The 72,089-nt window shown below is 46.2% G+C and overlaps 1 pseudogene; it reads left to right on the forward strand.

Annotated features, from left to right (window-relative positions):
• The first annotated feature begins 19,746 nt into the window (after window positions 1–19,746).
• LOC119942169 lies at window positions 19,747–50,639 on the forward strand (annotated as a pseudogene).
• The last annotated feature ends 21,450 nt before the right edge of the window (window positions 50,640–72,089 follow it).

Genomic DNA, 72,089 nt, shown 5'->3' on the forward strand with positions numbered 1-72,089 from the left:
TCTTGCTTTGTCCTGTGCTGTCGAGTCACCTCTGACCCACAGCAGCACAATGGACACGTTTCTCCCAGAGTTTCCTACCTCCATCTACAATTGTTCCGGTAGTGTATCCATAGAGTTTTCTCGATAAAAATACAGAAGTAGTTTTCCCTTGCCCCCTTCCACGCAGCAAACCTGAGTATCCACCCTCGACTTTTTCCCATGTGGCTGCTGTCCAGCACAGCAGGTTTAATTATGATAATAATGGCATTTTTAGTGTTAACTTATAGCAGATTGCCTTCCATGAAAGGAATGGAATGGGTAGGTCTCTGCCTGACTCTCCCTCACATATTCATGACTGGTTGAGTACTGGAAACTCTCCAGTTGTGACCCTGAGAGTAGACTAAGTTCTAAGATATCAATATATTTTTAGAATTCCTTCTTCAATTGTAGTGATTTACAATGCCTTTTTTTAAAAAAAGTTTTCTTATAGAAATTGATGCAGTAGCCCAGAGCAAAGTGTGTTAAATATTGCCTTTCTAGTAAGAATCTGTAGGAAACAACACTAATAATCTATGGCACCAAATAGATATTTATGGAAGTGGTCCTGAGAGCCTTGTGACTCCAGTTCGTTCTGAAGTCCTCCCTTAGTTAGCTCTGATGTTTCCCACTTTATTGAGAGACTGTGACAATTTGGGACCACGCTTCTTGCTTTGCCTTTTGTTTAGATTTTAGCAGTCTTTTCGCACTGGTTTGCTTGGGGAGCTCACTATTGACCTGACCTAAATGAAATCTTCTCACCTCATCTCCCTCCTACCTCTCCTCTCAAACTTCGTTGAGTGAGCTGACTACACCCGTTGCCTCCAATTCCTTTGCCTCCAATTCATTTCCTCCAACTCTCTCCTGAACCCCCTCCGATGTGGCTTCCGTCCCCTTCACTCCACTGAAATCACCCTCTCAAAGGTCACCGATGACCTCCTTCTTGACAAATCCAACGGCTCCTACTCCGTCCTAATCCTCCTCAACCGATCAGCTGCCTTCGACACTATGGACCATCCCCTTCTCCTTAATACGTCATCCAACCTTGGCTTCACTGACTCTATCGTCCCCTGGTTCTCCTCTTGTCTCTCTGGCCATTCATTCTCCTTCTCCTTTGTGGGTTCCTCCTCCCCCTCCCATCCCCTAACTGTAGAGGTCCCTCAAGATTCAGTTCTATTCTCCATCTATACTCACTCCCATGGAGAACTCATTTGCTCCCACGGCTTCAACTATCATCTCTACGATGTTGACTCGCAAATCCATATCTCCTCCCCTGTTCTCTCTCCCTCCCTCCAAGCTCACATCTCCTGTCTTCAGGATATTTCTACTGGGTTGTCCTCCCACCACCTCAAACTCAACATGTCCAAGAGAGAGCTCCTTATCTTCCCTCCCAAACCCAGTCCCCTCCTGAACTTCCCGAACACAGTAGATGGCACAACCACCCTTCCCATCTCACAAGCTCAACACCTTGGTGTCATCCTTGACTCCGCTCTCTCATTCACCCAGCATATCCAATCCGTCACCAAATCCTGTTTGTCTCACCTTATAAAATCACCAAGATCTGCCCTTTCCTCTCCATCCAAACTTCTACCACGTTAGTACAATCCCGACTGGATTACTATACCAGCCTCCTTTCTGACCTCCCAACCTTCTGCCTTGCTCCACTTCAGTCCATACTTCACTCCACTTGCCGGATTATCTTTCTAAAGAAACGTTCAGGGCATGTCACCCCCACTCCGTCCTCAGAAATCTCCAGTGGTTGCGTATCCACCTCCATATCAAACAAAAACTCTTCACTATTGGCTTTAAAACTCTCCGTTACCTTGCCCCTTCTTACCTCATCTCCTTTCTCTTCTTCTACATCCCAGCCCACACACTCCACTCCTCTGGTACTAAGCTTCTCACTGTGCTTCGTTCCGGCCAGTTCTGCTGCCGACCCCTGGCCCAAGTCCTACCTCTGGCCTGGAACACCCTCCCTCATCAAATCCACCAAACAATCACTCTTCCCACTTCAAAGCTCTACTGAAGGCACACCTCATCCAAGAGGCCTTCCCAGAGTAATCCCTCTTTTCCTCAGCTCACCGTCCCTCTGCGTCACCTTGACTCACTCCCTTTGCTCTTCCCCCTTACTGCCCCACAGAAAGTATGTATACAGGTATATATAATTCTATGTATTTATATAGTTGCCTGCATACTTATTTTGATGTCTGTCTCCCCCCATCTCGACTGTAAGCCCGTTGCCCATTGTGGGCAGGGATTGTCTCTCTTTATTGCTTTACTGTACTTTCCAAGAACTTAGTACAATGTTCTGCACACAGTAAGTGCTCAAAAATGTGATTGAATGAGTGAATGAATGAATGAACAGTTCCAAAATATACTCGTTCCACAACGTAGTTCCTTTTATTCATTCATTCAATCGTATTTATTGAGCACTTACTATATGCAGAGCACTGTACTAAGTGATTGGGAAGTACAAGTTGGCGACATATAGAGATGTCCAACAATGGGCTCCAGTGTAGAAGGGGGAGACAGACAACAAAACAAAATATGTAGGCAGGTGTCACAGTCGTCAGAATAAATAGAATTACAACAACATTTATAGTCAGTTCAATAAAGGTGGTAGACACGATTTCTGTCCTCAAGGAGTTTACTGTCTTAGAGAGAGAGAAAGCTATTTAAATTACAGATAGGGGAAGCAGAAGAGTATAAGGATCTGTGTGCATCAGTGCTGTGACATGGGGATGGGGTAAGTAACAAAGTACTTAAGATGTGTAGGTCCAAATGCAAAGGCGTCCCAGAAGGGAAGGGAAATAGAGGAAATGAGGACTTAGCTGGGGAAAGCCTTTTGGAGGAGATCAGATTTCAGTCACATTTATCTACGTGATGCCCAGTTCTGACAGGTCACTGGATTTGAACAAAATGGTGTCTGTATTTTATATGGTCATGATCCCCATGCTGAATCCCATGATCTGTTGCTAAAGGAACAAGGATGTAATGGAGGCCCTAAAAATAACGGTTCTGATTGAAGGAGCTTCCTAATGCTAAAGGAGAGTCCAGTCAGCAGTAGGAATTAATGGGATGAAGGAAAACACGTAAGAATTCATTATATTGAATACCGAATATAGCTGTGTGAACATTCCATGGGAAGAACTAATGATCATATATAAAATCATCTAGACTGTGAGCCCATTGTAGGCAGGGATTGTCTCCTTTTGTTGCTGAATTGTACTTTCCAAATGCTTAGTACAGTGCTCTGTACACAGTAAGCGCTCAATAAATATATTTGAATGAATGAATGAATTCAACTACACATGTGAACTTGAGCATGCTTTGCTTTACTGCATGAAAGCAGTGGGGGCTACAGGTCAAATCATCCCATGTTGCATGATGGTTACCACAATCATGATCCTAATTCACAAGCATTAGGGGACTCTTCAGAGAGATCCTTACCCATTGCCAAGTAATGCACTTCCTTTAATCTTCATGTAAAGAAATGGAAGGGTAAAAAAACGTGAAGTGAAATGTGAAAAGGATGTGATTTTGATTAGTAAAGGATGGAGCCTATTGTTAGTTGAATAAATGAAAAAACCCATATCTCTATTTACTTTCATAAGACTAAAAGTGGTTGTTATTGGCTTTAATCAACAAGAGCCTTTCTGATAGTTTGCTTTAACTAATACTTTATTTAAATTTATATGTCAAAGACCAAACAACTATAGACATGGAGTACATACTTGTACTTCCCAAGAGCTTAGTACAGTGCTCTGCACACAGTAAGCGCTCAATAAATACGATTTAATGAATGAATGAATGAATGAACATAAAATGTCAATTACAGGGAATTGAAAAAAAGTCTTCTATTTAAAAACCGTTTGCTCATTGGCTTAAGTCATAGGCCCTGTTGGATTTTTTTAATAGAGTCTCTGCCAACTCCTTGACACATTCTGCCTCTGACTTGGAACTTCCTCCCCCTTCAAGCAGACTTCTCTTTGATTGCCTGGAAAATGAGGCAAATTTTTAAGGCATATTCAGAAACAGGAGGATTCAGTAAATAGTTCCGGATTCTTTTTCATTCTGTCTTATGCAGATTGAGCCAAAATTTTGAAAATTTTGAGGAGAGAAGGTATTTTCTTCAGTTATTTTGTACTTTAGTGCAAATGTGGCCTAGGAAATGAAATCAAAGTGATCCTGAGCAGCTGCACCTCTTTCCTTAATTGTGCAGTGAACCATTGGTCTCAAGGAGATTACATTTCCTGTGAAATACATAAATTTCATTTCAGAAATCTACTTTTCTAGGTGCTCACAATTTCTGTTAATCATAGAGTCTTTCATAGGGATTTAGCACTTTAGCTGATCTACTAACTGTGCTTTTCATTCATTCTTTCAATTATATTTATTCTTTTATTCAATCGTATTTATTGAGTGCTTACTGTGTACAGAGTCTCTCCCATCCCAAAAAACCCTCTCTTGACCCCACCTCACCTTCTAGTTATTGCCCCATCTCCCTCCTACCATTCCTTTTCAAACTCCTTGAACGAGTCATCTACACGCGCTGCTTCGAATTCCTCAACACCAACTCTCTCCTCGACCCCCTCCAATTTGGCTTCCGTCCCCTACATTCCACAGAAACCGCCTTCTCAAAGGTCACCAATGACCTCCTACTTGCCAAATCCAACGGCTCATACTCTATCCTAATCCTCCTCGACCTCTCAGCTGCCTTCGACACTTGTGGACCACCCCCTTCTTCTCAACACGCTATCCAACCTTGGTTTCACAGACTCCGTTCTCTCCTGGTTCTCCTCTTATCTCTCCGGTCATTCATTCTCAGTCTCTCTTGCAGTCTCCTCCTCCCCCTCCCATCCCCTTACTGTAAGGGTTCTTCAAGGTTCAGTTCTTGATCCCCTTCTGTTCTCGATCTACACGCATTCCCGTGGTGACCTCATTCGCTCCCAAGGCTTCAACTATCATCTCTAGGCTGATGACACGCAAATCTACATCTCTGTCCCTGCTCTCTCTCCTTCCCTCCAGGCTCGCATCTCCTCCTGCCTTCAGGACATCTCCATCTGGTTGTCTGCCCGCCACCTAAAACTCAACATGTCCAAGACGGAACTCCTTGTCTTCCCTCCCAAACCCTACCCTCTCCCTGACTTTCCCATCACTGTTGATGGCACTACCATCCTTCCCGTCTCACAAGCCCTCAACCTTGGTGTCATCCCCGACTCCGCTCTCTTGTTCACCCCTCCCATCCAAGCCGTGACCAAAACCTGCCAGTCTCAACTCCACAACATTGCCAAGATCCGCTCTTTCGTCTTCATCCAAACCGCTACCCTGCTCGTTCAAGCTCTCATCCTATTCCGTCTGGACTACTGTATCAGCCTCCTCTCCGATCTCCCATCCTCCTGTTTCTCCCCACTTCAATCCATACTTCACGCCGCTTCCCGGATTGTCTTTGTCCAGAAACGCTCTGGGCATGTTACTCCCCTACTCAAATATCTCCAGTGGCTACCAATCAACCCACGCATCATGCAGAAACTCCTCACCCTCGGCTTCAAGGCTGTCCATCCCCTCGCCCCCTCCTACCTTCTCCCTTCTACAGCCCAGCCCGCACCCTCCGCTCCTCTGCCGCTAATCTCCTCACCATTCCTCGTTCTCGCCTATCCAGCAATCGACCCCCGGCCCACATCATCACCCTGGCCTGGAATGCCCTCCCTCCCCACATCCACCAAGCTAGCTCTCTTCCTCCCTTCAAGGCCCTACTGAGAGCTCACCTCCTCCAGGAGGCCTTCCCATATTGAGCCCCCTCCTTCCTTTCCCCCTCCTCCCCTACATCCCCCTCGCCTTACCTCCTTCCCTTCCCCACAGCACCTGTACATATGTATATGTTTGTACGCATTTATTACTCTATTTATTTATTTATTTTACTTGTACTTATCTATTCTATTTATTTTATTTTGTTAATATGTTTTGTTTTGTTCTCTGTCTCCCTCTTCTAGACTGTGAGCCCACTGTTGGGTAGGGACCGTCTCTATATGTTGTCAACTTGTACTTCCCAAGCGTTTAGTACAGTGCTCTTCACACAGTAAGAGCTCAATAAATACGATTGATTGATTGATTACAGTGCACTGTACTAAACTCTTGGGAAGTACAAGTTGGCAACATATAGAGACGGTCCCTACCCAACAGTGGGCTCACAGTCTAGAAGAGGGAGACAGAGAACAAAGCAAGTGATGTGTGGAGGGGAAGAAGGTAGGGCAGAGGGAGGGATGGGGAGGAGGAGAGGAAAAGGGAGGCTCAGTCTGGGAAGACCTCCTGGAGGATGTGAGTTCTCAGTAGGGCTTTGAAGGGAAAAAGAGAGCTAGTTTGGCAGATGTGTGGAGGGAGGGCATTCCAGGCCAGGGGAAGGTCGTGAGCTAGGGGTCGATGGCAGGACAGGTGAGAAGGAGGCACAGTGATGAGGTTAACAGCAGAGGAGCAGATGGTACAGGCTCGGCTATAGAAGGATTGAAGGGAGGTGAGGTAGGAGGGGGTGAGGTGATGGAGAGCCTTGAAGCCGAAGGTGAGGAGTTTTTGCTTCATTCGGAGGTTGACAGGCAACCACTGAAGATTTTTGAGGAGGGGAGTGACATTCCCAGAGTGTTTCTGTACAAAGATAATCCGGGCAGCAGAGTGAAATATAGATTGAAGCAGGGAGAAACAGGAGGATGGGAGATCAGAGAGGAGGCTGATACGGTATTCTAGTCTTTTTTCATGGCTCTCTGCTTCTAATCTTTTGCCCATCAATGTATAGCAGATAATAGCTTTTTTAAAAAATGGTACTTGTTAAACACTTACTGCGTACCAGCCACCGTACTAAATCCTGAGATAGTTATAAGGTAATCAGGTTCATTAATTTATTCATTCAATCGTATTTACTGAGCACTTGCTGTGTACAGAGCACTGTACTAAGTGCCTAGGTTGGACAAGGTCTGGGTCCTACATGTGGCTCATAGTTTTAATCTCCATTTTACACCTGAGATAACTGAGGCACAGAGAAGTTATGTGACTTCCCCAAGGTCACACAGCAGACAAGTGGCGGAGCCAGAGTTAGAACACAGATCCTTCCTCAAACTACCTGGCCATCTTCAAAGCCTCTTTGAAATCTCATCTCTTCCAGGAGGCCGTCCTGGTTTAATTTCTCCTCTCCCCTCCAGATTTACTCCCCATATTCCTCCCAGGTATTCTGCATCAACCACATAGTTAAAAACTCACAGCCACTCACAGCACTTTCATACAAATCATATGACTTAAGTATTGACCGCCTTATCATACACCTATCCATAAATCATTTTAATGCCTGTTTCTGTTCCTAGGTGAGAAGCTTCTGAAGGCAGAGAGGGCACCTCATCTCTCTATCACAGTGTCATGAACACTTATGATCGGTTCGCAGATTATGCTGCCACTAGCACTTACAACAGAGAAAAGATCACAGTTCTGTTCATTAAATTCTATTGATAGATTGGTTGAAACACATAAACCCCTCATTCTCTTTGATGGCAAAAGGTCTGACAACTCTCTCTGAAACAAACTTGTCAGACTCCCCAAATCCCTTGCTAACTAATCATTACTGGACAATGTCCCAAATGGTTGCAGAATTGTCTAGGGTGTAGGTACCTTTGTAACCCTGTAACATATCCTCAGGAGGGGCTTTGTCCCAGGAAAAGATAGATAATAATCATTATTAGTATTCGAGAAACAGCTTGGCCTTGTGGACAGAGACAGATGACCTGGGTCCCAACCCCAGTTCTGCCATATATATACTGTGAGATCTTGGGCGAGTCACGTAACTTTTCTGTGCCTCAGTTACATTATCTGTAAAATGGGAACTCAATAGCTAGTCCCCCTCCTAATTTAATTGTGAGACTCCCGATTATCTTGTATCAACAACAGCGCTTAGTACAGTGCTTGGCACATAGAAAGCATTCATTTATTCAGTCATATTTATTGAATGCTTAGTATGTGGAAGCATTTACTGTACCAAATGCTGTACTAAGCATTTGGGAGAGTACAATGTAACAATAAGCAGACACATTTTCTGCCCTCTTTGTTAAGGTAGATGTCTGTTTCAAGAGGCTGAGGTGTAGCCCTATGGAAACGAAAACTTGGCTACCTCATTCCTTCACATCCTATAGGATTTTTCTGAAGGCTGATTCAGATTTCTGGAGTTGAGTAAGAGATAAATTTATTTCCCATTCAAAATGAGTCACGCGAAAAAGAATTCATTCATTCATTCAATCGTATTTATTGAGCACTTACTGTGTGCGGAGCACTGTACTAAGCGCTTGGGAGGTACAAGTTGGCAACATATAGAGACGGTCCATACAAAACAGCGGGCTCACAGTCTGGAAGGGGGAGACAGACAACAAAACAAAACATATTAACAAAATAAAATCAATAGAATAGTAAATATGTACAAGTAAAATAGAGTAATAAATGTTCACAAACATGTATACAGGAGCTGTGGGGAGGGGAAGGAGGTAGGGCGGGGGGATGAGGAGGGGGAGGAGGGGGAGAGGAAGGAGGGGACTCAGTCTGGGAAGGCCTCCTGGAGGGCGTGAGCTCTCAGTAGGGCTTTGAAGGGAGGAAGAGAGCTAGCTTGGTGGATGTGCGGAGGGAGGGCATTCCAGGCCAAGGGGAGGACGTGGGCCGGGGAGAACGTGGATCGGGGGTCGACAACGGGACAGGTGAGAAGGAGGCACATTGAGGAGGTTAGCAGCAGAGGAGTGGAGGGTGGGGGCTGGGCTGTAGAAGGAAAGAAGAGAGGTGAGGTAGGAGGGGGCGAGGTGATGGAGAGCCTTGAAGCCGAGAGTGAGGAGTTTTTTCCTGATGCGTAGGTTTATTGGTAGCCACTGGAGATTTTTGAGGAGGGAAGTAACATGCCCAGAGCGTTTCTGCACAAAGATAATAATAATAATAATAATAGTAATGTTATTTGTTAAACGCTTACTATGTGCAAAGCACTGTTTTAAGCGCTGGGAAGGTTACAAGGTGATCAGGTTTTTCCAAGGTGGGCTCACAGTCTTAATCCCCATTTTCCAGATCAGGGAACCGAGGCCCAGAGAAGTTGAGTGACTTGCCAAAAGTCACATAGCTGACAATTGGCAGACCTGTGGTTTGAACCCATGACCTCTGACTCCAAAGCCCGGGCTCTTTCCACTGAGCCACGCAGCTTCTCTGCTTCTCTGCTTCTCTGATGATCCGGGCAGCTGTGTGAAGCATAGATTGAAGTGGAGAGAGACAGGAGGATGGGAGATCAGAGAGGAGGCTGATGCAGTAATCCAGTCGGGATAGGATGAGAGATTGAACCAGCCGGGTAGTGGTTTGGATGAAGAGGAAAGGGCGGATCTTGGCGATGTTGCGGAGGTGAGACCGGCAGGTTTTGGTGACAGATTGGAAGTGAGGCATGAACGAGAGAGAGAGGAGTCGAGGATGACACCAAGGTTGTGGGCTTGTGAGACGAAAAGGATGGTAGTGCCATCAACAGTGATGGGAAAGTTAGGGAGAGGGCAGGGTTTGGGAGGGAAGATAAGGAGTTCAGTCTTGGACATATTGAGTTTTAGATGGCGGGCAGGAATCCAGATGGAGATGTCTTGAAGGCAGGGGGAGACCCGAGCCTGAAGGGAGAGCAGGGGCAGAGATGTAGATTTGGGTGTCATCAGCGTAGAGATGATAGCTGAAGCCATGGGAGCGATTGAGTTCACCAAGGGAGTGAGTGTAGATAGAGAACAGAAGGGGACCAAAAACTGACCCTTGAGGAACCCCTACAGCTAGGGGATGGGAGGGGGTGGAGGAGCCCGCAAAAGAGACTGAGAATGAAAGGCCAGAGAGATAAGAGGAGAACCAGAAGAGGACGGAGTCTGTGAAGCCAAGGTTGGATAGCATGTTGAGGAGAAGGGGGTGGTCCACAGTGTCGAAGGCAGATGAGAGGTCGAGAAGGATTAGGAAGAGAAGCAGCATGGCTCAGTAGAAAGAGCCCGGGCTTTGGAGTCAGAGGTCATGGGTTAAAATCCCGACTCCACCAATTGTCAGCTGTGTGACTTTGGACATGTCACTTAACTTCTCCCTGCCTCAGTTACCTCATCTGTAAAGTGGGGTTGAAGACTGTGATCCCCCCGTGATCAGAACTTGACAACCTGATCACCTTGTAGCCTCCTCAGCGCTTAGAACACTGCTTTGCGCATAGTAAGGGCTTAATAAATTCCATCATTATTATTATTACTGTGACATCCCCCCATTGTTGAAGCTGTCCTGTTTGGATCCCAAACTTGCCCAAGTCCTTCCTGCTACTTCCATAGCCGGCATTATGCTGGTTACAGTTCTGACCATACTGATATCGTATGTGTACATCCTGCTGGCTATTCTTAAAATACAGTCCTCTGGTGGAAGGCAAAAAGCCTTTTTCACATGTGCCTCTTACCTAATAACGTTCACTTTATTCTATGGTACTACAGTGCTTATTTATCTGCTACCCAGTTCCAGCTTCTCAATGGATCAGAAATAAACTGGTGTCTGTGTGTTATAAGATATTGATTCCGATGCTGAACCCAATGATCTATAGCCTGAGGAACAAAGAGGTGAAAGATACCCTGTGGAAGGTTATGAGCAGGGAACGTGTAGGCTAATTCCGCTATACTGTACTCTCCCAAGTGCTTAGTACAGTGCTCTGCACAAAGTATGTGTTCAGTAAATACAATTAATTGATTATAAATGTCAAGAATCACACACTAATAATAATAATAATTATAATTATAATGGCATTTGTTGAGTGCTCTGCACACAGTAAATGTTCAATAAACATGATTGATTGACAGAATCATTCTGCAGGTATGCTCACAGCCCGTTTCTTCTGCTACCTCAAGCTGTTTCTAGCTAGGCTCATGTTTTCAGAGATTGTTCTGCTTGCCTTGACTTGCTCCCCTTATTCATCTCTGCTCCCAGCCACACAGCACTTATGTACGTATCTGTAACTTATTTATTTATTTATATTAGTGTCTGTCTCCCCCTCTAGACTGTAAGGTCGCTGTGGACAGGGAATGTGTCTATTGTTGCATTGCACTCTCTCAAGAGCTTAGTACAGTGCTCTGCACAGAGTAAGCACTCAATAAAATGACTGATGGACTGAATGAAGTCTACTACAAACTGTCACAGGAACTGGGGCCATGGAACTGTTCAAAAATCCTTCGAGATTTTTCCAAATGGTGCAATCATTTTAATATATGGATCTAATGAGAGGGAAACGGGTCTGATATTGAGCTGTATTGTATTGTGGTTAGGGCAAGATTAATAAATTGAATCAATCAGTGCCATTTATTAAGCCCTTACTATGTGCCGAGCACTGTATTAAGCATTACAATAAAACAGTGTTGGTAGGCACATTCTCCGCCCACAGTGAGTTAACAGTCTAGGAAAACAAATGTCTGACATTTTTTTTTTGTTTTCACAAGAGAAAAATTCGTTGGTACGGATTTTTTTATGATATTTGTTAAGCACTTCCTTCGTGCCAAGCATTGTACCAAGGGCTGGACAGCTATAAGATTGGACACATGTGCTACATGGGGCTCACAGCCTTAATTCCCATTTTACAGATGAGGTAACTGAGTCAAAGAGAAGTTAAGTAACTTGCCCAAGGTACTGCAGCCCACAAGTGGCAGAGCTGGGATCAGAACACAGGACCTTCTGAATCCCAGCCCCATACTCCATCCACTAAAACATGCTGTTTGTCTCCTAATGGTAGTAGGCCTCACCCTCTCTGATATTCAATCTATATTCAATCCAATCCCACTCTCATATTCAATCGGTATTCAATCCATCACTCATTCTGGTCAGCTCCACCTTCACAGCATCGATAAAATCCACTATTTCCTCTCCATCCAAACTGCTACCATGTTAATACAGTTACTTGTCCTATCCCTCCTTGATTACTGTATCACTCTCCTTGCTGACCTCCCAGCCTCCTGTCTCTCCCCACTCCAGTCCAAATTACACTCTGCTGCCTCAATCATTTGCGTGGCTCAATGGAAAGAGCCCAGGCTTTGGAGTCAGAGGTCAGGGGTTCAAATCCCAGCTCCACCAGTTGTCAGCTGTGTGACTTTGGGCAAGTCACTTAACTTCTCTGTGCCTCAGTTACCTTGTATGTAAAATGGGGATTAAGACTCTGAGCCCCCGTGGGACTACCTGATCACCTTGTAACCTCCCCAGTGCTTAAAACAGTGCTTCGCACATAGTAAGCGCTTAATAAATGCCATCATTATTATTATTACAAAAATATTTGTGACATGTTTCTCCACTCCTCAGGAAACTCCAGTATTTTCCCATCCACCTCCACATCAAACCAAAACTCCTCACCATTGGTTTCAAAACACTCAATCACTTTGCCCTTTTGAGGTAGGAACTCACCTCAACTCCCTATTCTCTTATTACAACACAAACCACACACTTCACTCCTCTAATGCTAGCCTTCTCACTGTACCTCATCTCATCTATCTCGCCACTGTTCTCTCATCCATGTACTGCCTCTGGCCTGGAATGCAGTCCCTCTTCAAATCTGACGGCCAATTATTCTCACCCTTTTCAAAGCCTTAGTCAAAGCACATCTGCTCCAAGAGACCTTCTCTGACTAAACCCTCCTTTCCTCTTCTCCCACTCTCTTGTATGTCCCCCTGATATGCTCTCTTTATTCATCCCCCCTCCCAGCCCCACAGCACTTATGTCCATATCTGTAATTTATTTATTTATATTAATGTCTGTCTAAATTGAGAGCTCGTTGTGGGCAGGGAATGTTTCTGATAATTGTTGTATTGTACCCTCCCAAGTGCTTAGTGCAGTGCTCTGCACACAGTAAAAGCTTAATAAGTACAATTGAATGAATGAATGAAAGATAGTTTGTCTGCCTCCTATAATTCCTTCAAATTTCTGTGCAAAGGACCCAAGGAAAACAGACATAGAAGACATCAAAAAAAATTTAGCTACTTAAAAACAGATTTGCTAATTGGTGAAATTCACGGGACAATTCATTTTTTTAAAGGAATAAGCAGCATGGCTCAGTGGAAAGAGCCCGGGCTTTGGAACCAGAAGTCATGGGTTCAAATCCCAGCTGTGTGACTTTGGGCAAGTCGTTTAACTTCTCTGGGTCTCGGTTCCCTCATCTGTAAAATGGGGATGAAGACTGTGAGCCCCGCGTGGGACAACATGATCACCTTGTAACCTCCCCAGAGCTTAGAACAGTGCTTTGCACATAGTAAGCACTTAATAAGTGCCATCATTATTATTATCATGATAATCTGCACTTCACTTTAATGCCAAACCTATCTGAGAGAATGCCAAACCTGAGAAGAATTTGCCAATGCCAATCAGAAAATATTACCACAGTCACAAGTCCGAGCATAGAATCTAGCTAAGAAGCCATATCATTAGCATCTCCACTTGACTGCCAGATGACATTCAAGGTTTTTGCAGCCTCCAGGCCTCTCCTCTGACCCTGCCTTTTGACGGAACCCTGGGGCCCATTCCTAACCTCTACACAAGGGGGCAATTGAGGGGCAAAAGCAACACAGAGGTCATCAGGACCCCTAGGCAGTGACTGACTGTCAGACAAACACCTCCAGCAAGCATGGAAAGGCGATCTTATAGGAAGAACCTGCCCGTGTGATCGCAACCTGAAGCTTTTCAGCACTTGGATGGCGACAGAGCAGACTTTTCATCATCATCATCATCAATCGTATTTATTGAGCGCTTACTGTGTGCAGAGCACTGTACTAAGCGCTTGGGAAGTACAAATTGGCAACATATAGAGACAGTCCCTACCCAACAGTGGGCTCACAGTCTAAAAGGGGGAGACAAAACCAAACATACTAACAAAATAAAATAAATAGATATGTACAAGTAAAATAAATAAATAGAGTAATAAATATGTACAAACATATATACATATATACATATATACAGGTGTTGTGGGGAAGGGAAGGAGGTAAGATGGGGGTATGGAGAGGAGGATGGGGGGAGAGGAAGGAAGGGGCTCAGTCTGGGAAGACCTCCTGGAGGAGGTGAGCTCTCAGTAGGGCCTTGAAGAGAGGAAGAGAGCTAGCTTGGCAGATGAGCAGAGGGAGGGCATTCCAGGCCCGGGGGATGACGTGGGCCGGGGGTGGATGGCGGGACAGGCGAGAACGAGGTACGGTGAGGAGATTAGCAGCACAGGAGCGGTGGTTGGCCAGATAATGAAGTTAATTTTGTAAGTAAAGTAAAAAACAAGATGATTCTATAAGCTCTTTATCATAATTACTAAACTCTCCCGAGTGCTTAGGACAATGTTTGGCACACAGCAGTTCAAAGCAGTATGACCTAGAGGAAAGGCTTGGGGGTCAGAGGGTGTGGATTCTAATCCTAGCTCCCCTGCTTGTCTGCTGAATGACCTTGGGCAAGTCAGTTAATTTAGAGAAGCAGTGTGGCTCAGTGGAAAGAGCACAGGCTTTGGAGTCAGAGGTAATGGGTTCAAACGTGGGCTCCACCAATTGTCAGCTGTGTGACTTTGGGCAAGTCACTTCACTTCTCTGGGCCTCAATTACCTCATCTGAAAAATGGGGATTAAGACTGTGAGCACCCCGTGAGCACCTGATCACCTTGTAACCTCCCCAGTGCTTAGAACAGTGCTTTGCACATAGTAAATGCCTAATAAATGTTATCATTATTATTTAATTCCTCTGTGCCTCACTTACCTCATCTGTAAAATGGGGATTAAACGTTACTCACTCCTACTTGGACTGTGATTTCCACGTGGGGAAGGGAATTCGTCCAACCTGATTATTTTATATCTAACCCAACGGCTTAGTACAGTGATGGGCATATAGTAAGTGCTTAATAGGTACCATAATTTTAATTATTAATAACAGCATTGTTTGATTGATATTTCCAAGTTGTTTTTCATTTCATCTTATGTCGATTTAGCCAGTATCTTGTGTGTTGAGAGGGGAGCAGGAATGGAATTGAGCACCAGGTAACTGATTCCATTCTCCAATCCATTTATTTAGTGGCCTAGGAAACTAGATCAAAACAATCCTGAGTGACTGTATTCTTTTCCCTAAATGTGCAGAATGCATGGATCATATGGAGACCTCATTTCATGTAAAATACAGATTTCTCTTACATTTCATTACATACACAATTACTTCCAATCATAGAATCATTATCCAGGAGGATAATTCTCAAGCTAAGCTATACACTGTGTATTGTTCCCATTTCTCCCTCCTCTGCCATGTTGCTTATGTCCTTCCTTCTTCTTTGAACTCCCCTCTCTCCCAACTCCTTTCAGGAAGCCTTCCCTGATTAATTTATCTCCCACGCCACCGGTTTTATGCCCAAAACTTCTATCTCAGGCCTCTGTAACAACATTGTATTTATATACTCTAAATTTATCAGTAAATTGCTTAATGGTTTTAACTGAACATTTACTATATGCAGAACACTGTACTAAGCACTTGGGAGAGAGCAATACAAAAGAGTTAGAAGACATGTTCGTGAGAAGCAGCATGGTTCAGTGGAAAGAACACGGGTTTGGGAGTCAAAGGTCATGGGTTCAAATCCCAGCTCTGCAACTTGTCAGCTGTGTGACCTTGTACAAACCACTTGACTTCTCTGTGCCTCAGTTACCTCATTTGTAAACTGGGGATTAAGACTGTGAGATCCACGTTGGGCCACCTGATCAGTTTGTATCCCCACAGTGCTTAGAACAGTGCTTTGCACATAGTAAGCACTTAACAAATACCATCATTATTATTAGAGGAGAAGCTTGGCTCAGTGGAAAGAGCCTGGGACTTGGGGTCAGAGGTCATGGGTTCAAATTCTGGCTCCGCCAGTTGTCAGCTGTGTGGCTTTGGGAAAGTCACTTCACTTCTGTGGGCCTCAGTTACCTCATTTGTAAAATGGGGATGAAGACTGTGAGCCCCCTGTGGGACAACCTGATAACCTTGTAACCTCCCCAGCGCTCAGAACAGTGCTTTGCACATAGTAAGCACTTAATAAATGCCATCATTATTATTATTGTGTTCTCCAAACAAACTGGAGTACTTGCATACATGCCCAACTCTTAAGATTTCATGTACATATCCACCTTCCTGTTTCTTCCTACTTGCAAATGATCAAAGTGTCTGTCTCTTTCCCTAGATTCTATGCTCTTTCAGGTCAGAGACCATGTCTAGTTACTTTACTTTTACTTTATCAAGTACAAGCTCTGCTCACAGTTGCTGCTCCTTAAAAATATTGATAGATTGATGAGGGAACACATTCTCCTTTCCTCCTCTTGGGTGACAGAGGTCAGAACACTCTTTCTGTTATTAGGAAGTGATCAGACCTAAGCTCTTAGTAGAGTGCTCTGAACAAGTGACTCCAAGAATCCCTTGCTTCCTACTCATTAATGGCATTGACTGTTTAGCTTAAAAGAGTGGAAGTACCTCCCAAAATTTGTCATAGATTATTTGGAGGGGTTTTGGACTGGGAAAAATTAGACCCTAAAAATATACTTTGGTTTTTGTTGTGGTTTTGTTTTTCAGTATTTGTAAAGTGCTTACTATGTGCCAGACCCTGCACTATGCACAGGGGTAGATAAAAGCTAATCACGTTGGACACAGTCCAAGTCCCACATGAGGCTCATGATCTTAATTCCTATTTTAGGTCGTGGGTTCTAATCCCTGTCTTCCATTTGTCAGCTATGCGACTTTGGGCAAGTTACTTCACTTCTCTGTGCTTCAGGCAACTCATCTGTAAAGTGGGGATTGAGACTGTGAGCCCTAAGTGGGACAGGGAGTGTGTCCAACCTGATTCACTTGTATCCACCCCAGCACTTAGTACATTGCCTGACCCCCTGTTAATGCTTAGCAAATACCATAATTATCATTATTATTATTCCATTCTTGGATATAATTATTATTCAGTTCCTAGAACAGTGCCCAGTGCTTGGAACAGTACTTGGCACATAGTAAGTGCTTAACAAATACTATTATTATTATTATTATTACTATATATGATTGTAGGAGGACTATGGAGATTGTGAAGTGGTAGTTGGACAGTTGTGCTGGTAGAGGGGCTTCCAGGACAGAGGGATGTTGTAAGCGAGGAGTGGGTGGCAAGAAAGAGGATTATAGGCATCAAGTTGCAGTTATTTCCTGTTTAATCAAAACAATGTGAAAAAACAGTAAGGAAGGAAAAAGGATAGTTGACTTCATAAATACAGAATTTACATCTCTGATCTATTTCTATTCAGTCATGTGTGCTGGAAAAGTGGAAAACAGGAAAGAAGTCACAAGCTTTGCATGAGCATAGTTTACCAGATTGCTTTTCCCTTCTCTAGAGAAATCAGTGTACAAATCTTGCTATAGGGTTTTTTTTTTACCCCACTCAGATGGATGAACAAATCCCCAGAGAGTGATGAGTCTGGCCAACTAGGAAATTGAATGTGAATACAAGGGACTGAATATGCTTAAGCAGATACAGACTCATTGATGTAAATATACATTCATATATATCATATGCTATGGTGGGTGTAAAATGTCAGGAGATGCCACGATTAGATTAAAGAGGTTTCGATTTAAGGTTTTCTTGGACTATCATCTTTTCTTTTACTGGTGTAAGGATCGGCAGCTGACCGAGAAGTCCTGTTTATCCGTGAGTGTGAAAAGGTAGGGCTTGTCAAGCCTTTAAAAATAATATTGAAAGGATGCCATGGGTCACAGAGTCAAATATGGTCACTACCTCCAGGGAGAAGTCAAAGAAGTAGGTGACCTACCGTATTTATTGGGATAGAATCCTGTAAGCAATGTGTTTAACTTCCAAAATAGTCAGAATGAAAGCTCCCCAGGGGAGGTGATTCAGTTTCCTCATCTGTAAAATGGGGATTCAATACCTGTTCTCCCCCATACTTAGACTGGTTTGGTCAGGGGTTGTATCTGACATAAATACCTTGTTTCTACCCCAACAATTAGTTCAGTGCTTGGCACCTAAACAGAGCTTAACAAATACTATTATTATAGTTGTATTATTGTTACTATTATGGCTACTATTATTATTATTGATTTTAAAGTGAAGAAGGGAAAAATGAGGGAAAAGCTAAAGTAAAACCAAATTCCAGATACAATGGTCCAAATACTCAAGTGCCTCTCATCTTATTAATTCCTTTGACAAACGAACAAGGGAATTCTGATCAACAGGCTTTTGAAGATGTGTATTCCCAGCCCATAGTCTTCCCCAAGACCATGACCCAATGGAAGCAGCCAGGTCCCGGGTCCGTGGCAGAAGTAAAAAGAGCAAATGCCTTCTCCTCTTAACATTTAAAGGTCTCCACCCCAGGATTTCTGGGATGGCAGAACTTTTGCTTTCTGGAAAATATAGTTTCCTAAGGGAGGAGGTTTCCAGTTCCTTTTCATGTTTCCCTTCAGTCCGTTAATTCTACCACCACCATTTTAACATCCAGCTTTGCTAATAATAGATATTACCTTTTATTTTATCCCCAGCACCAGGAAAAAGAAACCCCCAACATAATGTCCCTGATTGGCTGCAGTTTCTTAATCATGGGCTTAGAGGGACACATTACCTTCCCTTTTTAGACTGTGAGCCCACTGTTGGGTAGGAACTGTCTCTATGTGATGCCAATTTGTACTTCCCAAGCGCTTAGTACAGTGCTCTGCACATAGTAAGCGCTCAATAAATACGATTGATTGATTGATTGATTGATTACCTCTTTCTAGACCAGTAGGGGATCGTGTGGAACTCTTCCCACCTCACCATGGTTGTACTCAGGAAATAATTCTGTCCTTATTCAAACGGTGATTGCTTCACTTCTAGAGCCTTGAATCACATTTAGGGTTAGGGTTAGGGCTATCGCTAACGTCGAATCCTAAAGATTGGGATCAATTTTCCTATAGATTTTGAAGAGCAGATTTGGTCTGGCCTGGACATAGGCAGAGGGTTTTGGCCCATAAGACAATGAGGAAATGATGTCCAAACTCAGCTCCCTGACCGAAGCCATCAGCATCTCAGAAGTGAAACCTATTACTTCATGAAGTAGAAGCATTAACTGAGAACTTCCTATGGGCAGAACACTATAGTAAGGAGGATAGGAGATTACAAAAGAAGAATTAGGAGACATTACAACACTTTTTAAATATTTCTTTCCCCCCATATATTAAGCCTCATTTGAGGGTAGTACTACTAGATGTCGAAGTAGTAGTGGTAGTAGTAATAGTAGTAGTAAGTACTACTTAGTGAGAGTAGTAATAGTATTTACTGCATTTAAAGCACTGTACTAAGCTCTAGTAAAGAGTACACAGCTGGCAATTAGGCAAGGAGAACACCGGGAGAAGAATGTTTCTTTCAGAATAAGCATAAAAAGGGGAGAGAAATCCACTCATTCTAAATTTTTGTTTTGAGCTTCAATGTGTCATAGAACATGAATCCCTGGAGAGCAACTGGATTAAGAATCTATTGCATCAAGACTCTGCTGTTCTCACCCACACTCAGCAAGTATCCAAAAATATTACATTGTTCCTTCTGTCTCCATAGATACTGAAGACAGCACTGATGGCAGAAGGAAATCTCACCATGTGTAATGAGGTTATCCTATCAAGACTGACCAATGGAGTGTATCTGCAGGTGGCCCTCTTTCTGGTTTATCTCATCGCCTATATTGCCACCGTGGTAGGCAACCTTAGGATGACAATGCTGATCAAGATTGAGCCCAACTCCACACCCCCATGTACTTTTTCCTCAGCAATTTATCTTTTGTCGATTTCTTTTAAATATCATGCGTCACTCCCAGGATGCTAATGACCTTCTCGTGGCTCATTGGAAAGAGCACGGGCTTTGGAGTCAGAGGTCATGGGTTCGAATCCCGGCTCCACCACAAGTCTTCTGTGTGACCTTGGGCAAGTCACTTAACTTCTCTGAGCCTCAGTTAACCTCATCTGTGAAAATGGGGATTAAGACTGTGAGCCCCACGTGGGACAACTTGATCACATTGTATCCCCCCCCCAGGGCTTAGAACAGTGCTTTGCACATAGTAAGCACTTAACAAATGTCATCATTATTATTCTAGTCTTAAGCCAAAGCCATTTCTTTTACTGGGTGTGCGTCCCACGCCTATTTCTTTGGGGCATTTGCAACCACTGAGATATTCCTTCTGGCTGTGATGGCATATGATCAATGTGTGGTCATCTGTCACCCTCGGCTCTATGTAGTAATTGTATCTTCCGGAGTCTGTGTCATTTTGGCGTCAATTACTTACTTTGGTAGCTCGGCAAATTCACTTATTCATACCTATCTTACGTTTAGATTGTCATTCTGCCAATCCAATGTGATCAATCGTTTCCTCTGTGAAATTCCACTTCTGTTACAACGCTATTGTTCAGATAGGATCTTCAATTTCCTAGTGATTTTTATCTGTGCTAGCTTTAATATCTTGAGCACACTCTGAACTATCCTGATCTCTTCTATTTCATTCTTGCTGCCATCCTAAGGACCTATTCTAGACAGGGGAGACAGAAAGCCTTCTCCACTTGTGCTTCCCACCTGACTGCTGTTTTCATTTTCTATGGGCCCCTGATCATCATGTATTTTCAACCCCATTCAAACTCTTCCCTGAATCAGAATGGTTTGGTCTCCGTGTTTTATACCGTCTTCATCCCTGTGCTGGATCCCCTGATCTATAGCTTGAGAAAAAAGAAGTGAAGAGTGACTTTAGGAAAGGAATAGAGACAAAGATGCTTTCTCGGTTTTTGGATGATGTAAAGTGGCACTCAGAGTAAATCCCTTTTCCTCTTAGAATGTGTCATAAATACTGATATTTTTTTCTTTTAATCCGGAGATAAATCTATGTCTTGGGAATGATATCTTACTCCTGCAAAATGCATGATAGTTAATATCGTATGCTCAGTTTCTTCCTCCCTCTATAACTCTTTTATGTTCGCTCACTGTCTCTCCTTCTCTCCCTATCCCTCTCTCTTTCTCTCTCTTGCGAGAAGCTATGCCTCCATTCTTGAAGGAAGAGAAAAAAATCACTATTTCCTGACTTTGCATATGACATATCCCATGTGTTATTAAATTTGAGTTTCCCTAATGAAACTTGTTTCATTAACCAGTTATCAATAAGGGGATATGCTACTAGTTCTTGGAAATATAGTTCTACTCAGAAGTTCACTTAAAAAGTGAAAGGTTGAGGGAACCTAGAGTATTTTTCTCTCAATTAATAGCACCTAATTTTATCTACCTCCTGTTGTATCTAGAGGGATGTACTGTTGATGTCATGTGGTGAAATTGTATTTAGTTGTCCTTTGGGTACAAAGATGGAATTTTTATGGATATGCACACTGGCCTGGATCGGCTACCACTGGCATTTCCCTATAGTCCAGTATCACAGTGACTCCTTTGAGGAGTTGTTTTGTCTCCTCATTTTGCAGTTGCCCTATTTTAGCACCCAAAAACCAGCCACTTAGGTATTTTCCTGATAATCATTCTTCTTTCATAGTCTGCTCAGAATAGTTGAAATTCAATAAATATATCTTCAATACTGAAACACTGACTGCATTCCAGGAACTTGCCTTTTATACTCTTGGATGGTTATTTGTTATGAAGTAGAACTGCTTGATATGAAAAGTGATGTATACATGATTTTGATGAAACTGCTTGAAGAGCTGGATATGTTATCTTTGGGAATCCCAGGTTTCCCATCCCCTTGGTCTCATGAGCAGATTCAGACCTGGATGTTCGAAGTTGCAAATATAATCTATTGCTTTATAGTATTAGCCTCTTGTGGGCTGGAAACAAGTCACTTCTTTATTTTGTACTTTCCAAGGACTTAGAAAACTGTCCAGCACCCAATGAACTCCCAATAAATGCTATTACCACTTCTAAAAGGAATAATATTGATGATTGTCTTCGTTCCCTTAGAGAGAAGCATAAGAGCTTCTGTGTTTTGAATTCAGTTTTCTTTCAATTCTTATGTGCAGGCTCTTTTTTTGCACACAGTATTTTCTCAATAAATACCAATGATTGATTAAGTGGGGATTGGATGAAGAACGATGTCTTTCACAGGAAGAATGGTTCATGGATTGAAATTTCTTCATAGCAAGAGCTATGTTATCTACTCTGTATGTTACCAAGTACCTAGAAAAGAGAGTAGGTGCTCAGTGAATAATACTGATGACACCAGACCATCTACCAGTTAATCAAAGGTATACTGATGATATTCTGTAGAGAAAGATTGAGAAACGTGTTCCTTAAGGAAGAGTTTAGAATCCAAAATGCACTTCACTGTGTTAAATATGACTGTTATCAATTTCTTCTATCTGTCTCCTAATTGAGTAATTATTTTCCCAGTGCCTCACAAATCATGAATTAAACAAAACAATCTCATTGCATGTCTCAAAATGAGCATTCATTCATTCAATCAATCAATAGTATTTATTGAGCACTTACTGTGTGCAGGGAAATGTACTAAGTGCTTGGGAAAATACAGTACAACAGAATTGGTAGACATGTTCCCTTCCCACAAGGAGCTTACATTCTAGAGGGTGAGAAAGTCAATATTATAAATAAATATCTTACAGATATTTGCATTAGTGGCATGGGGATGGGTGGGTGAATAAAGGTGACAAATCCAGGTGCAGAGGCCTCACAGAAGGGAGGAAATAAGGGATTAGTCTGGGAAGGCCTCTGGGAGGAAATGTGATTTTAATAAGTCTATGAGGGCGAGTAGAGAAATGATCTATCAAATATGAAGGGGGAGGGAATTCTGGGCCAGAGGCAGGTTGTGGGTGAAATGTTAGCGGAGAGATAGATGAGAGCGAGGTACAATAAGTAGCAAAGGGGCTAAAGGAGACGAGTGAGCACGCAGAGTTGTAACAGGAAATTGTCTAGGTCAGATAGGAGGGGAAAAGGTGATTGATTGCTTTAAAGCTAATGGTAAGGACTAAGAGCTTTCGGTTGACAGGGTGCTCGTTCTAAACCATAAGGTAGAAAGGTAGTTCAAGGAATGGAGGGTGAGTGGAAATTTGAGCCACTCATCTCCGTCCTCAAAATGCTGGTGCACAATGGTATCATTTCAGGCAAGCGATGGAGTAAGCAAGATAGGTACATAAATTATATGGGCAGTTGAGAGTACTTCTGGGATTATATGGTGAGGAAGGGGGAATGAGGCCTAATGGAAAGAGCCCAGGTCTGGGAGTCAGAGGACCTGGATTCTAATCCTGACTCTGCCACTTGTCTGCTGTATGACCTTGGACAAGAAATGCAATGGTGACTGGGATATTTGTGAAGCGCTTAGTATGTGTCAAGCACTGTTCTAAGCACTAGGGTAGATACAAGTTAATCAGATTGGACACAGTCCCTATCCAATAAGGGGCTCACAGTCTAAGTAGGAGCAAGTATTTAATGCTTTCTAGAAGATAAGCTTCTTGTAAGCAGGAAATGTGTCTACTACCTCTGTTATATAACTCTTCCAAGCACTTGCTATGTTTCTGCACACAGTAAGTCAGTAAGCTCTCCATAAATACCAGCTGAATGATTGATTTTACAGATGAGGTAACTGAGGCATAGAGAAGTTAAGTGACTTGTTCAAAGTCACATAGCAGGCATGTGGTGGAGCTAAGATTAGAACCCAGGTCATCTGACTTCCAGGCCCATGGTCTTTCCATAAGCCTATGCTGTTCTTTTATGCTCCTCAGTTACTTCATCTGTGACATGGGTATTGAATCCTCCTCCCTCCAATTTAAACTGTGAGCCCCATGTGGGACTGGAACTACAAGGCTTGACATAGAGTAAACATTTAACAAATGCCATTAAAAAGTGATAACAGAGGGGATATTCCAGTTTTGTTAATTAGTACCCCAGAAAATGCATAAGCGCTTAGAACAGTGCTTTGCACATAGTAAGCGCTTAACAAATACCATTATTATTATTACTATTATTATTATCCACATGATTTTCACTCAGGAAAATGAAGCTTTAGTCAAATATAGAAATTCCCTAAGTATATGAAAAGCAGGGAAAGTCATGAAGAAACCAAACTGAACATAAATTGAAATACCATAAAAATTGCAATTGTCAAAGGGAAAGGTTAAAAAGAACAACAAGTACCATTCTTTCCCAAAGGGAATGCTGATTTCTTTGTACATGGGCAATTGGGGGATTAGAAGGAGAATTTGAATCTCAAGGAACCTCAGAGTTACCATAAACACAGCCACCAAAGGGAAGTTGGAGTTACTGATAATCACCAAGTAAATGATATAAATGTTTGTTCAGTCGTTTGAAAGAACTAAGCAATTTGATTTCTAGTCATAAGGCTTTAGAGAATTTTATAAAGAATATGAATTTTAGACTACCATCGAGAGACCCAAGACCCAGGAATGGTATGTTAGCAAATGTTAGTTGCCTGAACCAGATCTGGCCATGGCTGGGAGTGGTGGAAAGATTCCCCTCTAGACTATAAGCTCACTGTGGTTATCTGTTACATTGTTGGGTTGCACTCTCCCAAGTGCTTAGTAAAGTGCCCTGCACACAGTAAGCCCTCAATAAGTACAACTGATTGATTGATGGATTGAAAGATTCCTCAATAATCTTCGACCAAGAGGTTGGACCTTGAGTGATTGACTGACTGGAGTCAGAAGAGGGAGTAGAGGAGAAAAAAGCATTATTACCTGTTTGTAGGAGGCAGGGTTCAAAGCACCTCTTAAACTCTAAGCTCCTTGAGGGCATGGATCATGTCTACCAAATGTACAGCTATCTTCCAAGACCTTAGTATGACGGTCTACACAAAATAGGCAATAAATATCATCAATCGATTGAATCATTGATTAAAGTAGAGAAGCACTGTGGTGTAATGGAAAGAGCCCGGGCTTAGTAGTCAGAGGACTTGGGTTCTAATACCGGATGCACTACTTGTCTTCTGGGTGACCTTGGGTAAACCACTTAACTTCTTTGGGTCTCAGTTACCTCATCTGTAAAATGGGGATTAAGACTGAGCCCCACATGGGACAACCTAATTATCTTGTATCTATCTCAGCTTTTTGAAAAGTGCTTGGCACATAGTGAGTGCTTAATGAATACTGTAATTGTTATAGTGAGACTGTGAGCCCTATGTGGGGGAGGGACTAATTCCAATCACATTTGCCATTTGTCTGGCACATAATAAAGCATTTAACAAATACCACAGTTCCTCCTTCCTCTTTACCTTCTCCTAGACTGTTTGCTCTTTTGTGCCTTCTCCCTTGTCCTTAATTGTCTCCTGAGAAGCTACTGTACATTTATCACTAACACCATTAAATTTACCCCATCAGTAGAAGTACTTATTTTCCTAAGGTACTTGTTAAGCATTTACTGTGTGCTATGCACTGTACTAAGCACTGGGGTAGACACAAGCTAATCGGGTTTGACACAGTCCCTGTCTCATGGGGGGCTCACAGACTAAATCTCCATTTTACAGATGATGTAACTGAGGCACAGAGAAGTTTAGTGACTTGCTAAGGTCACACAGCAGACTTTGGTGGAGCCGGGATCAGAACCCTGGTCCTGTGCTGTATCCATTAGTCCATACTGCTACTCATGAATCAGAACTCACGAGGCAGTTCTCCACAAAAAAAGAGCCCTCAGGACCACTCAGCTATATCCCTTCCTTAGCCTTTCCTCAGATCATTCTGCATCAGCCTTCTTCCTTGATCTTGCGGTTTTCTCATTTGACTGGTAACTTTTTCAAATTAAATTTCCAAGTTGGGGTAAATATGGTCATAAAATAAATAAGAAGCATGAATTTGGTCTTTCCTGCTTTTCTGAGATGAATACAAGATTAGTGAGAGTAGAAAGTTTCTTATTGTTTAAAATCAGGGGGTAATAGATTAACAATTCATAGGGATAACTCGTAAAAATAAATGAAACTAAATTGGTGACAAAATAAGTGTTATAAATACACACCAAACCCAGTACTAGCCCATAAATTAATCAATCAGTGATATTAATCAAGTGCTTACTGTGAGCAGAGCACTGTAATAAGCACTTGGGAAAGTACAGTATAATGTAATTGGTATGCACAAGGATCTTACAGTCTACAGCTATTTCCCCACCTCAAAGAGGGGGAAATTGTGCCCGAAATAAATCCAAGGAAGCAGGGAAGGGAAATCCCCCTTCCATAATGGATTATATGAAGGGACGTAGTGGGCAGGGGGAGAAAGGGACATATTCCCCACCGTATGGGAGTCAGAAGTTATGGTTTCTAATTCCGGCTCCACCACTTGTCAGCTGTGTGACTTTGGGCAAGTCACTTAACTTCTCTGTACCTCAGTTCTCTCATCTGTAAAATGGGGATTAAGACTGTGAGCCCCACGTGGGACAACTTGATCACCTTGTATCCCCCCAATGCTTAGAACAGTGCTTTGCACATAGTAAATGCTTAACAAATCCCATTATTATTTCACTTGGCTTTTCTGCATTTCTTAGTATGTAAAGTAGCTGAAATTTGGTTACCTGAATTAAAAAGGAAGTAAATGAAAAGAAAATGAAGTAAGCTTTCTTCATCAGATGATGAAATGGATACCAAGTTCATAAGACTCATTCGCTAGAGTTCATAGCTGGACAGTTATGAGGTCCCTTGCGTCTTCAGATGTCTTTAAGTATTTTCTGGATGATTTTTTGTACTGGTTCAGCAGACACATTGGTGCCACCTAAGACCTTTTATGTTCTTCCTGAGCTCAGGAGGATGAGAAAGATTGACTCAGCAGGCTCAGGCCATTTTGGTTTCTAAGAATTTATTGCTGTCCTTAAGGAGGGATGAGCACCTTGGCTGTCTCTAGGGTAATATGGATCTGTCAGTCAGTCAGACTATTGTATTTATTGAGTGTTTACTGTGTTCACAGCATTTGGGAGGGTTCAATACAACAATGAACAGACACCTTTCCTGACCTCAGTAGTTGCATTTCAAGGAAAAGAATATTAATGTTTGACTAGTGGGGGAAATTCACTGAAGGAATTTTACATACACACTGAGCACCTGATTTTAGTTAATTGAATGAGATGTTTGGCTCTCTCAGGACAAATCCTCACCTCTGCAAAGAGTTTAGGGGAGCACTAGATCAAGAGGACTTGAGGGGAGTCTGAGATGAGGCAAGAAGGAAGAAACTGATTAGTAGAAAGCAGCAACAATATAAGTAGTGTAAAAATGAAGGGAGCTAGAAGGAAGAAGAAAGAAGAGAAGCAGTGTTGCCTTGTCGAAAGAGCACAGGCCTGAGTTCTAATTCTGACTCCTCCACTTGTCTGCTGTGTACAGCACATGAACAGAACAGGACTTTCAAGACTTTGGCCCATGGGACAAAGTTATTATATTCATTCACCCCGCCCCCCAAACACACCAGGGTGTGTTCAGATGTTGCAAAATTTTTGTGTGCCACATGGACTCTCTTTATGAGCAGCCACGACTGACAGGGTCCTGGGTGGAACTTTCCAGCACAGCTGCTCAGACCCAATGTTCAGGTATTGCTGTTCATGTGTATGATGACAAGGAAGGAGGAAGAGGATGCTTAAAGTATTGCCCTACCACAGCTGTCTCTAAATACCTGTTCAGAGCTGACAAGTGCACAGTTTAGAAACCTCACTGTAGGAGAATCTTTTCCTCTTTCCCACACCAGCCTTACTGCCCTGCCTGGTGCATGGAAATCAACCTTTCTAAAGAATCTTTTTCCCTAGGAGAAAAATAAAAAAAGACCGTGTACTCTACATCACTGAAATCTTTTCATCTAAAGGTAAAGTGAATTTTGGAAATATGCTATCTCTTTTTCAATGTCATTCTTGTTTAGTTCAAAAGGAATTTTCAATTTACTGTCTTTTCTAGCCTTGGAAATACTTATAGGGGACCTATTCCTCTTCCTCTTTCTCTTCCTCCTCTTCCAAATCTTTTCTCTGCTTTCATTCTTCTTTTTTATGGTATTTGTTAAGCGGTTACCATATGCCAGTCACTGTGCTAAGCACCGGGGTAGTTACGAGGTAATCAGTTTGAACAAGGTCCCCATTCCACCTGGGGCTCACAAGTCTTAATTCCCATTTTACAGATGACACCACCGAGGTACAGAGACGTGACATGACTTGCCCAAGGTAACACAACATACACGTGGAAGAACCGGGTTTATTACCCAGGTCCTTCTGACTCCCAGGCCCATGCTCGATCCACTAGGCCACACTGATTCTCTTTGCCAAATTCCTTGGCCAGTGGAAAACTGCTTAAGTCTGCAGATTCCACTGGGTTACTCCTGGCCACAGCTGCTGACCTAGGCCATTGGGTGAGATTAAGCTACTGGGAACCAACTATCTATTTTACAGCATCACCGGGCAGAGACCAAAGTGAAGATGAGGAGCTCAGCTGCCAGGGGTTGAACTTGTTGGGGAGGAGACTGGGAGGAGGCAGCCAAGATGGCAGTCGGCAGGAAGTCAGGTCCTCCTCCCTTGACTTCTACACATACACCAGCAAACCTTCTGTGGATTGCAGATATTGTGGGTCATCTTACTCCCTCACTCTGCAGGCCCATTCATCAAGTGAACATTTCTGAAAGGGATCAGTATGACGAACCTCTTCTTGTATCTGGAGGAATTCCTTCTGCAACATTTAGCAATTGGAATATTTTTGATTCATTCTAGATTTTGCTATTTGCAGAAGTGATTACAATTTACTTTGCGGTGCAGCAGTCAGGTTGAATTGAAGTTCTGAATTGGAATGAAAATATTCTAACATAACAATCTATTATTAATGATTGATGATGATAATTGTACCTCTATTTGCTAAGCACTGTGTTAAGCACTGTGGTAAATGCAAAGTAATCAGATTTCCCGTAGGCTTCATAGTCTAAGTAGAAGGAAGAATAGGTATTGAATCCCCATTTTTTAGAAGAGGAAATTTAGGCCCAGAGCAGTGAAGTGACTTGCCCAAGGTCACACAGCGGGTACATGATAGAGCTGGGATTAGAACCACGGTCCTCTATGGTAAAGAATCACTTACATGAACCAGACATTGAAAACAATTGATTAATTTTATATATTTGGTATTATTTCAAATCATTTAAAGCTTTACTTCCCCTTCACCTATTTTACTGAACATAGGACAACGACATCACTAAATTTATTCTCATGAGAATTTCCCTAAACCTGGAGGTGCAAACACTGTGCTTTGTCCTGTTCTTGACACGTTAGCTTATAGTCTTCTTGGGATATCTTCTCATTTACACACCATCAGACGTAGCCATCTGATCGACCAGCGTATGTATTTCTTTCTCAGTCTGTTGTCTGCCGTGGATCTCTACTATACCTCCACCATTCTTACCCAGATGATCTGAAACCTACTTGTTGGGAGCAAAGCAATTTCTTTTTCCAACTCTGTGGCTCAACTCTTTGCTGTGCATTTCTTTGGCGGGGTTGAGATCTTCATTGTAGTGGGAATGGCTTAAGACTGTTTCATTGCTATCTGCAAACCCCTACACTACATGGCAGGGTGAAATTTCTAGTTGGCCATCTTTGTATGATGCCCAGGCGATAGGCACTATAAGCAAACCCTCCTTTTTGGGGGTGTTTTTTACTTACTATGTGCCAAGCACTATCCTCACTAAGGACCGGGGAGAGCACAGTGTAGCAGAGTTGGTAGACACATTCCCTAACACATACATACAGTCTAAATAGGAGGGGCAACAAGCATTTCATCCCCATTTGACAGTTCAGGAGACTGAGGCTCAGAGAAGTTAAGAGACTTGGCCAAGGTCAAACAGCAGCCAGGTAGCATATCCAGGAATAGAACCCAGATCCTTCTGATTCGCAGCCCTGTGCTTTATCCACTAGGCCATGTTGCTTCTCTGTCTCATAAGGCTGTAACTTTGGCCTCCTCCTCAACTCATCTCTCTTATTCAACCTGCATACTAAATCTGTTACCAAATCCTGTAGATTCTACCTTCTCAAATCGTTAAATTCTGCCCTTTCCTCTCCATCCAAACTGCTAATATCTTGATCCAAGTTCTTATCCTATGACTCCTTGATTACTGCATCAGCCTCCGTGCTGACCTCCCTTCCTCCTGCTGCTCTCCAATCTAGTCCATACTTCAATCCATTGCCTGGATCACCTTTTCTATAAAACCATTCTGTCCATGTTTCACCACTCCTCAAGACCCTATAGTGGTTGCCCATTCACCTCTACATCAGATAGAACCTCCTTACCATTGGCTTATGACCACTCAACCACTTTGTCCCCTCCTATCCTACCTCCCTGACTTCCTACCATCAATCAATCAATCGTATTTATTGCACACTTACTGTGTGCAGAGCACTGTACTAAGCGCTTGGGAAGTACATGTTGGCAACATATAGAGACAGTCCCTACCCAACAGTGGGCTCACAGTCTGAAAGGGGGAGACAGAGAACAAAACCAAACATACTAACAAAATAAAATAAATAGAATAGATATGTACAAGTAAAATAAATAAATAAATAGAGTAATAAATATGTACAAACACATATACATATATACAGGTGCTGTGGGGAAGGGACGGAGGTAAGATGGGGGGATGGAGAGGGGGAAGAGGGGGAGATGAAGGAAGGGATTCAGTCTGGGAAGGCCTCCTGGAGGAGGTGAGCTCTCAGTAGGGCCTTGAAGGGAGGAAGAGAGCTAGCTTGGCGGATGGGCAGAGGGAGGGCATTATAGGCCCGGGGGATGACGTGGGCCGGAGGTCGATGGCGGGACAGGCGAGAACGAGGCACGATGAGGAGATTAGCGGCAGAGGAGGGGAGGGTGCGGGGTGGGCTGTAGAAGGAGAGAAGGGAGGTGAGGTAGGAGGGGGCGAGGTGATGGAGAGCCTTGAAGCCCAGGGTGAGAAGTTTCTGCCTGATGTGCAGATTGATTGGTAGCCACTGGAGATTTTTGAGGAGGGGAGTAACATGCCCAGAGCGTTTCTGGACAAAGACAATCCGGGCAGCAGCATGAAGTATGGATTGAAGTGGGGAGAGACAGGATGATGGGAGATCAGAGAGAAGGCTGATGCAGTAATCCAGACGGGATAGGATGAGAGCTTGAACGAGCAGGGTAGTGGTTTGGATGGAGAGGAAGGGGCCGATCTTGGCAATGTTCGGAGTTGAGACCAGCAGATTTTGGTGACAGCTTGGATGTAAGGGGTGAATGAGAGAGCGGAGTTGAGGATGACACCAAGGTTGCGGGCTTGGAGACGGGAAGCATGGTAGTGCCGTCAACAGAGATGGGAAAGTCAGGGAGAGGGCAGGGTTTGGGAGAGAAGACAAAGAGTTCAGTCTTGGACATGTTGAGTTTTAGGTCGCGGGCAGACATCCAGATGGAGATGTCCTGAAGGCAGGAGGAGATGCGAGCCTGGAGAGAGGGGGAGAGAGCAGGGGCAGAGATGTAGATCTGGGTGTCATCAGTGTAGAGATGATAGTTGAAGCCGTGGGAGCGAATGAGGTCACCAAGGGAATGCGTGTAGATCGAGAACAGAAGGGGACCAAGCACTGAACCTTGGGGAACCCCCACAGTAAGGGGATGGGAGGGGGAGGAGGAGCCTGCAAAAGAGACTGAGAATGAACGACCGGAGAGATAAGAGGAGAACCAGGAGAGGATGGAGTCTGTGAAGCCAAGGTCAGATAGCGTGTTGAGGGGAAGGGGGTGGTCCACAGTGTCGAAGGCAACTGAGAGGTCGAGGAGGATTAGGACAGAGTATGAGCCGTTGGATTTGTCAAGCAGAGGTCATTGGTGACCTTTGAGAGGGCAGTTTCCGTGGAATGTAGGGGATGGAAGCCAGACTGGAGAGGGTCGAGGAGAGAGTTTTTGTTGAGGAATTCGGGGCAGCGCGTGTAGACAACTCGTTCAAGGAGTTTGGAAAGGAATGGTAGGAGGGATATTGGGCGATAACTAGAAGGTGAGGTGGGGTCAAGAGAGGGTTTTTTTAGGATGGAAGAGACATGGGCATGTTTGAAGGCAGAGGGGAAGGAACCAGTGGAGAGTGAACGGTTGAAGATGGAAGTTAAGGAGTGGAGAAGGGATGGAGTGAGAGATTTCATGAGATGAGAGGGAATGGGGTCAGAAGCACAGGTGGCTGGAGTAGCACTTGAGAGGAGGGAGGAGAGATCCCAAAACGCTCACTTCGATCCTCTCACACCAACCTATTTACTGTATTTTGATCTTATCTATCTCACCACTGACCCCTCATCCACATCCTGCCTCTGGTCTGGAACATCCTCCTCCTTTATATACGACAGACCACCACTTTCCCCACCTTCAAGTCTTCTTAAACTCATATCTCTTACAAGACGCCTTCCTTGACTAAACCCTCATTTTCCAGACTCCCTCTCATTTTCTGCATCACTCTTGCACTTGGATACACAACTTTTACTTACCTCACCCTCAGACTTCCACCACTTATGTGGTTATTCATTTTTTAATGTATATTAATGTCTGTCCTCCCCCCTAGACTGTAAGCTCCTTGTGGTCAGGGAATGAGACCACCAACTCTCTTATATTATACCCAATTGTTAGTGAACTGCTCTGCACAAGATAAGCACCTAATAAATATGATGGTTTGATTCTCACTGTGCCTTGCTCTCACCTCCCCTGCATTAACCCCATTACTCACAACTTTCCTCGTGCCTTCCTCCAGGAACCTGGACATATGGAGGAAGTATTCTCTTAAGGAGGATTTGGCTATAGACTGACTATGGAGAATGAGGGAGAAATCAAGGATAAACCCACAATTGTGGGCTTTAGAAATGGGGAGGGTATCTGTGCTGGCAGTTGTGATGGGAAGTTAGGTGGAGGAGAAGATATGGAAAGGATCAACGTTGGATATATATTGCCCTTGGTACTCTGTATGTTCTTGATGGGTTTACCAAAAGAAAATATAGTAATTCTAGAAACTGGAAGAGAGACGACTCCAGGATTATCTTTGCTACCTTTGAAGAAATTAACTCCTCAACTATACAAATGGCTCCTACCCAGAACTTGTCTGATTTCAGCTGTGTGGCTCTCAATGACTGTTTCCAATAAGACCGATGGTAAGGGAGAAAATCTCTCCTTTTTATGTGTTGGCCTCACTCAGAGCTCAGAAACAGAAGACTGAGATGGAATGGTGGCAGAGGTCTAGTAGTTAACTAAAATGGAAATTAAGTTCATCAGACAAAGTTTCTGGATTGACAAAATAAGCCAAGTTAGACTCAACCCCCAAAATGCACTGGCATATAGTAAGTACTTAACAAATACAACAATAATCATTATTATTGTTATTTTGTTTGGTTCTGAAACTACACATTCAAATACAACAATTATTATCATTACTGTGCTTTTGTTTGGTTCTGATACTGCTGGATAGAGAACGGGCCTTGGAGTGGGTTCTAATACCAGCTCCACCACTTGTCAGCTATGTTACCTTGGGCAATTCACTTAACTTTTCTGTGCCTCGGTCACCTCATTTGTAAAATGGGAATTAAAACTGTGAGCTCCATGTGGCACACGAACTGTGTCCAACCTGATTATCTTCCACCTTCCCAAGGCTTAATACAGAGCCTGTCGCATAGTAAGAGCTTAACAAATATCAATAGAGATGGGGCAAGTTTCCAGATTTTCGCCATGGAGTCTTCCCAGGAAGTCATTCCCTGGCCCTTTAAGTGCCTTTAAATATGCAGAGTCTGTTCAGCAAAGATTGTCCCAAGACAATTTTTCTCTGGGCATTAGTAGAATCAAGGATGGGAGCAATTGGCTCAGCCTCATTGAGTTTTTTCTGTGCTCAGACTCAACGGGATGAAGAAAAAGGTCAGAGAGACTTTTCCCTAGTTTCACTCACGAAAACCAGAAGCCACTTGATACCCGGGACCTCCAGTTTCTAAGAAGTTGCTCCTGTATAAGTATTTCATTTTTTTAAGCAAGCAAAACATCCAGCAGTGCTTTCTATGTAGCCCTGAAAACCTTTACTGGTTCCCAAAAAAGGAACTGGTAAACTGACCAGAGAACCACTAAGAAATCCTTCACTAAGAATGTACGGGTGTATGTTTGCCATACTTATTCTTTTTGTCTTCTAGTTCTAGTTCTTATCTATCTATAAAAAAGTGTTTCGTTCATTCATTCAACCTTATTTATTAAACTCTTACTGTGCACAGACCACTGTACTAAATTATTGGGAAGGTACAATACAATAAACAGTGACGTTCCTGTGAGCTCGTTGTTGGGTAGGGACCATCTCTATATGTTGCTGATTTGTACTTCCCAAGCACTTAGTACAATGTTCTGCACACAGTAAGCGCTCAATAAATATGTTTGAATGAATGAATTCCCTGCCTATAATGGGGTTTGAGTTTGAGTGTAAGAGATTATTTCTTTTTCAAGAACTGGTGGATTTTTCTGGATAAAAGATATGTTCCCGTGGGATAAAATTATGTTCATTCTAGCATTTATCCGCAGGGAAATTGTCATAAGGTCCTTGAAACTCACGTGCATGTTCTAATTTTAGCACATTAGATGAAGCTCTGTAAACTGTATTTTTTGCTGGAGGAACTCATCTGGACTAAATTCACATCTGGACTAAATTGACATTTCTGGATTTGAATCACCCCTTTTCTATGTTAGTATGGTGTTTTGTGTCCAACATCCTCAGACTGTGTCAGAAAAAATCCAAAAGATTTGACACAATATCAATCACTTTTTTCTTGTCATGTCCAAAGTCAGTCAGTGACATATGAAGAGAGAATTGTAAGAACAAAATATATGATGCTTCTAGAATTGCTTAGCTTCTCCCCTCAGATCATTCTCTGAAGACATTCTGGTTCCATCAGGCAGGTTTTAAAGGAATCCCCAAAACATCAACTCCTCTGAAGTCTAACAGTGACAGAACATACTTATTTATATATCAATATGTAATTTTTTCCCCAATCCAAATGTGAAATAGCTTCCAATGAGCCAAAGACGTTTTATTTCAGCTGGATAGAACTAATATGATGAGGTATGGCACCCGAGACTTTTAAATTCATCTGAAAGGCATTGGCCATTAATTTCTTGGCATTTTATGCCTATGGACAGGAAATGGATGTCCACATGTCCTGTCTTCCCCTCCTGCATTTGGCTTACTCTATCCATCCAACTCTTCTCTGTACAATCAACCCAGGTTTTCTCCTAGGCTCAGGGGAAACGAGAACTGTTACTGTATATCAGACTGTAAACATCCCTTCCTCCACCTCAATGCCTATACTTAATACACACATCCATTATCGTATGCCATTTCAAATAAAGTATTTTCAAGAAAAGGAATATCTCCTTGCTTAATGGAATGGAAAGCTTATTACAGTCTTCAGTTGAGGGAGTTGCATCTTTGATGTGCACTGTGCAGCAATGGCAGGTGTGGGTTTTAGTATAGTTTCTAGTAAATGATTCTGTGCAAAGCAGGTTTCTCAATGAGTTCTACTCATACAGTTGCTTCAGTCCCTCCTTGCTGGTAAATGAGGCACAGAATAGGGGTTGAAAACTCTTTTCAGACATGGAGGGGCCCAGCATTTATGATTTTCGATGGGAAGTAGTGTGCTTAGTGGTAGGAGCACAAGTGTAGGAGTTAGCAGATTTGGGTTCTAATTCCATTTCTGCCACGTGCATCCTGTGTGACCTTGCACCAGTCACTTATCTTTTTTCCGTGTGCCTCCATTACCTCCTCTGTCAAATGGAAATGGAGACTCTAAGGCCTATGTGGAATCTAGACTGTGTCCAAAATGATTATCTTATTTCTACCCCAGCGCTTTGTTCAGTATCTCGCACACAGTAAGCATTTTAAAAAGGCGATTAAAAGTCATCTTTACATCACTTAATGCATGCTATTGGTCCATAATATTGTTAAAAGACTAATTCATTAGGCTGAGCTCTTTTAAACAAGTTGGGTAGTCCTGGAGTTGCTCGATGGAAGGGATTTATTTGCAATCATATTTTTCATTTAAGGAAAGGGGATAGCGTTCTTTCTGGTACGTTCTTCTACAGTTGAAACTATGATGTAAGGAGTTAGGACTCGAAAGAAAAATAAACTCAGATTAGGGAGATGGCTGTCGATAATTAAGATAAAATGGAAAACCTACTAGAATGGAAGATAAATACTGGGAAAAGTAGCTTTCAGAATGATGGAAACAATAATGTGCATATCCATGGAGTTTGAAAAAATGATGGAGAAGAGGAGCAGTAAGGAGCTATCCCTATGAGAATGTTCAGATATCTTTGTTGCAGCTTTATGTTATAATGTGGAAGGCAATTGGTCCCTCATTTGGCAGGTAGACAATCAATAGTGTACTGTCTAAAAGATGATCTTTGCAAGCATGATGCATGGTAATATGGTCAGAATTTTTCTTCTTTTGGTCTTTTTTCTACTGGTATTTGTTAAGTGCTTGCTGTCTGTCAGGCACTGTATGTAAGCAATGGGGTAGCTACAAGCTAATCAAGTTGGACAGAGTACGTGTCCCATTTTACAGGTGATGTAACTGAGGCACAGAGAAGTTGAGTGACTTGCTCAAGGTCAAACACATTCATTCATTCAATCGCATTTATTGAGCAGTTACTGTGTGCAGAGCACTGTACTAAGCTTTTGGAAAGTACAATTTGGCAAAAGATAGAGACGGTCCCTACCCAGAATAGGAATCCAGTTCCTTCTGATTCCCAGGCCCTTTTTATATTCTCTAGACCAGGCCACAAGAGTTGGAACTATGACTCAGATTAGGGCTATGGTTGGAATTTGGCCTAGATTTCAAGATGGATTTAAATCTCAGGAGAGAAGTGGAATAGAGTGTCAATCCCGGCTTCTCTTAAGTAGCACGGGGTGGCTTGTATCCATACAGTGAGCACATAACAACTATGATAATACTAATAAAAATGAAGATCACTTACTTGCCATGTGACTTTTGGCACATCCCTTTACTTCTTTGTGTTTCCATTTCCTCATCCAGAAAATGAGGATTCAATACCTGTTCTCCTTCCTAATTTGACTGTGAGTCCTATAAGGAACAGGGACTGTGTCTGAGCTGATTATTTTCTGTTCACCCTGTTGCTAAATACATTGTTTGACACATAGTGAGCACTTAACAAATATCACATTTCCTACTATTACTTACTTCTCTTAGACCTCCAGTAACTATAGAGCACCTTTACAAAAGGGACAGGAATATCGGAGGGTATGGGAGAAGACTTTGTTTCCCTCTGAGACATGGAGTGCTGGAGCGTGGCTTAGTGGATAGTGGGCCTGGGAGTCAGAAGGATCTTGGTTTCAATCCCAGCACCTTATCTGTCTGCTGTGTGACCCTGGGCAAGTCGCTTCACTTCTCTGTGCCTCTGTGACCTCATCTGCAAATGGGAATAAGAGTGTGAGTCCTATGTGGGACAGGGACTGTGTCCAACCAGATTATTTTATCTATCCCAGCTCTTAGAACAGTGTTTGGCACATAGTCAGCATTAAACAAGTACCATAGTGATTATTAGTATTCCCTTGGGAAAACAGTGCTGGGTGATAGTACCACAATACTTGAATGGGGAGGGGATGATTTTAGTCAATCAATCAATCAGTCAGTCAATTGTGTTTATTGAGCACTTACCAGGTGTAGAGCATAAATTCATTTCATTCAATTGTATTTATTGAGAGCTTACAGTGTACAAAGCACTGTACTAAGCACTTGGAAAGTACACTACAGCAATAAAGAGAGTGAATCCCTGCTTACAGTGGTCTTCATTGAGTCATATTTATTGAGCATTTACTGTGTGCAAACCACTGTACTAAGAGATTGGAGCACTTTACAAAATGCTTGGGAAAGTGCAATACAACAAAATTGGTGAACATTACACCTGCCCTCACTGAGCTGACAGTTTACAGTGGGAGATAGACATTAAAATCAATTACAGCTGGGGAAACATTAGAGAACTGGGAGTTGTACTATAAATGATGGGGACTGAGGTGAAAACCAAAGTTCTTAAGAGGTACACAGCCAAGTGCAGACTCATTGCAGAGCGAAGGGTGGGGAAGGTAATTGAAGAGAGAGCTTATTCAGGGAGGGGCTCCTGGAGGAAACCTTCTCCACTCACGGCTGGTCTCTGTGTTTATGACCTGCTCTTTGCTCCAAATGCTGAAGGGGGCAGTGCTCAGGAGGGAGACACAAAGTCCATGAGTAAATTTCCAATTGATTCTTTGATTCTGAAAAAATTTAAAGACCAACGGCAAAGACTTCTTCCATGATTTAGAATAGGTAAATCTGAGTTTCAGTGCATGTGGATGATGTATAATTTATTATTTCCAAAGGACAGTTTTACCAGCTTCTGTTTAAACAAGACTCCTTAGCCATATGATTTGTGTTTCTTCAATATTTTCAAAACTGTATAATTCTGTAGCCAACTAGTAGAATGAAATAGTTTGAAATTTAAAAGTGAATGAACATTTCTCCTTTATGTTGACCATTAAGGTTATCGTATGCTTTCTGTAACTGGCTCATAAAACAATCAATCTATAATATTTCCTGAGTATTGACTGCATGCAGAGCACAAACCTAAGCCTTGAAAGAGTATACCATAGATAAAAGACATGATTCCTGGGCTCAAGGAACGTACAATCTATTGGCAGTGAGATGTACAGAATAATTTCCAATTGGATGAAAAAGAAAATGGAAAGATGGTTAAATGAGTCTTTAATTTCTTTAATAGTGTCTAAGGTGTATGGCTGGCTGTGAGTGCAAATGAACTGACTGGATAGGTGAGAGGGTATAATCTGGTGAGAAGAAAATAATCAACAAATTGTTAAATTGTCATCGAAAATACGGGCAAAGTTACAGAACTAGTAGCAGTGCCTACGAAGCTGAACTCAAACTTGTTTTCAACATGATGAAGAATAGTTCCAGGTTTTGTTCCACCCCCACCTCTGATAAGGAAGATCTTCAGGGACTTTGTAAGCTGGAAGAGTCCCTGGACCTTTAAAATGTTTTACTTTAACAGCTGGGTCTTCTAGGCAAAGCTTTTCCAAAGTTATCTCTGCACCATGCATTTGCTGTATCGAGGGGGAAAACTTTGTAGTTGTCATTATTTTTTCCTCTCTGAGCTCAGTCATAGGTGGGCGAGGTTGCATGTCTCAGATAGCCCCAAGGAAATAAATTTGACTCTCGGGAAACCAGAGATGACTCGAGATTCAGAAACTCCAGTTTGTTTGGAAACTGCCTCCATCCCAAGTGAAGGTTGGATTTCCACTGAGACTTGAGTTCTGTCCGGATGGAGCTCTGAAAAGACTTTTGTTTCCCGTGACTGGACATAACGATCCAAGAATACGGAAATGCAACACTGTGGGAAGATTAACAAAGAGGTAAGTTTTTTTTTTCATAACAGAGTTTTCTCTTAATTTCGCAGTTCTCATTCCTTGATTCATGGATTTTTCCTGTGCAGGTCCCTTGTCGTTTTAATATAAAAAGGAAGCCAGATTGCAAGACCCTAGGTTCAAATTGAGCATGGATTGTAAATTTTGGTCTTCACCGAAGTCACAGCCTTAATTCTGAAATATTATGAGACAGATAAAATTCTTTTTTTTAGCCCACTGTTTCTCTTTTGGCAGATTTCCAAGACTGTTTAAAAAAAATTGACTGGACACCCTCGTGTGATTTCTTGGTTCTAATCAGGTGGTCCTTAAAGGAATCCCGTGACTGATGGGCTTTATTGTTGTTGTCGAATGTCTTTGGGTCATTTCTGACCCATGGTGACTCCTTGGACACTTCTTCCCCAGAACATCGCATTTTCATCTGTTCATGTTCTAGTTTGTAGTCCATAGCGTTTTCTTGGGCAAAGATATGGAACTCCTTTTCTATTGCCTTCTTTCCCGTGCTGCTGCTGCCCAGCACAAGTGAATCAACTTTGTCTGATGCCTTAGCTTAGACCATTCCATTACGGGTATGCCCAACGAGAGAATAGCTCTCTTACTCTAAATTCTAAACTTCATCATCTTAAACAAACTCAACTGCCTCGAGAAGGTGTGTATTCAAAGGAGAGTGGGATTTATTAGAAAAAGGAAATCAGAGTGTTTGAATTCTGAAACATCCTCATGTGATAAATATCATCTCTAAAGGAATATATTTATTGCTGGGCACTATCACCCAGTGGAAAAATGATAGGACTGAGAGTGAGGGACCTGCATGTGGGGATCAGAAGTACCTGTGTTCTAATCCTGGCTCCATCACATAGCTGCTGTGTAACCTTTGCCAAGTCACTTCACTTCTCTGTGCCTCAGATACCTCATCTGTAAAATGGGGATAAAGAATGTGAACCCCATGTGGGACAGAGACTATGTTCAACTTCATTAACTTGTATTTGCCCCAGAGCTTAGAACAATGCTTAGCACATAATAAGTGCTTAACTAGTACTATCATTATTATTGTTATTATTATTCTTATTATTTGTTCCTGCTCTGCTCCTGGACTGCTGGGTGATCATGGAAAAGCCACTCAATATCTTAATGATGATATTAATAATAATTTCTTCCCTCCTCTCAAGTGCAACTCCATCCACCTATGCTTCACACCCCATTCCCTCACACCCCACCTCGCCGCCCTCTCCTCTCTACCCAGTCTTGATGATCAGATTACTGCTCTCAACTCTACCCTTTCTACTCAGCTAGACTCGCTCGCGCCCCTTTCCCTTCGCCGCTCTCGCACCACTAACCCACAGCCCTGGATCACTGCCACTGTCCGCCTCCTTCGCTCTTATGCTCGAGCTGCCGAACGCTGCTGGCGAAAGTCTAAACACCATGCCAACCTCGTTCACTTCAAGTTTATCCTTTCCTGCCTTAACTCAGCCCTCTCTTCTGCCAGACAAAACTATTTCTCCTCCCTTATTGACACCAATGCCCATCACCCCCGCCAGCTCTTCCGTACATTCAACTCCCTTCTCAGGCCCCCGGTTCCTCCCCCTCCTCCTTCCCTCACCCCCAACGATCTGGCCTCCTACTTCATTAACAAAATTAAATCCATCAGGTCCGACCTCCCCAAAGTCTCTTCCCCCCTTTCTCCAACCCCCCGGCTCTCAACACTCTCTGCTACTCTCCCATCCTTCCCAGCGGTATCCTCAGAGGAACTCTCCTCCCTCCTCTCAAGTGCTACTCCGGCCACCTGTGCTTCTGACCCCATTCCCTCTCATCTTATGAAATCTCTCGCTCCATCCCTTCTCCCCTCCTTAACTTCCATCTTCAACCGCTCACTCTCCACTGGTTCCTTCCCCTCTGCCTTCAAACATGCCCATGTCTCTCCCATCCTAAAAAAACCCTCTCTTGACCCCACCTCACCTTCTAGTTATCGTCCCATATCCCTCCTACCATTTCTTTCCAAACTCCTTGAACGAGTTGTCTACACGCGCTGCCTAGAATTCCTCAACAACAACTCTCTCCTCGACCCCCTCCAGTCTGGCTTCCGTCCCCTTCATTCCACGGAAACTGCGCTCTCAAAGGTCACCAATGACCTCCTGCTTGCCAAATCCAACGGCTCATACTCTGTCCTAATCCTCCTCGACCTCTCAGCTGCCTTTGACACTGTGGACCACCCCCTTCTCCTCAACACGTTATCTGACCTTGGCTTCACAGACTCCGTCCTCTCCTGGTTCTCCTCTTATCTCTCCGGTCGTTCTTTCTCAGTCTCTTTTGCAGGCTCCTCCTCCCCCTCCCATCCTCTTACTGTGGGGGTTCCCCAAGGTTCAGTGCTTGGTCCCCTTCTGTTCTCAATCTACACTCACTCCCTTGGTGACCTCATTCGCTCCCACGGCTTCAACTATCATCTCTACGCTGATGACACCCAGATCTACATCTCTGCCCCTGCTCTCTCCCCCTCCCTCCAGGCTCGCATCTCCTCCTGCCTTCAGGACATCTCCATCTGGATGTCCGCCCGCCACCTAAAGCTCAACATGTCGAAGACTGAGCTCCTTGTCTTCCCTCCCAAACCTTGTCCTCTCCCTGACTTTCCCATCTCTGTTGACGGCACTACCATCCTTCCCGTCTCACAAGCCCGCAACCTGGGTGTCATCCTCGACTCCGCTCTCTCATTCACCCCTCACATCCAAGCCGTCACCAAAACCTGCCGGTCTCAGCTCCGCAACATTGCCAAGATCCGCCCTTTCCTCTCCATCCAAACCGCTACCCTGCTAATTCAAGCTCTCATCCTATCCCGTCCGGACTACTGCACTAGCCTTCTCTCTGATCTCCCATCCTCGTGTCTCTCTCCACTTCAATCCATACTTCATGCTGCTGCCCGGATTATCTTTGTCGAGAAACACTCTGGACATATTACTCCCCTCCTCAAAAACCTCCAATGGCTACCGATCAATCTGCGCATCAGGCAGAAACTCCTCACCCTGGGCTTCAAGGCTCTCCATCACCTCGCCCCCTCCTACCTCACCTCCCTTCTCTCCTTCTACTGCCCAGCCCGCACCCTCCGCTCCTCCACTGCTAATCTCCTCACTGTACCTCGCTCTCGCCTGTCCCGCCATCGACCCCCGGCCCACGTCATCCCCCGGGCCTGGAATGCCCTCCCTCTGCCCATCCGCCAAGCTAGCTCTCTTCAAGGCCCTGCTGAGAGCTCACCTCCTCCAGGAGGCCTTCCCAGACTGAGCCCCTTCTTTCCTCTCCCCCTCGTCCCCCTCTCCATCCCCCCGTCTTACCTCCTTCCCTTCCCCACAGCACCTGTATATATGTATATATGGTTGTACGTATTTATTACTCTATTTATTTATTTATTTATTTATTTTACTTGTACATTTCTATCCTACTTATTTTATTTTCTTGGTATGTTTGGTTCTGTTCTCTGTCTCCCCCTTTTAGACTGTGAGCCCACTGTTGGGTAGGGACTGTCTCTATGTGATGCCAATTTGTACTTCCCAAGCACTTAGTACAGTGCTCTGCACATAGTAAGCGCTCAATAAATACGATTGATTGATTGATTGATTGATCTTATGAAAACTCTTGCCCCTTCCCTCCTCCCCTCGTTAACTTCCATCTTCAGCTGCTCATTCTTCACTGGTTCCTTCTCCTCTGCCTTCAAACATGCCCACATCTCCCCCATCCTAAAAAAACCCTCTCTTGACCCCATTGCCCCTTCTAGTATCACCCTATCTCCGTCCTACCCTGCCTTTCCAACTCCTAGAATGAGTCGTCTACACTCGCTGCCTCGAATTCCTCAATTCCAACTATCTCCTGGGCCCCCTTCAATCTGGCTTCCATCACCTACACTCCACTGAAACCTCCTTCTTGCCATATCCAATGGCTCCACCTCTATCCTATTCCTCCTCAGCCTCTCAGCTGCCTTCGACAATGTGGATCACACCATTCTCCTCAACATGCTATCCAACCTTGGCTTCACAGACTCCGTCCTTTCCTGGTTCTCCTCTTATGTCTCTGGCTGTTCATTCTCAGTATCCTGTGCAGGCTCCTCCACCCCCTCCCATCCCCTTACTGTAGGGGTTCCTCTAGGATCAGTTCTTGTTCCCCTTCTGTTCTCTATCTACATTCACTCCCTTGGTGACCTCATTCGTTCCCACGGCTTCAGCTATCATCTCTAGGTTGATGGCACCCAAATCTACATCTCTGTCCTTGCTTTCTCTCCCTCCCTCCAGGCTCATAGCTCCTCCTGCTTTCAAGACATCTCCATCTGGATGTCTACCCGCCATCTAAAACTCAATATGTCCAAGACTGAACTCCTTATCTTCCCTCCCAAATCCTGCCCTCTCCCTGAATTTTCCTTCACTGTAGATGGCACGACCATCCTTCCCGTCTCACAAGCCTGCACCCTTGGTGTCATCCTCGATTCCGCTCTCTCGTTCACCCCACACAGCCATTCTGTCACAAAAACCTGCCAATCTCACCTCCACAACATTGCCAAGATCCGCCCTTTTCTCTCCATCCAAACTGCTACCTTGTTGGTTCAATCTCTCATCCTATCCTGACTGGAATACTACATCAGCCTCCTCTCTGATCTCCCATCCTCCTGTCTCTCCCCACTTCAGTCTATACTTAACTCTGCTGCCCGGATTATCTCTGTACAGAAACGCTCTGGGCACATTACTCCCTTCCTCAAAAATCTCCAGTGGCTGCCTGCCAACCTATGTATCAAGCAAAAAACTCCTCACTGTCTGCTTCAATACTCTCCATCACCTCGCCCCCTCCTACCTCCCCTCCCTCCCCTCCTTCTATAGCCCAACCTGCACCTTCCACTCCTCCGCCGCTAACCTCCTCACTGTGCCTTGTTCTTGCCTGTCCCGTCATCGACCACTGGCTCACATCATTTCCCTGACCACGAATGCCCTCCCTCCACACATCTGCCATGCAGGCTTTCTTCCTCCCTTCAAAGCCCTACTGAGAGTTCACCTCCTCCAGGAGGCCTTCCTAGACTGACCCCCCTTTTACTCTCCTCCTCCCCTTCCCCCACCCTACCTCCTTCCCCTCCCCACAGCAGTTATATATATTTGTACAGATTTATTACTCTATTTATTTTACTTGTACATATTAATTATTCTATTTATTTTGTTAATGATGTACATATAGCTCTAATTCTATTTGTTCTAACGATTTTGACACCTGTCTGCATGTTTTGTTTTGTTTTCTGTCTACCCGTTCTAGACTGTGAGCTTATTGTTGGATAGGGACCTTCTCTGTATGTTGCCGACTTATACTTCCCAAGGGCTTAGTACAGTGCTCTGCACACAGAAAGTGCTCAATAAATACTGAATGAATGACTGAATACTGACTGACTGAATGAATGAGGGTACAATACAACAGAATTAGCAGAATCACCCCATGCCCATAACAGGCTTACCATCTCGAATAGGAAAAAAAACCCGTCAATATGAATATCATTTATAATATATAATCAAAAGATATGCATATAGTGCTGTGGGGTTGGGGATGAGGCAAATATCAGTTCTCCAGAGTTCACAGATCCAGGTAAAATGACAGTGCAGAAGGGAGAGTGAGCTGGGGAAAAGGTGGCTTAATCAGGGAAGCGAAGAAGGGGGGTGGGTAGGGCCTTGGGGAACTTCTCAGAACCTGAGCTTCCTTATCTTTAAACTGGGAATTCAATAGCTGATCTCCTTCCTGCATGAACAGTGCGTGAGTAGGTGAGCCTGCGGATCAGAGAGGTGCCTGTATAACATGTGTCTGTTTGGCAAGAGGAAGCAGCTCTTGCGGCCCTATTTCATCTGCCTTCACCTAGTGAGGGGTTGGATGATAATCCACTAATGAGCTGCATCCTGGGATTGACACTTGCCAGTCAGAAGAGGTAATCTTACTCAAAGAGAGGAAGGTCATGTCTGGTGGCTAGAAAGTGCCTGAGACACAGAACACTGCATTCTAGATCCTCAGGGGTGAGTCTGTCTGTGTCCCCACCCCTCTGGAAGGCAGAGAGGAAGGGCAGGGGAATAACAGGGGAGGGGGAACACAATGCCACTGAGGGATGGGTAGGAGCGATGTCAATGAATAATCCACCCTCTCTCTTTCCTGCTCCTACCCCCTTGCTCTAGGCCCATAATTTAACCACTGAGACAATGGATGAGGCACCTAGATAGAGTGGTGGCTTATTGGATCATCTTCTCCTAATGAAGAGGTCTTAGCTCAAACTGCACGGATCGTTTGTTGAAATGTGAACCCCACTGTACCTTCCCCAGTGCTCAGCACAGTGCTTGGCATGGTCTAAGCACTTAGCAGATCTCATAGATATTATTTTCATGATTAAGACAACAATGCCTCAGTGCCCTGGTTCAGCCTGTTTTCTAATCAGTCAATCATGTTTACTGAATGCTTACTGTGCAGAAGCCTGCACTAAAGGTTTGGGAGAGTCTAGTATAACACAGCTGGTAGATATGTTCCCTGCCCACAAGGAGCTAGCAGTCTAGAGGGGAACACGGACATGACTATAAATAAATAAATATATGATGGCTATGGACATAAATGCTGTTGGGCTGAGGAACGGGAGACTAAGGGATGCAAAGGTGACAGAGAAGGAAGTAGGAGAAGAGGAATTGAGGGCTTAGGCCAGGAAGGCCTCTTTGAGGAGATGCCCATTTGTATGGTTTGGCATGTAGGGAGACTAATTGTCTGATGGATGAAAAGGGGAAGGGAGTTTCAGGCCAAAGGTAGAATGTGAGCAAGCGGTTGGGGCAGAAGAAGTGTAACTGAAGTGTAGTGAGAAAGTTGGCATTAGAGGAGTGACGTTTTGCTGGCTGGGCTGGAGTAAGAATGTACCACTTGGGGCTGGAGGGATGGGCTGAACTATGAGGGGTGGGAGTTCAATGTAGAATGTACCACTGAGGGCAGGGAATGAGTTCCAAGTGGAAGGTATTACTAGGGGGAGGGGTTGGGTGTTTCAGGGAGAGTGGACCACAACGGCAGAGGTGTAGCTACAGGGGAGTGAACCACTGGTGGCGGTGGCGAGGGATGGAGGTCCAGCCAGGGTGACCCACTTTGGGCCGGGGGAGATAGATTTCCAGGGGACACACACCACTTGTGTGGGAGGTGGGAGCAACGGGGGAGGGGGAGATGGAGTTCCAGAGGGCATGAACCGCTATGGAAGAGGGGAATGGATTTAGAGGGGAAGGAAAAACCTCTAGGGGAAGTATAGAGTGAATCTCCAAAAGACGTGAACCACATGTAGGGGTGGGGAAATGACGTACATAGGCAGTAAACCCTAGGAGGAGGGGAATGAAGTTCTAGGTGGAGGATACCCCTAGGGGAGGGGGATGGAGTTCCAGAAGGAATGGACCACTGGTGTGGGGAGGGAGGGAATTTCTGGGGGAGTGAACAACCTAGAGGTGAGGGTGAATGGAGTCTCACGGGGAGTGGAACTTCTCCCTCACCACTCTGCCTCCTGGATCTCCCCACTCCAGCTCAAACTTCACTCTGATGCCCTGATCATTATTTTCTCAAAGAAAGTTCAGTACACGTTTCCCCAGTCCTCAGGACCCTCCAGTGGTTGCATGTCTCCCTCTGCAATGGACAGAAACCTGTCACCACCCATTTTGAAGCCATCTGTCAACTCATCGCCTCCTAACTCAGCTCACTGTTCTCCTACTACAGCCCAGCCTGCACACTCCCCTCCTCTAATGCCAACCTACTCACTCTTCGTCCATCTCGTCTATCTCACCACTGACCCCTCATCCACGTCCTGCCTCTGGCCTGGTACTCCCTCCAGCTCCACACACACAAACCATCCCTCTTTCCACCTTCAAAGCCTTATTAAGGTCAAATCTCCTCCAAAGACCTTCCCTGATTAAGCCCTCCTTTCCCCGGCTCCCTCTACCATCTACATCGTCTATGCACTTGGATCTGTGACCTTTGGACGTTTGATATGCATCCCACCCCCAACCCTACAGCACTTATGTACATATCTTTAAATTTTTTTATTACAAATGACTTATTTAATCATGTTAATGTCTGTCTACTCCTCTAGCCTGTAAACACAATTCAGGAGTGTCTGCTACTTCAGTTGTAGCATGCTCTCACAAGTGCTTAATACAGTGCTCTGCACATAGTAAGCACTCAAAAATAGCACTGATTGACTGATAGTAGAAATAGTAGTAGTAGTAGTAGTAGTAAGTAGTAGTAGTAGCAATAGCGTTAGGAATAGTAAAGGTGGCAGTACCATTAATAGTTGTAATGGGAACGGTTCTGTTCTCCATTTACAACCACTTCCTTCGAGAACTTACTTGCTCGCATTGGCTTCAACTACCACCTCTATGTATTTGGTTCCTAAATCTATATCTCCAGCCCTGACCTATCTCTCCCTCTGCAATGTTGCCTTCAAAACACCTCCTCTTGCATGTCAACCCATCACCTCAAATTTAACATGCCTAAAACAGAACTCCTTATCTTCCCATCCAAACCCTGTCCTGCCCTTGACTTTTGCGTCACTGTAGATGGCACCATTGTCCTTCCTGTCTCACAAGCTCATAATCTTAGCGTTATCCTCCACTCCCCTATCTCATTCAAATCACATATCCAATCCATCAATAAATCTTATTGGTTCGACCTTCACAACATTGTTAAATTTGCCCTTTCCTCTTCTTCCAAACTGCCACCATATGAATTCAAGCATTTATTCATTCAATCAATCAATCGTATTTATTGAGCGCTTACTGTGTGCAGAACACTGTACTAGGCGCTTGGGAAGTACATGGCAACATATAGAGACGGTCCCTACCCAACAACGGGCTCACAGTCTATAAGGGGGAGACAGACAACAAAACAAAACATGTAGACAGGTGTCAAAACCCTTAGAATAAATAGAATTACAGCTATATGTACTTCATTGATAAAACAGAGTAGTAAATATGTGCAAGTAAAATAAATAGAGTAATAAATATTGTACAAATATATACAAGTACTGTGGGGAGGGGAAGGAGGTAGGGTAGGGGGGCGATGGGGAGGAGGAGAGGAAATAGGGAGCTTAGTCTGTGAAGGCCTCCTGGATGAGGTGAGCTCTGATTAGGGCTTTGAAGGGAGAAAGAGAGCTAGTTTGGCGGATGTGTGGAGGGAAAGGGAAGGGGAGGGGCCAGGGGAAGGATGTGGGACAAGGATCGACCGTGGCACAGGTGAGCCTATTCTGCCTTGATTACTGTAACAGTCCTAGTCTCCTAGTTTAGACTTCCCAGTCTCCTGTCTCTTCCCACTCCAGTCAATATTTCATTCTGCTCTGTGCATCATTTTTCTATAGAAGCCATTCAGGCCATGTTTCCCCAATCCTCAAGACCCTTCACTGGAGCACGGACTGGGGAGCCAGAGGTCATGGGTTCTAATCCCAGTTCCACCACTTGTCAACTGTGTGAACTTGGGCAAGTCACTTAACTTATCTGGGCCTCAGTTTCTTCATCTGTAAAATGGGGTTGTCCATTTGGGGCAACCTGATTGTCTTGTATCCACCCCAGCGCTTTGAACAGTGTTTGGCACATAGTAAGCACTTACCAAATACCAACATTATTATAATTATCATTTTCCACCTCCACATCAAACTGAAAGCTTCAAAGCACACAATTATCTTACCCCTTTCTACCTCACATCACTGCTCTACTACAACCCAGCCCAATCACTGCACTTCTCTAATAGTAAACTTCTGACTCTACCTTGATCTTGTCTATCTGGCTGCCAACCTCTCGCTCATGTCCTGCAATTATTCTTCCCTTCTTCAATGCCTTATCGAAGACAAACCTCCTCCAAGAGGGCTTCCCCACCTAAGCCATCCTTTCCTCTTCTTTCTCTGCCTTCAGCATCGTCTTGACTAGGACCCTTCATTTAGTTCCCCGCCCCCTGCCCCCAGCCCCCAGCCCCCAGCCCCACAGCACTTATGTCCATATCTGTAATTTCTTTTATTTATGCTAATGTATCTCTACCCATCTAGAAGGCAAGCTCTTTGTGGGCAGGGAATCTTCCAGTTATATTGTTCTATTATACTCTCCCAAACACTTAGGTACAGTACTCTGCACATAGTAAGTGTTCAATAAATACCAGTGATTGAATAGTAGTAATAAAAGTAGTAGTAATAAGAATACTAGTAATGAGAGTAGTAGTAATAGGAGCAGTATTGGTGTAAATAATACTAGTAGCAGTAGCAGTAATAATAGTAGTAGCAGTAGTAGTAATACCAATAATAGTAACAGTAATAGCCATAGTAGGAGTGGTAGCAGCTGTAGGTGCGGTAGAAGAAGTAGTAGTAATTGCTTGGCATAGTGGACATTACATAGAAGTGGGAGTCAGGAGTCTGGGGTTCTAATCCAGGCTCTATCACTTGCCCACTCAGTGACCTTGAATATGTTGCTTAGCTTCTATGTACCTCAGCTTCCACATCTGTCAAGACGGATTTCAAATCCTGTCCCTCCTCCTCTTTAGCCTGTGAGCCCCTCTGTATCTTCCCCAGTGCTGAGTGCCTTGCTTGGCAGACCCTAAGCACTTACCATGTCCCAAAGACTGTATTGTGATGACCTTGTTAATGATGGCTCGGTGTTCTGGTCTGGTCTTGTTCCTGAGAAAAGGGGGCAGACAAGAAGTGAGGAGGGGAGGAAGGGTCCAGATAGGAAAAGGGAAATTCTTCATGCTGCCTCGGGCCAAGTGACGCCCGTTGCCCCTCCCCATTCCACACTAGCTGCAGGCTGCTGGTACTGAAACACTTTAATATCAATATGAGAAATGATAATAATAATAACAATGACTATGGCATTTATTAAGCACTTTCTATGCACCGAGCACTGGGTTAGATGCGTGATCATCAGGTCGGACACAGTCCCCAACCTACTAAGGCTTAGATAAGTGAGGTGACTAGTCCAAGGTCACTAAGTCCACCACTGGTGGATCCGGGATCAAAGTCCAGGGCCTCTGATTCTCAGGCCTGGGCTTTTTGGCCACAATTCAGGTCAGGTGATGCCCCGCCCTTATGACAAGCTCCATCCCCTTCAGAATATCTTCCTCCTGCCCCGACCCCACCTCACCAAGCCCATCCTTCAACAGTGGTGCCCATGGCAACGGAACCTGCTCCCTCCGTCACTCCCACTCCCTGTCCCCTCCCCCGCCCCGCCCCATCGGGCCCTGTCCTTCTGAGCGAGCCAAACTAGCAGCTGTGTGGCTATTGGGCTATTGGGCCCATTTGCTTAATCTAAACCTGTGTATACTGAGTTTTCCCATCTAGCAGAGAGTCCAGAACTCGTGCCGGCCCCGATGAGAACCGTCGGTTTGTTTGAGGGCGGGGTTGTCTCCGTGATTGTGGTACACCTGGTAGAAGGCTGGAAATGGGGGCCTCAAGGTCGGGATGGGGCCAAGGGCTAGCAGGTTGGGAAAGGTCTCGTTCCAGGACGTTCTGGGGCCTGTTATCTAAAACCAGTGCTTCCTGTGCAGGAGCTGCAGGGAGGGGAGGACATCGATGGAAGTGCTTCTTGTAGGCAGAGCACGGCACTGAGAGCTGGGAGAGCACTTCTGGCTTGGAATCAAGCCCGGCCCCTGCCCTTCAGCGTCTCCCAGTTTAACGGTATCAGGAGGTGGAGGGACCTGGGGCAGACCCTCGGAAGCAAAGAAACGATAAAGCCCAACACAGTGTCAGATCTCCTTAGGGGCCAATGCGGTGGGAAGAAAGAGAAAAGTGCAAGAGCGCGAGGAGTCACCGCCCGTCTCCACTAATGGCAGGTTTTCCTACCGTTTGGTTTCTCTCCAGAGCCGGCACGGATCGAGACTGGAAGGTCCGCAGCCAGCAGAGATTCTGCTTGTGCGGGGGGGAAGGGGGTGAGTCTGAGGGGGAGACAAGGCCTGGACCCGCCCTGGAACTGGAACCGGGAAGGAGGGAAGGGGGAGGAAACAACCAATGTCGGACGGAGCACATCCCCTTCAACTAATGCAGCAACGTATTTATAGCGTGCTGAACCCTGAACTCAGCGCTTTCCGGGGCCCCTCGGGCACCCTCAGCTTACAGGGATCCTCGAGAGATAATGACAAGGGGAAGGTCAAATGTGGGGAGAGACAGTTGGGGTGGGTTAGATAAGGGGAATGTCTGACAAGGGAGAGTTAGACAGAGGAGAGTGCCAGGGGGAGAGTCACACTGGCGAGAGTCAATTGGAGAGAGCTATAGAAGGGAGAGTCACATCGAGGAGATTCAGGCTAAGAGAGAGTAAGAGTTGGGTAGGTCAGACAAGGGGAAGGTCAGATGAGGGGTTAGTCAGATGGGGGAGAGTCAGACGGGTGAGTCATTGGGAGGTCAGCCATAGGGGAGGTCAAACGAGGGGAGAGTGAGGTGGGAGACTCAGGTGAGGGGATAGTGAGATGGGGAAGAGTCAGAAGCGGGAGAGACAGACATGGGGAGAGACAGATGTGAGAGAGTCCTGGGGGTAAGTCAGACAAGGGACCCGGCAATGATGCCCAGGTGGAATCCCGTGCTCCTGCCCTTGCCCAACCGCCACAGGGAGCCCGGCTCTGCACTCTCCCCAGGAATCTGGCCTCCCCTCATGTAACCTCCACCAGTCACGTTTGCAATGCTGCTCTCCTTTAAAATCAGCAGGCCACATCCAGATCACTCCAGTCCCTGAATGCCTGCCGACCACATCCAGACTGCTCCAGTCCATTAATGTCAGCTGGCCACATCCGTATCGCCCCCATTCTTTAACGGGAGCCCAAAAAGTCTACATTGCCCCGGCCATCATCACCAACAGGAAATGTCCTCATTGTCCTCATTGTTTAACACCTGCCAGCCTTGTCCACCTTGACCCTGGCTTTTAACATCAGCCAGAAATGTCCACATCACCCCGGTCCTTTAATATCTGCCAGCCACGTCCTCATTGTCCGCGTCTTTTAATGTCTCCTGGCCTTGTCCGGATCGCCCCTTGTCTTTCAGCTTCTGCTGGCCACGTCTGCATCTTTCCCTCCTTTAATGTCAGCTGGCCATGTCTGCATCTTCCTCTCCTTTAACATCTGCTGGCCATGTCCTCATCCTCTCTGACATTTAACAGTGGCCGACCACAACTGGCTCGTCCCCTAAATTTAACGTCTGCTGGCCACGTTCTCATTGCTCCTTATATTTAATGTCCGACAGCAACGTTCGCATCACCCCTGTCTTCACTGTCTGCCAGCTACATCTGAATCACCCCGTTCCTTTACCATCTGTTGGCAAGGTCTGCACCATCCCCATCCTTTAAGGTCCGCTGGCCATGTCCTTATCGCTTCCTGGAATGTCTGCTGTTCACATATGGACTGCCCCCATACTTTAAAGGCTGCCAGTGGCGTTTGTATCTCCCTGTTCCTTTAACGTCTTCCAGCCAGATCTGCAATGTCCCCGTCCTTTGACTTTTGGCCATATCCTCATCGCTTCCTTGAACATCTGCCGGCCACGTCTGGATTACCCTCATCCTTAAATGTCCTCCGGCCACATCCGCATCAACCCCACCCTTTGTCGTTGCCAGCCATGTCTTCGTTGACCCGTCTTTTAACATCTAACTGCCACGTCTGCATTGTCCCCGTTCTTCAATGTTCGTCAGTCATGTACGCATCTCTCCTGGACTCATTGCGGGTCCCTGATGGCCCTCTGAATGACGGTCCAAGGCTGACTTCACCGTCAGTCCCAGCCCACCCTGAGTCTGCCATTCCCATTACCCGGGCTCCTATTAGCCCCTATTAGCCCCCTCCTGTGCCTCTCACCCTTCACATTCCCTCATGGGGCTTGCCCCGCTGCCTGCCTCATGCCTCTAAATCCTCCTTGCAGCCACGAACCTTAAATGCTCCCAAAAGGGACAAATCCTAAATGTTCCATGAACCATGAACTCTAAATTCTCCATGCATCCATGAACCCCAAATGCTCCCTGCAGCTGCAAACTCTCATGACTCCCTGCACCAGTGAACCTGAAATGCTCCTTTCAGCTATGAAAGCCTAAATGCCCCTGAAGCCATGAGCCCCTGAACCTCCAAACGCAGCAACTGTATGGGGTAGCCCGCTGACCGCTCATCTGTCCCGAGCAGGCTCTGGTCAAGTCCCAGACTCCTGACTAGCTCTCCAGACCATGGGCCCCAGCTGGCCATTCAGGACCCGGGTACTCTGAGCCCACTTGCTGCCTTCCCTGGAGGAAGCCCAGTCCCCCAACTTTCAAATCACAGGACAGTGCTCTATTTCCACTAGGCCATGCTCTAAACTTCTCATTGGTGAGAAACGTTAAAGCCCATACCTGTAAGTGACAAGTTTTATGAAATATTTTCTAATGGAGCCCTCATCTCCTCAAAGCACCCATCATGAGTGAATGAATGAATCAATTCTGTGAAACAAATGGTATTGTACACATTCCAAAAATGTATAGATTTTTAATTTCTGAAAAAAATAACGAGTGGAAATACTTTTCTAATTACAATAATGACGGTGATTATTGTAGTAGTTGCTAAAGACTTATTATGTGCCAAGCACTGTACTAGGCTCTGGGGAAGATAGAAGATCATCAGGTTCCACATGAGGCTCTCAGTCTACACAGGAGGGAGAACAGGGATTGAATCTCTATTCTGCATATGAGGGAACTGAGGCACAGAGAAATGAAGTGACTTGCCCAAGATCACACAGCAGAGAAGTGGTGGAGACAGAATTAGAACCTATTTCTTGTGGCTCCAGGGCCTGGGGACTATCCACTAAGCAACATTGCTTCCATCAGAAGCCAATCTAATGGAATCCTTCAAAGGGTCAAAGTTCACCATGTTGACCAATGACCTACCCTCAGAAATATAGACCATGGTGGGCAGTGTGGATAATAATGACAATAATGAAAATGGTATTTTCTAAAGCACTTACTATATGCCAGGCACTTTACTAAGTGCTGGGGAGGATACAAGAAAACCGGGTTGGACACAGTCCCTTTTCCACAAGGGTCTCATGGAGAAGCAGCTGTGGCTCAGTGGAAAGAGCACGGGCTTTGGAGTCAGAGGTCATGGGTTCAAATCCCAGATCCACCAAGTGTCAGCTGTGTGACTTTGGGCAAGTCACTTAACTTCTCTGGGCCTCGGTTACCTCATCTGTAAAATGGGGAGTAAGACTGTGAGCCCCACGAGGCACAACCTGATCACCTTGTAACCTCCCCAGCGCTTAGAACCATGCTTTGCACATAGTAAGCTCTTAATAAATGCCATTATTATTATTATTCATCCCCATTTTACAGATGAGGTAACTGAGGCCCAGAGAAGTGATGGTCTCTTGTCAATTTTGTCAATGATAACGATTCCTCTTTCATTTCCCCAGAGATGGAGACTCCCATGGTCTCAGAGGGATTTAGGGACAGACCTGAAATCAAATGGGGTCTGTGGCCCCTCAGACCAGCTGATTCTTTTCGAATGAGAATGTGTGTGATAGCTCAATTAATCAATCAATAAATCCATTTTATATATGGAGTGCTTACTGTGTGCACGGCACTGTTCTGATCACTTATCTGGGTACACTATAACAGTGTAACAGAATTGGCAGACACATTCCCTGCCCAAAATGAGCTTATAGTCTAGAGGGGAAGACAGACATTATTATAAATTGATCTCCTTCTCGCCAAATCCAACAGACTCTACTCCACCCTAATCCTAATCATCCTCTACCTTGGCTTAATTTAACACTGTCCTCTCCTGGTTCTCCTCTTATCTATTTGGCCGTTCATTCTCAGTCTCCTTTGCGGGCTCCTCCTTTTCCTCCCAAGATTCAGTTCTGGGTCCCCTTCTATTCTCCATCTATACCCACTCCCTTGGAGAACTCATTTGCTCCCATGGCTTCAACAATCATGTCTATGCAGATGATTCCCAAAACTACATCTCCTGCTCCCTCTCTTTCTCTGCAGTCTCTCATTTCCTCCTGCCTTCAGGCTATCTCTACTTGGATATCCTCCCATCACCTCACCTCAAGCTTAACATGTCCAAAACAGAGTTCCGTATCTTCCCACCCAAACTCCGTCATCACTCCGACTTTCCCTTCACTGTGGGTGGCACCACCATCCTTCTTGTCTTCAAGACCTAGAACCTTAGCGTTATCCTAGACTCTTCACTCACATTCAAACCACTTATTCAACCCATCACTAAATCCTGTCGGTACCACCTTCAAAACATTGCTAAAATCTTCCCTTTCTTCTCCATCCAAACTGCTACCATGCTAATCCAATCACTCATCCTATCCCACCTGGATTATGGCATCAGAGTCCTTGCTGACCTCACAGCCTCCTGCCTTTCCCCACTCCAGTCCATACTTAATTCTGCTGCCTGAATAATTTTTCTTACAGAAACATTCAGGAAAAGCAGCATGGCCTAGTTGCAAGAGCAAGGGCTTTAGAGTCTGAGGTCATGGGTTCTAATCTCAGCTCTTCCACTTATCTGCTGTGGGACCTTGGGCAATCACTTCATTTCTCTTTGCTTCAGTTCTCTGATCTGTAAAATGGGGCATACATCTTTCAGTCCCATGTGGGACAGGGACTGTGTCCAACCTCATTGCCTTGTTTCTACCACAGTGCTCAGAAGAGTGCTTGGCACATAGGAAGCATTTAACAAATGCCATCACTCTTATTATTAGTCTCCACAACTCAAAACAATCCAAGGGTTGCTCAACTTTATCCACAGCAAAGAAGAACTGCTCACTCTTGGCTTTAAAGAACTCAGTGATCTTGGCCCTTCCTACCTCACCTCGCTACTCTCCTACTACAACCCAGGCCACACACTTCTCCTCTAATGCCAACGTTCTCACTGTGCCTCGATCTCGTCTATCTCACTGTAGACCCCGTGCCCATGTCCTGCCTCGGCCATGAAATGCTTTCCATCCTCAAATCCAACCGACAATTCCTCTCCCTCCCTTCAAAGCCCTATTGAAGGAACAAGTGGGGTTGCGCGAGAGATGAATGAAGGGAACAAATCAGGGTGACACAGAAGGGAGTGGGAGAAGAGTTAATGCAGGCTTAGTCAGGGAAGGCCTCTTGGAGGAGATGTGACTTCAAGGAGGCTTTGAATGAAGGGAGGGTGATCGTCTCAGCTCTGAATAGGAGGAGCATTTCCCGTGGAAAAGGCAGGACGTGAGTGAGAGGATGGTGGCTAGAAGAATAGAAATATTTGTTAAGCACTTACTTTGTGCCAGGCACGGCACTGTGTAAGTGCTGAGGTAGAGACCCGGTAGGATAACCGGGTTGGACTCTGTCCCTGTCTTACTGTCTTAATCCCCATTTAACAGAAAAAGTAACTGGGGCACAGAGAAATGAAATGACTTGCCCATGGTAACATAGCACACAAATTGCAGAGCCGGGATTAGAAACCAGGTACTCTGACTTCCGGGTATGTGCATCGGCCTCTAGCTATGTCAAAAGAATACTGAAGGTATGTGTAACATTACAGATGACATTCTTCAGCGTACGAAAGTAATTCTGATCTCATGATGATTTCCAAGCAAGAGTTTACACTTCGGAAATTCATAAAATGATCCCAGTCTTTGAGTGAGAACCAACTTGTCGTTGATCTTTGTGCCTCCTTAATGTGCTTCTGCGTCTCTCCAGAATTAGCCTTCACTTTCAAAACCTTACTGAGGGCACATCTCCTCCAAGAGGCATTCTCCAATCAAGTCCTCTATTCCCCTACTCCTCTCTTCTGTGTCACCTATATATTCATATTTGAACCCTGTAAAACCTTGGGATTTACCCCCATCCTCTTCTTCACAGCACTTATGTCCATACCTAGAATTTATTTTATATTAACATCTAGAGTATAAGCTTGCAGTGCGAAGGGAATATATCTACCAACTGTGTTCTAGCAACACTAGTTCCGGGGTCTAGGTCTAGGCAGTGGTGGATAGAGTTCCGACGAAGGTGGACCACTAGGGGCAGGAGTGATGGATTTCCAGGGGGAGAGAAAACCACTAGGGGACGTGTGCAGTGAATCTCCAAATAGAATGAACCACTTGGGGGTGGGGGCACGTACAAGGGCAGTGACCCCTATGGGGAGAGGAATAAAGCTCTAGGTGGAATGTACCACTGGGAGCGGAGGATGAAGATCCAGGAGGAATGAATCACTTGGTATGGAGGGAGGGAATTTCTGCGGGAGTTAACCACCTAGGCGTGAAGGCTGTTGGAGTCTCAGGGGGAGTGGGAATCTTCGCTACCCTCTTTGTCTCCTGGCTCCCCCTATTCCAGTCCAGACTTCACTGTGCAGCCCAGATCATTTTCCTAGGAAATGATTCAGTTCACAGCTTACACTCCGCAAGAGCTTCCAGAGTTTGCCTGCCCCACTCTGCATCAGCCAGAAACCTCTCACCTTCATCTTCAAAGCCTTCCATCAGCTCGTCCTCTCCTGCCTCACCTCACTGGTCTCCTACCACAGCCCAGCCCAAACACTGGGCTTCTCTAACGCCAACCTTCTCACTGACCTTCGATTTTCTATATCTCTCTGCTGACCCGTTGCCCACATCCTACCTCTGTCTTCGAATGCCCCCACTGCCCCATCCATATAAACTAGACCACCATTCTCTCTACCTTCAAAACCTTCCCTGATAAAGCCCTCTTTTCCCCTGCTCACTCTCCCGTCTGCAAAATTTAAGAACTTCCATCTTTGAACTTTGGACAATTGATATTTGCCCTGCCCCTAGCACCATAGAACTTACATATCAAAATCTTTAAATTATATATCAAAATTACTTATTTTTCACGTTAATAACTGTCTCCACCCCTAGACTGTAAGCTTGTTATGAGCAGGGAGTGTGTCTGCTAATTCTGTAGTACTCTCCTAAGTCCTTAGTACAGTGATCTGTACATGGTAAGTACTCAAAAAATAATATTGATTGTTATGGGGCATTGATTGAAAGTTGAATTAGCAAAAAAGTAGTAGTACATGCAAAGGTGGCTGTAGAAGTAATAGTAGCAATGGGAATGGGTCTATTCTCCTTCTACACCCACTCCCTTGAAGAACCCATTCACTCAAATGGCAATAACCTCTCCTTCTGTGCAGATGATTTCCAAATCTATATCTCCAGACCGGATACCCCTCCTTCTCTCTAATCCCGCATTTCATGCTGCCTTCAGGACATCTCTACTTGGATGGCCTCCCATCACCTCAAACTAAGTATGTCTAAAACAGTACTTCTTATCTTCCCACCCAAACCCTGTTCTCTGACATGCCCATCACTGCAGTAAGGCAGAAGAGATCTATCCTGTCTGGCAAGCTCAGAACCCTTGACATTATTCTTGATTCCTGTCATTCGACACACATGTTCAATCCACCACTAAATCCTACCAATTTGACCTTCACTACATTGCTAAAATCCACCTTTCTTCTACATTTAAACTGCCACCATGTTAATCCTAGGATTTATTCTATATCTCCTTCATTACTGTATCAGCCTCCTCGCTGCCAACCTGTTCCTCCACCCCACCTCACCCACTCACCAACTTGGTCATACCCTCGACCTCATCATCTCCTACCGCTGCACTGAGTCCACCCTCACCAACTCTGTGATCCCTCTCTCTGATCATAATCTTCTCACCTGCCTCCTCACTCACACTCCTTTCCCCTGTAAATCCGTAATACTCCCTCACAGAGATCTCCGCTCTCTGGACCCCACCCATCTTTCGGAGCGCCTCACACCCCACCTCGCCGCCCTCTCCTCTCTACCCAGTCTTGATGATCAGATTACTGCTCTCAACTCTACCCTTTCTACTCAGCTAGACTCGCTCGCTCCCCTTTCCCTTCGCCGCTCTCGCACCACTAACCCACAGCCCTGGATCACTGCCACTGTCCGCCTCCTTCGCTCTTATGCTCGAGCTGCCGAACGCTGCTGGCGAAAGTCTAAACACCATGCCAACCTCGTTCACTTCAAGTTTATCCTTTCCTGCCTTAACTCAGCCCTCTCTTCTGCCAGACAAAACTATTTCTCCTCCCTTATTGACACCAATGCCCATCACCCCCGCCAGCTCTTCCGTACATTCAACTCCCTTCTCAGGCCCCCGGTTCCTCCCCCTCCTCCTTCCCTCACCCCCAACGATCTGGCCTCCTACTTCATTAACAAAATTAAATCCATCAGGTCCGACCTCCCCACAGTCTCTTCCCCCCTTTCTCCAACCCCCCGGCTCTCAACACTCTCTGCTACTCTCCCATCCTTCCCAGCGGTATCCTCAGAGGAACTCTCCTCCCTCCTCTCAAGTGCAACTCCGGCCACCTGTGCTTCTGACCCCATTCCCTCTCATCTTATGAAATCTCTCGCTCCATCCCTTCTCCCCTCCTTAACTTCCATCTTCAACCGCTCACTCTCCACTGGTTCCTTCCCCTCTGCCTTCAAACATGCCCATGTCTCTCCCATCCTAAAAAAACCCTCTCTTGACCCCACCTCACCTTCTAGTTATCGTCCCATATCCCTCCTACCATTCCTTTCCAAACTCCTTGAACGAGTTGTCTACACGCGCTGCCTAGAATTCCTCAACAACAACTCTCTCCTCGACCCCCTCCAGTCTGGCTTCCGTCCCCTTCATTCCACGGAAACTGCGCTCTCAAAGGTCACCAATGACCTCCTGCTTGCCAAATCCAACGGCTCATACTCTGTCCTAATCCTCCTCGACCTCTCAGCTGCCTTTGACACTGTGGACCACCCCCTTCTCCTCAACATGCTATCTGACCTTGGCTTCACAGACTCCGTCCTCTCCTGGTTCTCCTCTTATCTCTCCGGTCGTTCTTTCTCAGTCTCTTTTGCAGGCTCCTCCTCCCCCTCCCATCCTCTTACTGTGGGGGTTCCCCAAGGTTCAGTGCTTGGTCCCCTTCTGTTCTCAATCTACACTCACTCCCTTGGTGACCTCATTCGCTCCCACGGCTTCAACTATCATCTCTACGCTGATGACACCCAGATCTACATCTCTGCCCCTGCTCTCTCCCCCTCCCTCCAGGCTCGCATCTCCTCCTGCCTTCAGGACATCTCCATCTGGATGTCCGCCCGCCACCTAAAGCTCAACATGTCGAAGACTGAGCTCCTTGTCTTCCCTCCCAAACCTTGTCCTCTCCCTGACTTTCCCATCTCTGTTGACGGCACTACCATCCTTCCCGTCTCACAAGCCCGCAACCTGGGTGTCATCCTCGACTCCGCTCTCTCATTCACCCCTCACATCCAAGCCGTCACCAAAACCTGCCGGTCTCAGCTCCGCAACATTGCCAAGATCCGCCCTTTCCTCTCCATCCAAACCGCTACCCTGCTAATTCAATCTCATCCTATCCCGTCTGGACTACTGCACTAGCCTTCTCTCTGATCTCCCATCCTCGTGTCTCTCTCCACTTCAATCCATACTTCATGCTGCTGCCCGGATTATCTTTGTCCAGAAACGCTCTGGACATATTACTCCCCTCCTCAAAAACCTCCAATGGCTACCGATCAATCTGCGCATCAAGCAGAAACTCCTCACCCTGGGCTTCAAGGCTCTCCATCACCTCGCCCCCTCCTACCTCACCTCCCTTCTCTCCTTCTACTGCCCAGCCCGCACCCTCCGCTCCTCCACCACTAATCTCCTCACTGTACCTCGCTCTCGCCTGTCCCGCCATCGACCCCCGGCCCACGTCATCCCCCGGGCCTGGAATGCCCTCCCTCTGCCCATCCGCCAAGCTAGCTCTCTTCCTCCCTTCAAGGCCCTGCTGAGAGCTCACCTCCTCCAGGAGGCCTTCCCAGACTGAGCCCCTTCTTTCCTCTCCCCCTCGTCCCCCTCTCCATCCCCCCGTCTTACCTCCTTCCCTTCCCCACAGCACCTGTATATATGTATATATGGTTGTACATATTTATTACTCTATTTATTTATTTATTTATTTATTTTACTTGTACATTTCTATCCTACTTATTTTATTTTGTTGGTATGTTTGGTTCTGTTCTCTGTCTCCCCCTTTTAGACTGTGAGCCCACTGTTGGGTAGGGACTGTCTCTATGTGATGCCAATTTGTACTTCCCAAGCGCTTAGTACAGTGCTCTGCACATAGTAAGCGCTCAATAAATACGATTGATTGATTGATTGATTGATTGATCTCCCAGCCTCCCACCTTTCCCCACTCTAGTCCACACTTCAATAGAGAAGCAGTGTGGCTAAATGAAAAGAGCCCGGGCTTGGGAGTCAGAGGTCATGGGTTCAAATCCCGGCTCTGCCTATTGTCAGCTGTGTGACTTTGGGCAACTCACTTCACTTCTCTGTGCCTCAGTTCCCTCATTTGTGAAGTGGGGGTTAAGACTGCGAGCCCCCCGTGGGACAACCTGATCACCTTGTAACCTCCCAAGCACTTAGAACAGTGCATTGCACAAAGTAAGTGCTTAATAAATGCCATTACAAAAATATGAGGACAGAGAGAGAGAGAGAGAGAGAGAGAGAGAGAGAGAGAGAGAGGGAGAGAGAGAGAGAGAAGCAGCATGGCTCAGTGGAAAGAGCAAGGGCTTTGGAGTCAGAGGTCATGGGTTCAAATCCCTACTGCACCACTTGTCAGTTGTTTGACTTTGGGCAAATCACTTAAATTCTCTGGGCCTAAATTTACTCATCTGTAAAATCGGGATGAGGACTATTAGCCCCCCGTTGGACAACATGATCACCTTGTAACCTCCACAGCGCTTAGAACAGTGCTTTGCACATAATAAGAGCTTAATAAATGGCATAATAATAATAATAATAATTATTATTATTATTAGAGAAAGAGAGAGAGATCAAGGCTGGAGAAGGATATTTAGAAATCATTTGCCTAGGGATGGGATCTGATGCCTTGGGAGCAAATGAATTCTCCAGGAGAGTGAGTATAGAAGGAGAAAAGAAAGGGACCCAAAACTGATCCTTGAGGTACTCCCAATATTGGGGGTGGAAGGCAGAGAAGGAGCCCGCAAAAGAGACTGAGAATGAGCAGCCACAGAAGTAGGAGGAGAACCATGAGAGGGACACAGCTTACTGAAACCGCGGATGGATAATGGTTCCAGGAGTAGGGAGTGGTCTACCGTGTCAAACGTACCTGAGAGGTTGAGGAATGTTAGCGGCCACTGGAATTGGCAAGAAGAAGTTTATTTGTGATCCTGGAGAGGAGGATTTCTGTGGAATGAAGAGGGAAGAAGCTAGATTGAAGAGGGCCAAGGGGAGAATTGGAGGAGCGGAAGGGGAGACAGTGGCTGTGGGCAACTAGCTCAAGGACTTGAAGAGGAATGGTGGACGGGAAGGGGGTGATACCTGGAGGAAGCCATTGGGTCAAAGGAGGATTTTTATGGGGTAGGAGAGGCCTGCCATATGTGGTCTTCACACCATAGGCTCTAAACTCTTTGAGGGTGGGGGTCATGTCTACAGACTCTATAATGATAATTATGGTATTTGTCACGCACTTACTATCCGCCAGGCACTGTAGTAAGCAAATCGGGTTGGACACAATCCTGTCCCGCCTAGGGCTCATAGTTTTCATTCCCGTTTTACAGATGAGGTAACTGAGGCCCAGAGAAGTGAAGTGGTTTGCCCAACGCTACGTAGCAGGCAGGTGGCAGAGCCAGGATTAGAACCCATGTCCTTGTGACCAGGTCCAGCTAGCCTACACATGCTGCACTACTCTAAATCCTGCTACCCTGTTAACAAATAAGGACGAGGGAATGCCCCATTACGGTGAGGCTGCTGTTAATTGCGAAGTAAGACCACAACCAGATTTACAGAACCAGTCCGTGCAAAACCCGACCTCGTGATGTTTGTTGATGGCTCTTGCCTTCGGGGAGATTGAGGGAAGCTCACATAAGGCTATGTGGTCTGCTCTGAGTCTACTATTCAGCAATCCCAGGTCCTGCCTTCCCATCATTCCGCAAAAGAGGCTGAGTTAGTTGCTCTTACTGGTGCCTGCGTTCTGGCCTCCAAACAGAGTACAATAATCTGCACTGACTCCCGGAACACCTCTGGGGTTGTGCATGATTTTGTTTCCCTCTGGCGACAACGAGGTTTCTCACGGCTGTGGGAACCCCTATCTGAAATAGACCCCTTGTTGCATCTTTGGCAGAGATCTCAGGTTGGGTGGCTCAGCTCAGGGTGTTTGGAGTGGTGGCCCGGCAGAGTCAGCTGGGCAGCTGGTATGGTGGTCCATGGAGGTGTCTGGGCTGCTTGTAAGGTTGCCGGGAGCAGGCGTCGGGATGGGTGGCGGCGTTGGCCCCGTGGAAGTATCGGGGCAAGTGACAGCAGTGTCGTATCGGAGGAGTTGGGTTGGCAGATGCAGTAGCCTAGCAGAGCTGTCGGGGTGGATTGTAGAGTTTGTCCAGTGGAGGCTTCAGGGAAGCTGGTCTGGTGGCCCGATGGAAGTGTTGGAGTGAGAAATGTGGTGCCCCAGCAGAAGTGTAAGGGCGGTTGGTGTGGTAGCCCAGCAGAGGTATCGGGGCAGGCAATGGTGGTGGCCCAGAGGAGATGTCGTGTTGGCTGGCATGGTGGCCTAGATGAGGTGTCAGGGTGGCTGCTGTGGTGGTTCTGCGGAGGTGTCATTGCATGTGGTGGCAGTGGCCCACCGGAGGTGTGGGGGGACCTGATCAGGTGGCCCAGCATATGTGTTGGTGTGCGTGGTACCAGTTGACCAGCAGAAGTGTCAGGGAGGGTGGTGGCTCAGCAGAGGTGGTGGGGCGGCTTGTCTGGTGGCCCGGTGCAGGTGTTGAGACAGGTGGCAGTGGTGGTCCAGGAGAGGTGTCAGGGTGTGTGGTGGTGGTGGCTCAGCTGAGGTGTAAGGTTGGGTGGTGTGGTAGCCAGGGAGAGGTGTCAGTGTGGGTTGTGTGCTGGCCCAGCAGAGGTGTTGCGCCCAGTCAGTGGGGTGACCCGGTGTCCCGAGGTGACCCTTGGGTACCGGCCATCTCAAGGTCAAAAGCTATCTCGTGACCACCTGAGCCAGCAGGCGGAACTCGGAAGTGAGGGTGGGATACCGCCCCCACGACCAAATCTGTTAGATTGACAGCCCAAACTGGGAATACAGAAGGTGTCCCTCGCCCCCGTGGCAATCAAATTAGATATGGAGGAGGGGGGAGGGCAGAGATTGGATAGACTGAGGCCGGAAGCCGGAATGTCCTAGGGGCACAGGCAATAAATACCTGTCGCCTCTGACCTTTGGGGTCAGAACACCAGGACACGCAGCAGCAGCAGCAGCAGCAGCAGCAACAGCAACCCACGTGTCTCTCCCTGCCCAGAAGGCCAGATTCCCGTTCTACAACCAGAACCAACACACTGAAGCAAGGGCGGGTAAGTGTCTCGTGGGTGGGACCCAGGTACCCCGCTGCTGATGGGAATCATGAGTGGATTCTTCCCATGTAGGGAGAGCACATTGTGAGAGCTAGCCCCCCACCACGTCCGCGGGTAATGTAATGAATTCTTCCCATGTGGGAAAGTAAGTGGATTCTTCCCGAGTGGGAAGTGCACATGGGTGAGAGCTAGCCGCCTCACCCACGCGCGATTAACGTATGATTGTGTTCCTCCCGTGTAGGGAAGCTCTAATATTGCTAATTGATTATATTCCTCCCGAAAGGGAAGTTCAATCCATTGCGCCTAAACAATTATATAAATTCAATGCACCTCGCAGAATAAATTTTATATAAAACTTAGGCTTTCCGTCCACGGTCTCTCTCTCTCTCTCTCTCTCTCTCTCTCTCTCTCTCTCTCTCTCTCTCTCTCGCCTCGCCGATCACTGAACGAACCCGTCCCCGGACGACGGGTGACATAAATGGCGACGAGGATGGGATCGGCGATAGACGACAGAGAGCCGAGAGGGCTTTTTGAATTCCTCGCAGATCAGGGATGGAAAACCCAAGATGGGACCATCGCTGGGTGGAAGAACACTGGGAGGCCCCGGCCAATCTGGTGAGGGAATTTTGTGATTGGCGGGAGGCTACCCAAATCAGGAAAAGGAAAGGAAAGACCGCCCTCCTCGGTCTCCTAGCAACGGCGCTGCAGGCCGCCGCCCAGGACAGCCGGTGGTGGCGGCAGGAGAGGGCCGCCCTAGAGGCAAAACTAAAGGAACGTGAGACGAAATGCCTCTTACTGCAGACAGCGGCCGAGGTAAAAATGCAGCAGGCGATACTTTTAGAGCAGAAATTGGCACCCCGGGTGGGTAAGGAGTTAGAAGCACAGAGGAAACTTCCCGTAACTGAGCAGGAGATCAAGCGGGTCATGTACTCGGAGCTGGGTGGGAAGAAGTCCTCTGGGGAGGAGAAGGGGGGTCCCGATCCTCTATCGCAACTGGAATCAGCCTCTTCCCCTTGGGATTGGGAGGTGCCCCCACAGAACCCAGAGGGGCAGCCCAAGCCCCTCTATCCTATTATCAAGGAAAAGCAGAATCCCGAGGGAAAGGTCACCACCCAAACTACTCACTTCACAGCCACTGAACTCAGGCATCTCTCTAAGGAGTTTTCCCGGGACCCCGGGGAGCCGGTGATAGGCTGGCTACCCAGGGTATGGAAGGGAGCGGCAGCCCAGGTGGACCTCAGCCCAAATGAAAGCAGCCGCCTCGATTTGGGCCCAGGGGTGGATGTGACCCACATACACACTCAAGGTCGTACCCTCTGGACCCTCGCGGTACACTGGGCTCGGACAGTCCCCCGAAGTGAACAGGGAAGGGTCGTCACCCTCCGCTGGACCGACCCAGCTACATTAAACCAGCATCTCCTCGTGCTCGGAATTGAACAACTCCTGGATGAGAGGGAGAAAACTCAGGAACCAAGCCCCTGGTCCCTCCCAGCCCAAGAGGGCCTACTTCGCGCAATGGGTGCACCCCCAGGGCCGGGGCACGGGCTGGCCCACCGTTTGAGGGATAGGGCCACTGGGGTAGAAACCTGGAGCACTTTGGCCAATGTGGTCAACAGTGACTGGTCCCTATTCCAGTCCCCTAAGATGCCGATTACCCGGCGTGTAGCAGCCATGAAAAGGCCTGGGGTTCAGGAGGGCAAAGCCGGTTCCAACGAATAGTAAAAGAGATACCCACCGACCCCCACAGCGGGTCGGCTCAGGAAGGTTGGACCCAGGAGAACGGGTGATCATATGGAGGGAGTTAAGGGAGCGGGGATTTCCTATGGACGAGCTGGATGGGCTGCCCACACTTATCCTGAAGCTGCTCACTCAGGAAGGTAGACCAACGGCGCCAACCACCACGGAGCGGGGAAATTAGAAGGGGAATCCGGCGGGCCCGGCCATTGGATGGCGGCCGCGGCCTTCTCGCAACCCGGGTGCCCCCTCCCCCCGCATATGACCGTCCTAGTAAATGATCATCGGAAAGTCTCCTTACCGGTAGACACCAGGGCCTGGCGGGTATCTGTGATGAGGAAGGATGCTTGGCAAGGAGGCCAACCATTAATTACAGGAAATAATTCCATAATTGGGGTTACTGGGAAACGGGGGACCCTTCTCATCACCAGAGCACCCAGCTACTCAAGAAATTTGCAAGCTAAAGCATGGGGGTAATAAACTTAACCACTTTGCTTTCAGGGCGAGAGCTATCAGATGGGAGATCAAAAGGTAATTCCTTTGAGGGAAGGCACCTCCCTCTAGCAAAGGGTTGCCTCCCTTTTAGTGAATAGCTACCTTCCTCAATCTAAGGCACCTCCCCCTAGATACTACAATGGCGGTAATCAGGAATGAATTGGGAGTGAACTTGCCATTGTTCTCCCAGACTAGGAACAACTGAAGGGGTGGTGATTTAATCATTATATCTGAAAAGCCATTGCCTTAAATTTCGCTAACTTAGTAAATGGTAAAAGCAAATCAAATACAAAACTCATCTTGATATATTTGAAATCATAAATGAATCTGACTGGGCAATCCTGTGCAGCTAATCCCAATGAGGGCTGCCCACTAACTTTGATAGAGGCTTGGAGATCCTAGACCCTTCTCTTTTGCAGACATCACACCTGGGAGAGGGGGAATGACGACACACCACTCTATGAAACCGCTTGGCCTGCTCATCACTTAACGTGTTAAATATTAGAACACGCAAAGTCCAGATTTAATTGCTGCATATTACAAATTATATGTATTAGAACTGGGGTTTGTTCATCTTTGCTTGTTAAATTGGTTCAAGTGGTCTTTAATATAAAATCTCCATTTTTCAGCGTTGACAATGCAAGTTCTGCATGCTGTCTCTGCTATAGCCTAGCTAACGGGCAAAAAGCAGTTGTATGTTATTCGGTATCATACATATTTACAGATCTGGATGTCTACTTTGTCTTTGCGATTGTTTCCTTTTAAGGGACTGGAAAGGTTTAGTCATCATAGCTCAAGGATTTGGAAAGCAACAGAAGAATAATTGGAAAATTTGTTAAAATTGTTAGTAGTTTTTAAGAATGAGTTAAGAATAATTGTTTAATATTATTAGGAAAAAGCTATTATTTCAAACTTTATCAATCGTATCTGGCTATATGATGCTCCTGGGTACTTCTCTGCCTCACAATTCTATGGTCAGGATTGCCTGACTTCCAGACAGGCCCAGCAAAGGAATCATCACTGAACTGCCTCCCAGAGAGCCTGTCTTCAGTCTTAGCCATGGTGTGACAGCATCAGGGAAGGGAATCTATTTCTACCAGGCGACCTATTCCTGTTTCAACATGACCGGTGCTTCTCACCCCCTCATTCCAGTGACTCTGAACAATTGGACACGATGATCTCTGGCAGTGTACCATGCAGCTAATGAGGAGTCCACACCACCAGAGGAGTTTTGTACTGGTTCTATGGACCCTTTAGACTTGAGGAGGGAAGCTCACTATTCCAGGGGGTGCTGCTACTTTTGCTCCTGGCGGTGGGCTTAGTGGGAGGATGGTGGTTACTAAGTTGCTGTTGCTTGGCCCTTTCCACACAGGTGCGACAAACACACAGTCGCCCCCAGCTCTTGCCTCTGTGCGCTATCTTAAGACCTTTGTGCTAGTAAGGGAAGGGGTTGTTATCTGTCCCAGTGCTACACTGCTCTATCTGTGGGTAGCGGCAACTTCAACCATCCTTGGCCCCTTTCCTCAGTGCAGTGCCTCAAAACCATGGTGGGCCACCGGCCACCTTCCATACCTCCATACCTCCTACTCGCACGCCTTGAGGGCAGGGGGCCGCCTTTTGTTGCCCCTGGCCATGGGATAGGAAACGTCCTCTGCCCCAACCCATGGATCTGCTTTTCTGGTTCCCGTGGCAGGCCAGGTAGGTTATCAGCAAATGCGGTCAGGGGAGGGACAGTGCCGGAAGGCACGGCTTCCAGTGCAACCCCACCACTATGCGACCTGCAGGGGATGCAGGAAGAGATGGGGTCAGTTGGGCACGGATGGCGAGGGCCAAGGGGTGGTATGTCCCGAAGTGGCCCTTGGGTACCAGCCATCTCAGGGTCAAAAGCTATCTCGTGACCACCTGAGCCAGCAGGCGGAACTCGGAAGTGAGGGTGGGATACTGCCCCCACGACCAAATCTGTTAGATTGACAGCCCAAACTGGGAATACAGAAGGTGTTCCTCGCCCCCGTGGCAATCAAATTAGGTATGGAGGAGGGGGGAGGGAAAAGATTAGATAGACTGTGGCCAGAAGCCGGAATGGCCTAGGGGCACAGGAAATAAATACCTGTCGCCTCTGACCTTCGGGGTCGAAACACCAGGACACGCAGCAGCAGCAGCAGCAGCAACCCACGTGTCTCTCCCTGCCAAGAAGGCCCGATGCCCACTCTACAACCAGAACCAACACACTGAGGCAAGGGCCGCCGGACGGGTGAGTGTCTCGTGGGTGGGACCCAGGTACCCCGCTGCTGATGGGAATCATGAGTGGATTCTTCCCATGTAGGGAGAGCACATTGTGAGAGCTAGCCCCCCCACCACGTGCGCGGGTAATGTAATGAATTCTTCCCATGTGGGAAAGTAAGTGGATTCTTCCCGAGTGGGAAGTGCACATGGGTGAGAGCTAGCCGCCTCACCCACGCGCGATTAACGTATGATTGTGTTCCTCCCGTGTAGGGAAGCTCTAATATTGCTAATTGATTATATTCCTCCCGAAAGAGAAGTTCAATCCATTGCGCCTAAACAATTACATAAATTCAATTCACCTCGCAGAATAAATTTTATTTAAAACTTAGGCTTTCCGTCCCCGGTCTCTCTCTCTCTCTGTCACCTCGCCAATCACTGAACGAACCTGTCCTCGGACGACGGGTGACACCCGGCAGAGGTGCCGAAATGTTTGGTGGCGTTGGCTTAGTGGAGGTGTCAGGAAATCTGGTTTGGTGACTCTTGGAACATCCTAGAAGAGGTGTCTTGGAGGGTGGCACAGAGACTGTTCCAGCGGCCAGGAGGAGGTGTCGGAGCGGATGTCATCGTGACCGTCCCAGGGTCCAGTAGGAGGTTTCTGGGAGGTTGGAATTGTGACTGCCCCTGAGGCCTGTTGATGGTGTCAGGGGATGGTGGAAAGATGACTGTGCCAGCCGTCAGGAGGAGGTGTTTGGAGGGTATTACAGTTACTATTCTGGCAACCAGAAGGAGGTCCCACGGAGGGTGGCATTGCGGCGGTGTCAGTGGCATGGTGGTGATGCCGAGACTGCCAGCACGGTGTCTCCCCAACAGTCCTCTGAGATCAGTGAGAAGAAGTTGCCAGATCCAGGGGAAGGCTCTTCCACCTGCCCAGTTTGCCCGACAAGTTGGATCAGAGAAGGATCGGCCATGTCTCCGCGAGGCAGCTGTGCTCTTGGTGTTGGTCACATGGGAGCCACTGCTACCGTGGGCCACCACTTCCGCTGCCCTGACCTGATGGTAAGAAGGACCCTCAATTTTGCTGCTTCTAACTTTTTTGCATGGTGGCCCAACCTTCTCCCCCTTCTCAGGAACCACCAGGGAGTGGGGCCTCTGCCTGATTTGGGGAGGAACGGGTGGCACGAGAACTGGCACTGGCACTTGGATTGGTACTGTCACGGCCTGGGTCGCCAGACCACCTGCAGCAGCGGTAGCCCCTGATGAGCCAGGGAACAAAAGAGGCCCTGCATACTTGTGCAGTCATTCTCACCGGGTCCAACCACCACTACAGGAATGTCTTGCTCTTTTTTCATGGTAGTCCATTCTCCTCTTCCTTTTTTAAATTCACTAAGCCGTGAGGCCTCTTCCTGGGTCGGGGAGGGGTGGGTGGCACTGGCACTGGTACTGGCACCGGCAGTGGCACTGCCAGTGCTATGGATTGAGGGGTTTTGGGCAACCTGAGAGGCTTTGTAACATCGATAACCCCTGATGACCCGGGTAACAAGAGAGGCCCTTTGCCCACGTGTGGTCATCCTTGCCAGCTCGATCCACCGCTTTAGAAATCTCTTGATCTTTTTGCATGGTGGCCCATTCTCCTCTCCCTTCTTTAAATTCACCATGCCATGGGGACGCTTCCTGGGTCGGGGAGAGGTGGGTGGCACTGGCACCGGTAGTGGCACTGGCATTGGCACTGACACTGCTATGAACTGGGGGTGCTGGACTACCTGTGAGGTTCTGTAGAAGCGATAGTCCCTGATGAGCCGGGTAACAAAAGAGGCCCTGCATCCAGGTGTGGTCATCCTTGAAGGCTCGATCTGCCGCTTTAGAAAACTTTTTGCATGGTGGCCCATTCTCCTCTCCCTTTTTTAAATTCACCATGCCATGGACCCACTTCCTGGGTCGGGGAGAGTTGGGTGGCACTGGCACTGGTGCTGGCACTGCTATGGACTTTGGGCCCTTGACCACCTGAGGGGCTCTGTAGCAACCGTAGCACCTGATGACCCGTGTCACAAAGGAGGCCCTGCAACCGCGAGCAGTCATCTTTGCCGGCTCAAAGCCGCTTTTGGGTGATCTCCAACTTTTTCTGAGGGGGCCCATCCTCCTCCCCCTTCTCCACCTTCATCCTGTCACGGGACCACTTCCCGTTATGGGGCGGGGAGGGTGGCAACGCCCTGATCTGGGAAGGATGGGGCAGCGGAGGGTCTCCATAAGCACCAAGGAAGGTGTAAGTCTCCCCGTGCCCCTGGGGTCGCTGCTCCCCTCCTCGCTGGAACCAGACCGGGAATCAACCGCTCTGGGGAGCTTGAGGTCCTGCAGAGAAAACAGAAGCAGACACCTGCCGCCACCCCCTTGTCAGCTTGGCACTTAGACAACTGAACGTCCCCGATCTACCCCGAGCCCTAGGTAGAACTAGACTGGCTGTGTATCAGCTAAGGGGTCATGAGTGTGTACGTGTGTGTGTGTACGTAAGTGTGCATGCATGTGTGTGTGTGTGTTCGTAGCCTAAAAGCATCCCCGATGGACTTGAGCTATGCAGTGAGTGAGGGCCCAGAGGAGTTTAGAAATGTGTGGCTGGCCCCCTCCCCTGCACCAACTCTTGAAATCCTCAGCAATAGGGATATTTCCTGCTTCACCAGGTGGTAAGGGACCTATGGGATCTCCTCCTTCTGACAGGAAAATATAACCACCCAGGTGGGGACCATCTAGCTAGAGACCCTACCTGCCAGAAGGACGTGTTTAGAACCAGAAGATTCCTTCAGCGTGGACTGAACAGAGAACTGTTAATGTTGATTGCTTTCTCTGATTTCTCTGGGGGTTGTCCGTTGGAAGGTTTTTGAGGTGGTCAGGGTACCGTGAGGTCACGGGCTGG

The sequence above is a fragment of the Tachyglossus aculeatus genome, chromosome 21 (genome assembly GCF_015852505.1).
Source record: "Tachyglossus aculeatus isolate mTacAcu1 chromosome 21, mTacAcu1.pri, whole genome shotgun sequence".
Lineage (NCBI taxonomy): Eukaryota > Metazoa > Chordata > Mammalia > Monotremata > Tachyglossidae > Tachyglossus > Tachyglossus aculeatus.